The 72,089-nt window shown below is 46.4% G+C and overlaps 3 long non-coding RNA genes across 5 annotated transcripts; 1 reads left to right on the top strand and 2 right to left on the bottom strand.

Annotated features, from left to right (window-relative positions):
• Positions 1 to 40,488: 40,488 nt before the first annotated feature.
• LOC128147945 (uncharacterized) lies at positions 40,489 to 43,477 on the bottom strand. Of its 3 annotated transcripts, none has more exons than XR_008237142.1 (4): positions 43,312 to 43,477; positions 42,334 to 42,604; positions 42,051 to 42,156; positions 40,489 to 40,938 (listed from the first exon to the last, which is right to left on the bottom strand). It is a non-coding gene; the product is annotated as an uncharacterized LOC128147945 (long non-coding RNA). The 3 variants fall into 3 exon arrangements; XR_008237141.1 differs by lacking the exon at positions 43,312 to 43,477 and adding an exon at positions 43,087 to 43,169; XR_008237140.1 differs by lacking the exon at positions 43,312 to 43,477 and adding an exon at positions 42,718 to 42,850.
• Positions 43,478 to 44,175: 698 nt separating this feature from the next.
• Positions 44,176 to 49,300, top strand: LOC128147946 (uncharacterized). The gene is made up of 3 exons (XR_008237143.1): positions 44,176 to 44,365; positions 44,661 to 44,705; positions 48,859 to 49,300. It is a non-coding gene; the product is annotated as an uncharacterized LOC128147946 (long non-coding RNA).
• LOC128147947 (uncharacterized) lies at positions 44,871 to 71,021 on the bottom strand. Its single transcript, XR_008237144.1, has 3 exons — positions 70,823 to 71,021; positions 69,033 to 69,124; positions 44,871 to 45,523 (listed from the first exon to the last, which is right to left on the bottom strand). It is a non-coding gene; the product is annotated as an uncharacterized LOC128147947 (long non-coding RNA).
• Between the last annotated feature and the right edge of the window lie 1,068 nt (positions 71,022 to 72,089).

The raw sequence follows: 72,089 nt of genomic DNA, 5'->3' as shown, positions 1-72,089 counted from the left end.
TCACAACACGTGTATTTACACCACGTTTTAAAAACACAGTTTTTCACCGGACAGTTTTTTCAACACGTTTTTCACGCCACAGTTTTTTCAACACGTTTTTCACGCCACAGTTTTTTCAAGCCACAGTTTTTTCAACACGTGGTTTACGCCACAGTTTTTTCAACACGTGGTTTACGCCACAGTTTTTTCAACACGTGGTTTACGCCACAGTTTTTTCAACACGTGGTTTACGCCACGGTTTTTTCAACACGTGGTTTACGCCACGGTTTTTTCAACACGTGGTTTACGCCACGGTTTTTTCAACACGTGGTTTACACCACGGTTTTTTCAACACGTTTTTTACCACACGGTTTTTTCAACACGTTTTTTACCACACGGTTTTTTCAACACGTTTTTTACAACACAGTTTTTCAACACGTTTTTTACAACACAGCTTTACAACAGCAACTTTAAAGTTTTACAATACTTTTACAATACAGTTTTACAGTAGCAACCCTAAAGCTTCACAACACTTTTTTCTACAACACGTTTTTTTACAACACAGTTTTACACAACACAGTTTTCAAACAGCAACTTTAAAGTTTTACAATACTTTTACAATACAGTTTTACAGTAGCAACCCTAAAGCTTCACAACACTTTTTTTACAACACGTTTTTTTACAACACTTTTTTTACAACACAGTTTTTTTACAACACATTTTTTTAACAACACGATTTTTACAGCACAGGTTTTTTACAACATTTTTTTACAACACAATTTTTTGACAACACATTTTTTGCAACAGGTTTTTTTACAGCACGTTTTTTGCAAGATTTTTTTGCAAGACGTTTTTTTAAAAGACGTTTTTTGCAAGACTTTTTTTACTAACGCATTTTTTGCAACACGTTTTTTACAACACTTTTTTTCAACGCTTTTTTTACAGCACTTTTTTTGCAACACGTATTTTACAACACTTTTTGTGCAACACGTTTTTTACAACACTTTTTGTGCAACACATCTTTTTACTACACTTTTTTTACGAAACTTTTTTTGCAACACTTTTTTTTGCAACACTTTTTTTTACAACACAGTTTTTTACAATACAGTTTTTTTACATCAGTTTTTTTCAACACGTTTTTCTACAACACATGTTTTTACAACACAGTTTTACAACAGCAACTACAAAATTTTACAATAGTTTTACAATACAGTTTTACTACACGGTTTTACAATACAGTTTTACAGTAGCAACCCTAAAGTTTTACAATACTGTGTTTCAATACAGTTTGACAGTAGCAACTAAAGTTTTACAATGCCGTGTTTCAATACAGTTTTAGAGTAGCAACTAAAGTTTTACAATGCCGTGTTTCAATACGGTTTTAAGGTAGCAACCCTAAAGCTTCACAACACGTTTTTTTACAACACAGTTTTACACAACACAGTTTTCAAACAGCAACTTCAAAGTTTTACAATACTTTTACAATACAGTTTTACAGTAGCAACCCTAAAGCTTCACAACACGTGTTTTTACACCACGTGTTTTAAAAACACAGTTTTTTCCCACACAGTTTTTTCCAACACATTTTTTCCAACACAGTTTTCCAACACGTTTTTTACAACACGGTGTTACAACACGGTCTTACAACACAGTTTTACAGCAGCAACTTCAAAGTTTTACAATAGGTTTACAATACAGTTTTAGAGTAGCAGCCCTAAAGTTTCCCAACACGTTTTTCTACAACACGTGTTTTTACAACACGGTTTTTCTACAACACGGTTTTTTTACAACACGTTTTTTTACAGCACCTTTTTTTTACAACCCCGTTTTTTTACAACCCGTTTTTTTACAACCCAGTTTTTTTACAACCCGTTTTTTTACAACCCGTTTTTTTACAACCCAGTTTTTTTACAACCCGTTTTTTTACAACCCAGTTTTTTTACAACCCAGTTTTTTTACAACCCAGTTTTTTTACAACAGTTTTTTTACAACCCGTTTTTTTACAACACGGTTTTTTTACAACACCGTTTTTTTACAACACGTTTTTTTACAACCCAGTTTTTTTACAACCCAGTTTTTTTACAACAGTTTTTTTACAACACGTTTTTTTACAACACGGTTTTTTTACAACACGGTTTTTTTACAACAGTTTTTTTACAACACAGTTGTTTTACAACACTTTTTTTACAACACAGTTGTTTTACAACAGTTGTTTTACAACACGTTTTTTTACAACACTTTTTTTACAACACTTTTTTTACAACACTTTTTTTACAACATGTTTTTTTACAACACTTTTTTTACAACACAGTTTTTCTACAACACAGTTTTTCTACAACACGTTTTTCTACAACACAGTTTTTTTAAAACATTTTTTGACAACACAGTTTTTTGACAACACGTGATATGCCACAGGTTTTTTTACAACATGTTTTTTGCAAGACGTTTTTTGCGAGACTTTTTTTAAAAGACGTTTTTTGCAACAAGTTTTTTTACAACACAGTTTTACAACAGCAACTTCAAAGTTTTACAATAGGTTTACAATACAGTTTTAGAGTAGCAGCCCTAAGGTTTCACATGTTTTTTTACAACACGGTTTTTTACAACACAATCTTTTACCATACGTTTTTCACAACACGGTTTTTTCAACACAGTTTTTTACAACATGGTTTTACAACACGGTTTTTTACAACCTAGTTATTTACAACACGGTTTTTTACAACCTAGTTATTTACAACACGGTTTTTTACAACAGTTTTTTCACAACACAGTTTTTTCACAACGCGTTTTTACACAACAGTTTTATGCAACAGTTTTAAAACAGCAACTTCAAAGTTTTACAATGGCTTTACAATACAGTTTTACAGTAGCAACTCTAAAATTTTACAATACCATTTTTCAATACATTTTTAGATTAGCAATCCTAAAGTTTCACAACACGTTTCTCCACAACACGTTATTTACAACACAGTTTTTTGCAACAGTTTTTTCGCAACACACTTTTTTACAATACAGTTTTTTTACAAAAAATTTTTTTTACAATACAGTTTTTTTACTATACAGTTTTTTACAACATGTTTTTCTACAACACGTTTTTCACAACACAGTTTGACAACGGCAACTTCAAGGTTTTACAATAGTTTTACAATACAGTTTTACAACACGGTTTTACAACAGCAACTTCAAAGTTTTACAATAGGTTTACAATACAGTTTTAGAGTAGCAACCCTAAAGTTTCACATGTTTTTTTACAACACGTTTTTTTACAACACAATTTTTTACCATACGCTTTTTACAACACTTTTTTCACAACACAGTTTTTTCACAACAATTTTACACAACACAGTTTTACAACAGCAACTTCAAAGTTTTACCATAGCTTTACAATACAGTTTTAAAACACGGTTTTACAACACAGTTTTACAGTAGCAACTCTAAAATTTTACAATACCATTTTTCAATACAGTTTTAGGGTAGCAACCCTAAAGTTTCACAACACGTTTTTCCACAACATGTTTTTCCACAACACGTTATTTACAACACAGTTTTTTGCAACAGTTTTTTTGCAATACAGTTTTTCTACAACACGTTTTTCACAACACAGTTTGACAACAGCAACTTCAAGGTTTTACAATAGTTTTACAATACAGTTTTACAGTAGCCACCCTAACATTTTACAATACCGCGTTTCAATACAGTTTTACAGTAGCAACTAAAGTTTTACAATACCGTTTTAAGGTAGCAACCCTAGAGCTTCACAACGGCTTGCTTTTACAACACAGTTTTACAAAACACAGTTTTAAAACAGCAACTTTAACGTTTTACAACTCGGATTTACAATACTGTTTTACAGTAGCTACCCTAAAGCTTCACAGCACGTATTTTTACACCACGTGTTTTTAAAACACATTTATTTTACAACACAGTTATTTCCAACACTGGTTTTCAACACGTTTTTTCCAACACTGTTTTTTCAACACGTTTTTTCCAACACGTTTCTTTACAACATAATTATTTACAACTCAGTTTTACACAACGCAGTTTTACAACAGCAACTTCAATGTTTTACAATACAGTTTTACAACACGGTTTTACAGTAGCAACCCTAAAGCTTCACAACACGTCTTTTTACAACAAACTTTTACTCAACAAACTTTTACTCAACACAGTTTTCAAACAGCAACTTTAAAATTTTACAATACTTTTACAATACAGTTTTACAACTTGGTTTTACAATAGAGTTTTACAGTAGCAACCCTAAAGCTTCACAACACAGTTTTTTACCACGCAGTTTTTCCAACGTGTTTTTTACCACGCAGTTTTCCCAACACGTGTTTTACCACGCAGTTTTCCCAACACGTGTTTTACCACGCAGTTTTCCCAACACGTGTTTTAGCACACCGCTTTACAACAGCAACTTCAAAGCTTTACAATAGTCTTACAATACAGTTATAGAGTAGCAACCCTAATCCTTCACAACACGTTTTTTTACAACAGCAACTTCAGTTTTACAATAGTTTTACAATACAGTTTTAAAACATGGTTTTACAATACAGTTTTACAGTAGCAACCCTAAAGTTCCACAACACCATTTTTCAATACAGTTTTAGAGTAGAAACCCTAAAGTTACACAACACGGTTTTTCGATACAGTTTTAGAGTAGAAACCCTAAAGTTACACAACACGGTTTTTTTACAACACGGTTTCCACAACACGGTTTTACAGTAGCAACTCGAAAGTTTTACAATACTTTTACAATACAGTTTTACAGTAGCAACTCGAAAGTTTTACAATACCATTTCTCAATACAGTTTTAGAGTAGCAACCCTAAAGATTCACGTTTTTCTACAACACGTTATTTGCGACACAGTTCATTTTGCGACGCAGTTTTTTACGACACGTTTTTCTACAACACGTTATTTGCGACACAGTTCATTTTGCGACGCAGTTTTTTACGACACGTTTTTCTACAACACGTTATTTGCGACACAGTTCATTTTGCGACGCAGTTTTTTACGACACGTTTTTCTACAACACGTTATTTGCGACACAGTTCATTTTGCGACGCAGTTTTTTACGACACGTTTTTCTACAACACGTTATTTGCGACACAGTTCATTTTGCGACGCAGTTTTTTACGACACGTTTTTCTACAATACAGTTTTACAGTAGCTACCCTAAAGCTTCACAACACGTTTTTTTACAACACAGTTTTACACAACACAGTTTTCAAACAGCAACTCCAAAGTTTTACAATAGTTTTACAATACAGTTTTACAACTCAGTTTTACAATACAGTTTTACAGTAGCAACCCTAAAGTTTCACAATACCGTGTTTCAATACAGTTTTAGAGTAGCTACCATAAAGCTTCACAACACTTGGTTTTACACCACATGTTTTTAAAACACAGTTATTTACAACACCATTTTGTCAACACGTTTTTTACAACACAGTTTTACGGTAGCAACCCTAAAGTTTCACAACACAGTTTTTTTACAACGCAGTTTTCCAAGAGCAAATTCAAAGTTTTACAATAGTTTTACAATACAGTTTTACAGTAGCAACCCTAAAGCTTCTCAACTCGTGTTTTTATACCACATGTTTTAAAAACAGAGTTTTTTCCAAGACAGTTTTTTCAACATGTTTTTTCCAACACAGTTTTCCAACACATTTTTTACAACACGGTTTTACAACAGCAACTTCAAAGTTTTACAATAGGTTTACAATACAGTTTTAGAGTAGCAGCCCTAAAGTTTCACAACATGTTTTTTTACAACACAGGTTCTTTTACAACACAGGTTCTTTACAACACAGGTTCTTTTACAACACAGGTTTTTTACAACACAGGTTCTTTTACAACACAGGTTCTTTACAACACAGGTTCTTTTACAACACAGGTTTTTTACAACACAGGTTCTTTTACAACACAGGTTCTTTTACAACACAGGTTTTTTACAACACAGGTTCTTTTACAACACAGGTTTTTTACAACACAGGTTCTTTTACAACACAGGTTCTTTTACAACACAGGTTTTTTACAACACAGGTTCTTTTACAACACAGGTTCTTTTACAACACAGGTTTTTTACAACACAGGTTCTTTTACAACACAGGTTTTTTACAACACAGGTTCTTTTACAACACAGGTTCTTTTACAACACAGGTTTTTTACAACACAGGTTCTTTTACAACACAGGTTCTTTTACAACACAGGTTTTTTACAACACAGGTTCTTTTACAACACAGGTTTTCTTACAACACAGGTTTTCTTACAACACAGGTTTTTTACAACACAGGGTTTTTTACAACACAGGTTTTTTTACAACACAGGTTTTTTACAACACACGGTTTTTTACAACACAGGTTTTCTTACAACACAGGTTTTTTTACAACACAGGGTTTTTTACAACACACGGTTTTTTACAACACAGGTTTTCTTACAACACAGGTTTTTTTACAACACAGGGTTTTTTACAACACACGGTTTTTTACAACACAGGTTTTCTTACAACACAGGTTTTTTTACAACACAGGGTTTTTTACAACACAGGTTTTCTTACAACACAGGTTTTCTTACAACACAGGTTTTTTTACAACACAGGTTTTTTACAACACACGGTTTTTTACAACACAGGTTTTCTTACAACACAGGTTTTTTTACAACACAGGTTTTTTTACAACACAGGTTTTTTACAACACACGGTTTTTTACAACACAGGTTTTCTTACAACACAGGTTTTCTTACAACACAGGTTTTTTGCAAGACTTTTTTTAAAAGACGTTTTTTGCAACACGGTTTTACAGCACAGTTTTTTACAACACATTATTTACAACACATTATTTACAACACAGTTTTACAACAGCAACTTTTAAGTTTTACAATAGGTTTACAATACAGTTTTAGAGTAGCAACCCTAAAGTTTCACATCTTTTTTTACAACACTTTTTTTACAACACAATTTTTTACCATACGTTTTTTACAACACGTTTTTTACAACAGTTTTACAACAGTTTTTTCACAACACGTTTTACACAACACAGTTTTACAACAGCAACTTCAAAGTTTTACAATAGCTTTACAATACAGTTTTAAAACATGGTTTTACAATACAATTTTACAGTAGCAACGCTAAAATTTTACAATACCATTTTTCAATACAGTTTTACAGTAGCAACTCTAAAATTTTACAATACCATTTTTCAATACAGTTTTACAGTAGCAACCCTAAAGTTTCACAACACGTTTTTCCACAACACTTTTTTCCACTACACGTTATTTACAACACAGTTTTTTCAACAGTTTTTTCGCAACACACTTCTTTACAATACAGTTTTTTACAACATGTTTTTCTACAACACGTTTTTCACAACACAGTTTTACAACAGCAACTTCAAGGTTTTACAATAGTTTTACAATACAGTTTTAAAACAGGGTTTTACAGTACAGTTTTACAGTAGCCACCCTAACATTTTACAATACCGTTTCACAATACATTTTTAAGGTAGCTACCCTAAATCTTCACAACACAACTTTTACACGACAAATAGTGACAGGCTGCAGGACAGAGATGGAGAAGTTAAAAAAAAGACACAGGGAACATGACAGAACGAGAGTGAGAAAAAAGGGACAGAGAGCAGGACAGCACTGGAGGAAAAAACAACTGTGTTTGATAGGCAGTGAGAGAGATATAGAGGAAGAGAGAAAAGAGAGAAGGGACAGCTAGCTGGACAGGGGGATACAGTTAGAAAGGATGTAAGAGGAAATAAAACAGAGAAATACAGAAAAGATAGCAAGAGGAAGCAGGGCAGAGGGACAGCAGTAGAAGAAAAAAGGGACAGGGATCTGGACAGATGGAGAGAAAAAAGCAGGAGGAACAGATACAACATGATATGATGGGACAGGAAGTAAGACAGAGTGACAGATGAGAATAATGACAAGAGATAGAGAGAGACTGTGAGAAACACAGGAGGTCGGAGAAAGAGAGGTATTAGGACCCCTGCAGAGAAATAGAAGACATAAATAGAAAGAGTAGGGAGCACCACAAAGGGTCAGAGAAAGAGAAGAGCAGGAAGAAGAATGGGGACAGGGAGATACAGAATGAAAAAAAACCCCAGATATTATACACGTATTATCCAGTAACCAAGCCCATTTCAGAGTTACACACTATCTGAGCCCATTTCAGTGCCGCGCCCGAGCCCATTTCAAAGTTACACACTGCCCGAGCCCATTTCGGCGCCGCACACTACCCGAGCCCATTTCAAAGTTACACTGTAGCCAAGCCCATTTCGGCACCGCACCGCACCCGAGCCCATTTCGGCACCGCACACTACCCGAGCCCATTTCGGCGCCGTGCCCGAGCCCATTTCAGCGCCGCACACTACCCGAGCCCATTTCAAAGTTACACTGTAGCCGAGCCCATTTCGGCGCCGCACACTACCCGAGCCCATTTCAAAGTTACACTGTAGCCGAGCCCATTTCGGCGACGCACCGCGCCCGAGCCCATTTCAAAGTTACACTGTAGCCGAGCCCATTTCGGCAACGCACCGCACCCGAGCCCGTTTCGGCGCCGCACACTACCCGAGCCCATTTCGGCGCCGCGCCGCGCCCGAGCCCATTTCGGCGCCGCACACTACCCGAGCCCATTTCAAAGTTACACTGTAGCCGAGCCCATTTCGGCGCCGCACCGCGCCCGAGCCCGTTTCGGCGCCGCACCGCACCGCGCCCGAGCCCATTTCGGCAAAGCACACTACCCGAGCCCATTTCAAAGTTACACTGTAGCCGAGCCCATTTCGGCAGCACACCGCGCCCGAGCCCATTTCGGCAACGCACCGCGCCCGAGCCCATTTCGGCGCCGCACACTACCCGAGCCCATTTCGGCGCCGCACACTACCCGAGCCCATTTCAAAGTTACACTGTAGCCGAGCCCATTTCGGCGACGCAGCGCGCCCGAGCGCATTTCGGCGCCGCGCCGCACCGCGCCCGAGCCCATTTCGGCGACGCACCACACCGCGCCCGAGCCCATTTCGGCGCCGCACCGCACCGCGCCCGAGCCCATTTCGGCGCCGCACACTACCCGAGCCCATTTCAAAGTTACACTGTAGCCGAGCCCATTTCGGCAGCACACCGTGCCCGAGCAAATTTCAAAGTTACACAGTACCCGAGCCCATGTCACAGTTACATAGCTACAGCACCACCTTCAAAGTTGTGCAATTACTAGAGCCAGTAATGCGCACCCTTTCTATTAACCCATCCGCAGCTACATTTTCCTCGTGGTATCTACAACTCTCCCTTGGATGCCTAATTCTAATGAACACTTTCACTTACTTAAACAGCTAAGTTGACCTATGGGCACTAAACACACATGCTTCGCTCTGCACTTGCTTTTGTGATTGCCATTAGTACTGTGACTCTCACAAGGAGACCTAATTACCTGCCTTTTTTTCATTTTATTTTTGTTTCATTTGGTCCATTACTGACTCCACGTACATTCAGCTGTGTCAGTATTTACAGTCCAATTCTACAACGTACTTTTACTACAACGTATAGAAAAGAGTTATGGCCGCATTGGTCAAATATTTGCCACTATTAGTTTCATTCCTCTTTTAATCATTATTTCTACAAATACATTTAAACTCCAAAAATTTAGCATTACCTTAACAAGAATTGCCACTATATACTGCCTGCAATTCTCTACGGAGTGGTCTTTTCCACATTCCTCGCTCCCATTACGTCTGTCGCTTCACGTCCAGAGGTTATCCTCCCCGAGGTGACGTTACTTCCACGATCCCTGTTCCCAAGCTGAAAACGAGTGAGCTCTGCTCATCTTGACAGACTGTCCACTTCCACACCTAGGCACAAAAATAAAAATTGAAAAATATCATTACATCACAAACTACGAAGACCACCCAAAGATCTGAGAAACCCACCACGGAAAAATACAGTTACACTCACCCGCTTCACAACCCTGGCCTACTCAATGCTGGCTATCTACTCCAACCCCCGCCCCCCCCGCAAAATCCTCAACTCTCTTCCAAAGACCATCCGCCGAACAAAATAATTCCCTGTGCTAAGTGGCAATTACCACATTCCAGGGCAGCGCTCCATGGGAACACTATTCCCGGGAGCCTTGAAAAAAATCGCCCTGCCTGTGAAAACCCTGGCCCGAGCCGGACCCCGGTCCGAACATTGGGGATCAGCATCGCCTCATGGAGCGGCTAGGACCAGGGGAAAAAAAAAGTGGGAGGGGGGGCCGGAACGGGATGGGACGACACCAAAAACCAACCTATATCGCAGCTGGGTTTTTTTAATTCTAATTTTTTTTTTCTCTAATTCCCTGAAAAACATCTCAACTCTACGTCCAACCTGAAAGGAAAAAACATAAAAAGGCTAAACCACATAACCCTACAAGGTTACACATGTTCGCAACACACCACTCATTCAGATCGCATACATGCCAGCCCTCACTCTCAAATCATCCATGCAACTGCCCACCACCATCAAAGGGCCATCACCCCGTGCCTGTGGCACCGGGGGACTCAAAAATCGCCCTACCTGCAAAAACCCTGGCCCGAGCCCACTCCCCTTCCAAACTACCCTTCCGTTACACCAATGTTTCAACACACACCATCATCTCCACCATCCGTGCATTTTCAACCCGATACTTAGCTTTCACAGTGCCACATGTCACAGTCCAACCTCCATAGCAGCCATGTCACCTAAACACAAGGTTCCTTCAAGCACCTTGTGCCCTGTCATCACCTGCAAAAACAACACACAAAGCTTTTTATTAAGACACTTCATCCTTGAGAGAGAAGTCCTCCACCGCTCCCCTCCCCTGCTTCCCACCTATTCCAAAAATAACACATTCTCATAGTCAGTGTCCTCCATGGCACTTGAAAAAACAGAGCATCACAAACACAGAGCTGTCCCAAAGTTACCGATCGCTCCGAGGCCCGTCACGCTGCTACTCGGACCTCGAGGCCTTGACCGTTTCTAGAGGCTTGCCACAAAGCATCCGCATAAACAATATGAACCGTTGCCCAGTTACTGCCTTACTCTATGCTAGTTCACAGTCCAATTGCGATCCACTCAACTCCTTGCTTGCAAAGAACCCAAAGTCATTAAGCTTTCTATGCTGTCTCTACAATAACATACGATCCACACACAAACATAGAGCCATGCAATTCGCATGCAAATATAATGCCATACAAGGCAGTACTCTTATCTCAGTCAAGACAAAAAAACTCAGAGCACTGCCATACCAGACAAAACAGGACAGGGCCAATGCAAGAGACTCTCAGATGACAGTCAATACGAGTACAGACCGAAAAAATACAAAACCAATACAGACCCATAGAATGCAAGGCAGTCTCAGATGGCGCTCAATACAAGTACAGAGCACTGCAATACAAAACACAATGCAGGGCCATGCAAAGCAAGACAGTCTCAGATGGGAAACAATGCAAGTACAGAACACTACAACACAAACCAATATCGAGCAATACAATGCAAGATAGTCTCAGATGACAGTCAATACAAGCACAGAGCACTACAATATCAGAAAAAAACACAATAAAGGTCATACAATGTGAGACAAGTCTCACGTGACAGTCAATACAAATACAGAGCAAAACAACGCAAGACAAAGGCAAATACAGATCAATACAAAGCAAAAAAACCCGCAAAGCACAGCAAAGCAAAGCAATCTCATAAAGCCACCGGCCGTATCTTCCCTCCGACTCCACTCCCGGACCCACCTCCTTACGGTGCTCCGCTGCCTTCCCCCGTTGCTCTGTGGCACACATCTTGTCCCTCCGCATCTGAAAAAAAACCCCATATTGAACAAGTCACCTGGATGCAGAGCAAAAGCTTCACCACTCCAGAGGTCTTGATTCCATCTACGAAGACCATCTGGAGTCCAACTACAGCCTGCCATTTAAAAAAAAAAAAAAAAAAAAAAAAAAAAGAAACCCAACCAAAAGAAGACCAGCGCCAAACTTTAAGCTCATCACGTGCAAGACTTAACACCTTAGAGATTCAAATCCGCTTCACTGCCCCTCAACAGCCCCTGCCACACGGTTCCAATCGTCTCCGTAAAACACTATCGGCACGGCTGCCCACACAGCCCGCCGACGGCTACTCGAGCCGAGATGACTGTACAACCCTCACACCTGGACGGTCTAGGCACATCAACATTTCACCCGTAGACACTTGTTTCTATTCCACCTACATGACTCTACATCCCCAGGCAGAGCAACTCCAAGCCAAACACACATGCCTACTCACACGCAGGGGGCAGGGAAGAATGGCCAGTGCTCGCCAAACAGGGGTTCAGGCAGGAAATGCCCACACTCACTGACTTGGGGGGGTATGGGTGAATATAAACCACTGCAGACAGGCAGGAGGAGCAGAAGAGAGGAGACACCGACCGACAGACACGCCGGAGCGGGGATCAGACACCGACCGACGGACACGCCGGAGCGGGGATCAGACACCGACCGACGGACACGCCGGAGCACGGTGGGGGGACATATGGACCAAGGGACAGGCGAGGCAGGGGGAGACACCGACTGACGGACAAGCAAGGGGGGGGGGAGTTAACAACTGACGGACACAAAAAGACAGAGGAGAGACACTGACTGACGGAGACACAAGGAATGGGGAGACACAGACCGACAGACAGGCGGGACGGGGCGAGACACTGACTGATGGACAAGCAAGGCAGGGCAAAACGCTCCCCGATGGACACACGAGGAGGGGTGAGACACCGACTGACGGACACACGGAGCAGGGATCGAGAGAAAACCACTGACAGAAACACCGGGGGAGAGGAAAGACACTCACGCACAGACGCATGGGGGAGGAAAGACACCAACCCACGGACAAGTGATACCGAAAAGCCGGTCAACGAAACTCTCCAAGACTCGTTTTGGACTGCTAGAAAGCAGGCATTCTTTATTGCAGCGCTGGATACACGGGGGATAATTCCACCTAGCGTGCATACCACAGCTTTAGCACAAACAGGTTATATAGAATAACTAATTACATATTAACCAGATTAGTATACATATTCATAGAAATGATTATAACTGATTATCGTAGCACTGCCTACATCCGATCACGCGTAACGAAGGATCCATTTGAGTCGAAGGGCTGCTTTTACAACCACCGACCCATTTGAAGTTCTCGTTGGCTGTCCTCCAAGTCTTTATTCTTGTCCTCGTTCTTTCATCTTGAAGCTTAACGCAGTTTCAATCGCATGCGGTCTGTTTCAACATTGTTCTCATCTAGTGCACAGGAATATCTACTCCTAAGTGCAAAGAACGGCAAAACTTGGGAGTAACTACTTCTACTAGTTAATTGCTCAGCTATACTTTTGTCTATTGTTTCAATCATAGTGTTAGTAGAAGATTTCCAATCATTATTTACCAAATCTCACTTTTACAGTCACCTAGCAGCAAACCAGTCTCCACGGCTGGTACAAAATATTAAAACCATCAAAATATTTAGACATACCATACAGAACGTACGGAAATATGCTACCAATTCCCCCCCCCCCCTTCCCGCTTGAGGCTACTAATTCTTTTAATAGTCTCGCTTGAACAGAGATCGTGCCGCAGCTCGTTTAAGACAGCTAAAAGCGACACAGATTATAACAATGATGATAACTACTTCTCTTGCTTCGTTGGGGCGACAAGGGAAAGCTTCAGGCTACCCGGTAAAGGTATCGACTAGAACTGGGATATATCGGTATCCCTCTTTTTGAAGCAATTCTGTAAAATCAATTTGCCAATATTTTCCTGGAGAATTTCCTTGCTTAGTCATTCCAAAAAGGATTTTATTATTGGTTTGGGGATTATTACATATACAAACCTACTTGTAATTATTCAGATACTTTTTATCATATCTCTATTCAAAATACACGTTTGTAAATGTTTAACAAGGTTTTCTGTTCCCCAACGTACTTTGCTATGTTCAGCCGGGGCAATTTCTCTCATTGTTGCGGGTGGGATGCTTATTTAACCTGTTGGTGTTAACGGCCCATCCTGTTTCATTTTTGTTAGCCTGCAATTTAAGAATTAGTTCTTCACCTTTTTCATTATAACTTGGAGCACCTTTAGGTAAATTTACACTTGCTCTGGAACTAGTGCTACGATGCCTTTTTCTGCAGCCTCTTTAGCAGCTCTAGCAGTCAACTGGTTACCTGTTTCAGGGACGGTCCTACCTGACCAATGTGCTTTACGGTGCATCATCACGACTGCTGTTGGCTTTGGAATGGCTTTGAACAATTTCGGCATTTGTTCTGCATGCTGAATGGTGATTCCTTGTGCGGATAGCAGTCCTCTTTCTCTCCACGCTGCTCCACGTGCATGTACTACTCCAAAAGCATACTTTGAGTCTGTCCCAATGTTGATTTGCTTTCCTTGACTTAGTTCCAGTGCTTGAGTAAGAGCTATCAATTCAGCCTTTTGGGCAGATGCATTTGAAGGCAAAGCTCGCGATTCAATTACCTTCTCGGTAGCGGTTACCGCGTATCCTGATAAACGTTTTCCTTCACGGATGAAACCGCTTCTGTCGGTATATACTTCCCAATCCGTTTCTTCCGCTGGCGCATCTCGGAGATCCGGTCGGCCGGAGTAGACTTCTTCAATTGTCTGCATGCAGTCATGTTCCGGTTCTCCTTCAACCTGATCGGTTGTTAAAAACACAGCAGGGTTAACGATAGGAGCACTTTTTAAGGAAACATCATCTTGCTCCAGCAACACCACTTGGTATTTCGGCATTCTACTAGGGGATAACCAATGCCCCCCTTTCTGTTCGAGCACAGCGATCAGCATGTGGGGAACATACACTGCAATTCTCTGTCCTAGGGTGAACTTACGAGCTTCTTGGATCAATAGCGCAGTTGCAGCGACGGCACTCGGACGACCGGGCCATCCCAGACTCACGTTGTCTAATTGCTTCGAGAAGTAGGCCACAGCTCGCCGACTTGGTCCCAGATATTGGGCCGGCACACCCAGAGCTATACCTTTTCTTTCATGAGTAAAAAGTTCAAATGTCTTTGTGAGATCTGGCGGGCCTTGGGCTGGCGCCTCCATTAAAGCCCGTTTTAGTTGTTTGAAAGCAGCTTTCCTGGCACCAGTCCAATCTATAAATCCGTTGTGTGAGGTTTTGAGCTGCTCCTATAAAGGTCGGACCAGCAAGCTGTAATTTGCAATCCACAGGCGACACCACCCGACCGTTCCCAGAAACGCTCGCAATGCTTTCAGAGTCTTGGCCTTGGGGACATGACAAATTGTCTTCTTTCTCTCGGTTCCTAATTGTCTCTGTCCTTTCAGGATTTCCAAACCCAAATAAGTTACTTCTCTCTGGGTTATTTGGGCTTTTTCTTTTGACACTCGATAGCCACCGATTCCCAAAAACTTCAAAAGGCTAAGAGTTAACTTGGGGCATGGTTCTTCTGTCTCAGCTGCAATTATTAGATCACCCACATATTGCAACAAGATTCCTTGATTATTTTCTTTCTTCCAAATCTCTAATTCTCATGCCAATTGACTTCCAAAAATGGTAGGGCTGTTCTTAAAGCCTTGAGGCAAGACTGTCCACGTATATTGGGGTGCTTCCTGACACCTCCTGCCCTCCATTTGCACCCCTGAACCCCCTTCAGTGGCTGCCCCTCAGGAGCCGCTCTTCTGAGCCACATGCCAAATTCTGGGGACACCTCCTAACTCACAACTTCCCAGAGACTCTGAGCTCTGCTACGTGCCCACCAAGTCAAGTCCCAAGGCTTATAACCTACGAGGGGCCTGCCACAAGCTGCAAAGTTTCTAGGGACAACATGGCATTCTGTGGGCAATGAGGAAAGGCAATGAGGCATCCCAGACCCTAAAAGACACTATGCCTTATGGCCCTGCTGCCTTCTTGAGAACTACTAAAGCTCCATAGACACATGCATACAAGATGCTCACCCTAACCCCTACTAAATAATGTCACCATCGGTCCTATTAAGAGAGATAGTATCAGCAACTTACACAGAATACAGCAAAGCTGGTGAAAAAAACAAGGTTCCATTTTCAATAAAGTCGGGAATTCCAGGAAAACACAATGCATCGAGAACTAAAAAAAGAACCAAAACAATGCATACTATTAAACCATCTCACCACCCCTGAACACTCAAAACAAAATTACTGACCTGAAAAAAAAAGAAATAAAAGCTACATACAAGTGTTACTTTCTACCACACATGCTGCTGAACCTTGAGTGGTCCTGAAGCTCTTACCTCAGGCAGACACCTCTTCCCAAAGAGCTGAGCCAGCTCAAAAGCTGTAAAGGACTCAAGAGCTGAGCACCAACACCACAAAAACCCAGGAGCACAATGAACTCCCTCAGCAGAGGCTGTGGTTCATATACCCCATGGCCCTGCCCACCACCCTTCCCACATTCACCTGGGAAAGGGGAAGGGCAAACCACCAGAACTTACAATGTCAGCTGGAGGAGCAGCAGGAGTGTTCTCACCTGCCTTAAATTTAGAGCAAGCAAAGCCCTGAAAAGAGAAAGCAATCCTTACTAGCAAAAACAATACCTGCTTTTGTACTACAGCTACAACTATAGCATCGGCAACGTGACCAGGTAGGGAATTAAACTTAATTTTTCTGGGGCGTAGATAGAAAAAGATAGATGTCCTTCTAAACGATGTAAGAAACTAGCTCATTAAATGCAATAACAAAGCTGTTATCAAAATTGAAGTGCTTGAGTTTCCTATAAAAAAAGCCAAAATGCTGTAGGGTTACGCTTCATTTCTAGCAAGGCTGTGCATACCAATTTCTAGCAAGGCTGCACGCACCGCCTAACTTCTACCAGAACTACCTTGTGGATAGGACTGAATCACAAACCAGAATTACATTCCTTAAGAATCCCTTCTCAAAAATATCTCTGGTTGCAAAGTAAGTTATTTACGGTAAATCGCTGACATTTCAGGGTCGCTATGATCGTCTCTCTGACTGACTCCCTTAAGAGAACTAGATGATTCCCAAAGGACAGAAACCACCAAAAACACATGGAAATACAAGATACGTACCAGGAACTGTATGAAGCAGCCTAATTAATACCTTACTAGCTAAAGCAAAAGTAAATTGCAAAACACAATAAACACCACCACGGGAGATGTGTCGATAAAAATAGATGAAGGCTATTGCCTCCTCTGAAAAACTCAAGAGAAGATCTAAGCTGACCATAGACATCTTTGGGGTACCAGACACCAAACAGAAACATACTGTAAGGTGGGAAAAAAAAAAAGACTGCTTTGGACCACAAAGATGGCTTTGGAAAAGGCTCCAGTAGAGCAAGAGGCATCGTCGCAGGGATTAGAGAGATCCAGAAGGGGCCAGAGAGACCAAAGAAGCCTTGGGGGTGCAAGGAGCTCAAAAGGGAATTGAACAAAGAACAGGTGTCCTCAGGGGATCGGGGACCAAATGGAGGTGCACCAAACAGATGACAGGACAGAAAGACCCACCGGGGTACCGGATATGGACTCAGCAAGGGTTTTTTACAACACGTTTTTTTACAACACTGTTTTACAACAGTTTTTTACAACAGTTTTTCACAACAGTTTTTCACGTTTTTTTACAACAGGTTTTCACAACAGTTTTTCACGTTTTTTTACAAGTTTTTCACAACATGTTTTTTCACAACACAGTTTTACAACAGCAACTTCAAAGTTTTACAATAGTTTTACAATACAGTTTTACAGTAGCAACCCTAAAGTTTCACACTTTTTTTACAACACGTTTTTTTACGTTTTTTTGCAACACGTTATTTGGCAACACCATTTTTTTACAGTACAGTTTTTTTACAGTACAGTTTTTTACAACACATTTTTCTACAACACGTTTTTTACAACACAGTTTTACAACAGCAACTTCCAGGTTTACAATAGGTTTACAATACAGTTTTACAACTCAGTTTTACAGTAGCTACCCTAAAGCTTCACAACACGCGTTTTTACACCACGTGTTTTTAAAACACATTTATTTTACAACACAGTTATTTCCAACACTGTTTTTACAAAACAGTTATTTCCAACAATGTTTTTTCAACACGTTTTTTACAACACTGGTTTTTACAACACAGTTTTACAACAGCAACTTCAAAGTTTTACAATAGTTTTACAATTCACTTTTACAGTAGCAACCCTAAACCTTCAGAACACGTTTTTTACAACACGGTTTTACAACAGCAACTTCAAAGTTTTACAATAGTTTTTCAATACAGTTTCACAATACAGTTTTACAGTAGCAACTCTAAAGTTTTTCAATACAGTTTCACAATACAGTTTTAGAGTAGCAACCCTAAAGTTTCACAACATGTTTTTTCACAACACGTTTTTTTTACAACATGTTTTTTTACCATACTTTTTTACAACACAGTTATTTACAACACTATTTTTGCAACAAGATTTTTTAGCAACAGGGGTTTTTCGCAACATGGTTTTTTCACAACACGTTTTTTGCAACACGTTTTTCACAACACGTTTTTTCACACCACAGTGTTACACAACACAGTTTTACAACAGCAACTTCAAAGTTTTACAATATAGTTTTACAATATAGTTTTACAATATAGTTTTACAACACGGTTTTACAACACAGTTTTACAGTAGCAACCCTAAAGTTTTACAATACCATGTTTCAATACAGTTTTAGAGTAGCAACTGAAGTTTTACAATACGTTTTTAAGGTAGCAACCCTAAAGCTTCACAACACGTTTTTTTACAACACAGTTTTACACAACACAGTTTTCAAACAGCAACTTTAAAGTTTTACAGTACTTTTACAATACAGTTTTATAGTAGCAACCCTAAAGCTTCACAATACGTGTTTTTATACCACGTGTTTTAAAAACACAGTTTTTTACCCCACAGTTTTTCCCCACACAGTTATTTCAACACGTTTTTTCCAACACAGTTTTCCAACACGGTTTTTTACAACGCGGTTTTACAACATGGTTTTACACCACGGTTTTTTACAACACAGTTGTTTTACAACAGTTTTTTCACAACACAGTTTTTTCACAAGACTTTTTACACAAGTTTTACACAACACAGTTTTACAACAGCAACTTCAAAGTTTTACAATAGTTTTACAATACAGTTTTAAAACACGGTTTTACAATACAGTTTTACAGTAGCAACTCTAAAATTTTACAATAACATTTTCCAATACAGTTTTAGAGTAGCAACCCTAAAGTTTCGCAACACGTTTTTCCACAACACGTTTTTTACAATACGATTTTTTACAACACATTGTTTACAACAGTTTTTTGTGACAGTTGTTTCGCAACACACTTTTTCGCAACACAGTTTTACAACAGCAACTTCAAGGTTTTACAATAGTTTTAAAACACGGTTTTACAATACAGTTTTACAGTAGCCACCCTAACATTTTACAATACCGCGTTTCAATACAGATTTACAGTAGCAACTAAAGTTTACAATACCGTTTTAAGGTAGCAACCCTAAAGCTTCACAACGGCTCTTTTTTACAACACAGTTTTACAAAACACAGTTTTAAAACAGCAACTTTAACGTTTTACAAAACAGTTTTACAACTCGGATTTACAATACTGTTTTACAGTAGCTACCCTAAAGCTTCACAGCACGTGTTTTTTCACCACGCCGTTTTCTCCAACGCTGGTTTTTCACCACGCCGTTTTCTCCAACGCTGGTTTTTCACCACGCCGTTTTCTCCAACGCTGGTTTTTCACCACGCCGTTTTCTCCAACGCTGGTTTTTCACCACGCCGTTTTCACCACGCCGTTTTCTCACCACGCCGTTTTCTCCAACGCTGGTTTTTCACCACGCCGGTTTCTCACCACGCCGGTTTCTCCAACGCCGGTTTCTCACCACGCCGTTTTCTCACCACGCCGTTTTCTCACCACGCCGTTTTCTCACCACGCCGTTTTCTCACCACGCCGTTTTCTCCAACGCCGGTTTTTCACCACGCCGTTTTCTCCAACGCCGGTTTTTCACCACGCCGTTTTCTCCAACGCCGGTTTTTCACCACGCCGTTTTCTCCAACGCCGGTTTTTCACCACGCCGTTTTCTCCAACGCCGGTTTTTCACCACGCCGTTTTCTCCAACGCCGGTTTTTCACCACGCCGTTTTCTCCAACGCCGGTTTTTCACCACGCCGGTTTCTCCAACGCCGGTTTTTCACCACGCCGGTTTCTCCAACGCCGGTTTTTCACCACGCCGGTTTCTCCAACGCCGGTTTTTCACCACGCCGGTTTCTCACCACGCCGGTTTCTCCAACGCCGGTTTCTCACCACGCCGTTTTCTCACCACGCCGTTTTCTCACCACGCCGTTTTCTCCAACGCCGGTTTTTCACCACGCCGTTTTCTCCAACGCCGGTTTTTCACCACGCCGTTTTCTCCAACGCCGGTTTTTCACCACGCCGTTTTCTCACCACGCCGTTTTCTCCAACGCTGGTTTCTCACCACGCCGTTTTCTCCAACGCTGGTTTCTCACCACGCCGTTTTCTCCAACGCTGGTTTTTCACCACGCCGTTTTTCACCACGCCGTTTTCTCCAACGCTGGTTTCTCACCACGCCGTTTTCTCACCACGCCGTTTTCTCACCACGCCCTTTTCTCCAACGCTGGTTTTTCACCACGCCGTTTTCTCCAACGCTGGTTTTTCACCACGCCGTTTTCTCCAACGCTGGTTTTTCACCACGCCGTTTTCTCCAACGCTGGTTTTTCACCACGCCGTTTTCTCCAACGCTGGTTTTTCACCACGCCGTTTTCTCCAACGCTGGTTTTTCACCACGCCGTTTTCTCCAACGCTGGTTTTTCACCACGCCGTTTTCTCCAACGCTGGTTTTTCACCACGCCGTTTTCTCCAACGCTGGTTTTTCACCACGCCGTTTTCTCCAACGCTGGTTTTTCACCACGCCGTTTTCTCCAACGCTGGTTTTTCACCACGCCGTTTTTTCCAACACTGTTTTTTCAACACGTTTTTTCCAACACTGTTTTTCCACAACACGTTTCTTTACAACCTATTATTTACAACACAGTTTTTTACAAGATAATTATTTACAACTCAGTGTTACACAACACAGTTTTACAACACAGTTTTACAACAGCAACTTCAATGTCTTACAATAGTTTTACAACACAGTTTTACAACACGGTTTTACAGTAGCAACCCTAAAGCTTCACAACACGTCTTTTTACAACACAGTTTTACACAACAAACTTTTACACAACACAGTTTTACACAACACAGTTTTGAAACAGCAACTATAAAGTTTTACAATACTTTTACAATACAGTTTTACAACTCGGTTTTACAATAGAGTTTTACAGTAGCAACCCTAAAGCTTCACAACACGTGTATTTACACCACATATTTTTCCAACACAGTTTTTTACCACACAGTTTTTCCAACACTTTTTTTACACCACAGTTTTACAACAGCAACTTCAAAGTTTTACAATAGGTTTACAATATAGTTTTAGAGTAGCAGCCCTAAAGTTTCACGTTTTTTTACAACACGTTTTTTCCAACACAGTTTTACACAACACAGTTTTCAAACAGCAAATTTAAAGTTTTACAATAATTTACAATACATTTTCACAGTAGCAACCCTAAAGCTTCACAACACGTGTTTTACCCCACAGTTTTTTCAACACGTTTTTTACCACACAGCTTTACAACAGCAACTTCAAAGCTTTACAACAGTCTCACAATACAGTTTTAGAGTAGCAACCCTAAACCATCACGACACGTTTTTTTACAACACGTTTTTTACAACACGGTTTTACAACAGCAACTTCAATGTTTTACAATTGTTTTACAATACAGTTTTACAACATGGTTTTACAGTAGCAACCCTAAAGCTTCACAACACAGTTTTACACAACACACAGTTTTACACAACACACAGTTTTACACAACACACAGTTTTACACCAGCAACTCCAAAGTTTTACAATAGTTTTACAATACAGTTTTACAACTCGGTTTTACAGTAGCAACCCTAAAGTTTTACAATACCGTTTTACAATACAGTTTTAAGGTAGCAACCCTAAAGCTTCACAACACATTTTTTTACAAAACAGTTTTACACAACACAGTTTTCAAACAGCAACTTTAAAGTTTTACAGTACATTTACAATACAGTTTTACAGTAGCACCCCTAAAGCTTCACAACACGTTTTTTACACCACAGTTTTTTCAACACGTTTTTTACACCACGGTTTTTTACAACACGGTTTTTACAACACGGTTTTTTCAACACGTTTTTTACAACACGGTTTTACAACAGCAACTTCAATGTTTTACAATAGTTTTACAATACAGTTTTACAACGTGGTTTTACAACACGGTTTTACAGTAGCAACCCTAAAGCTTCACAATGCGGTTTTACACCACGCGGTTTTCCAACACGCGTTTTACACCACGCGGTTTTCCAACACGCGTTTTACACCACAGCTTTACAACAGCAACTTCAAAGCTTAACAATAGTCTTACAGTACAGTTTTAGAGTAGCAACCCTAAACCTTCACAACACGTTTTTTTACAACACATTTTTTACAACACGGTTTTACAACAGCAACTTCAATGTTTTACAATAGTTTTACAATACAGTTTTACAACGTGGTTTTACAACACGGTTTTACAGTAGCAACCCTAAAGCTTCACAACGCGGTTTTACACCAGCAACTACAGAGTTTTACAATACTGTTTTACAATACCGTTTTAAGGTAGCAACCCTAAAGCTTCACACCACGTTTCTTCACAACGCTGTTTCTTCACCACGTTTCTTCACAACGCTGTTTCTTCACCACGTTTCTTCACAACGCTGTTTCTTCACCACGTTTCTTCACAACGCTGTTTCTTCACCACGTTTCTTCACAACGCTGTTTCTTCACCACGTTTCTTCACAACGCTGTTTCTTCACCACGTTTCTTCACAACGCTGTTTCTTCACCACGTTTCTTCACAACGCTGTTTCTTCACCACGTTTCTTCACAACGCTGTTTCTTCACCACGTTTCTTCACAACGCTGTTTCTTCACCACGTTTCTTCACAACGCTGTTTCTTCACCACGTTTCTTCACAACGCTGTTTCTTCACCACGTTTCTTCACAACGCTGTTTCTTCACCACGTTTCTTCACAACACAATTATTTACGACTCAGTTTTACAACAGCAACTCCAATGTTTTACAATACTTTTACAATACAGTTTTACAACTCGGTTTTACAATACAGTTTTACAGTAGCAACCCTAAAGTTTTACAATACCGTGTTTCAATACAGTTTTAGAGTAGCTACCATAAAGCTTCACAACACTTGTTTTTACACCACGTGTTTTTAAAACACAGTTATTTACAACACCATTTTGTCAACACGTTTTCCACAACGCAGTTTTTTGTCAACACGTTTTCCACAACGCAGTTTTTTGTCAACATGTTTTCCACAACGCAGTTTTACAAGAGCAACTTCAAGGTTTTACAATAGGTTTGCAACACGGTTTTACAATACTGTTTTACAGTAGCTACCCTAAAGCTTCACAACGCAGTTGGTTGTTGTTTCCAACGCGTTTTTCTACAACGCGTTTTTCTACAACGCGTTTTTCTACAACGCGTTTTTCTACAACGCGTTTTTCTACAACGCGTTTTTCTACAACGCGTTTTTCTACAACGCAGTTTTAGAGTAGCAACTAAAGTTTTACAATACCGTGTTTCAATACAGTTTTAGAGTAGCAACTAAAGTTTTACAATACCGTGTTTCGATACAGTTTTACGGTAGCAACCCTAAAGCTTCACAACACGTTTTTTTACAACACAGTTTTACACAACAACAGTTTTCAAACAGCAACTTTAAAGTTTTACAACACTTTTACAACACAGTTTTAGAGTAGCAACCCTAAAGTTTCACAATACCGTGTTTCAATACAGTTTTAAGGTAGCAACCCTAAAGCTTCACAACACGTTTTTTTACAACACAGTTTTACACAACGCAGTTTTCAAACAGCAACTTTAAAGTTTTACAGTACTTTTACAATACAGTTTTACAACTCGGTTTTACAATACAGTTTTAGAGTAGCAACCCTAAAGTTTCACAATACCGTGTTTCAATACAGTTTTAGAGTAGCTACCATAAAGCGTCACAACACTTGTTTTTACACCACGTTTTTAAAACAAAGTTATTTACAGCACCATTTTGTCAACGCGTTGTTTTTACAGCGGGCGGCTCTTTTTACAGCGCGCGGCTCTTTCCAACGCGTTGTTTTTACAGCGGGCGGCTCTTTCCAACGTGTTGTTTTTACAGCGGGCGGCTCTTTCCAACACGTTGTTTTTACAGCGCGCGACTCTTTCCACAGCGCGTTGTTTTTACAGCGGGCGGCTCTTTTTACAGCGCGCGGCTCTTTCCAGCGCGTTGTTTTTACAGCGGGCGGCTCTTTTTACAGCGGGCGGCTCTTTTTACAGCGGGCGGCTCTTTTTACAGCGGGCGGCTCTTTTTACAGCGGGCGGCTCTTTTTACAGCGGGCGGCTCTTTCCAACGCGTTGTTTTTACAGCGCGCGGCTCTTTCCAACGCGTTGTTTTTACAGCGCGCGGCTCTTTTTACAGCGCGCGGCTCTTTCCAACGCGTTGTTTTTACAGCGCGCGGCTCTTTTTACAGCGCGCGGCTCTTTCCAACGCGTTGTTTTTACAGCGCGCGGCTCTTTTTACAGCGCGCGGCTCTTTCCAACGCGTTGTTTTTACAGCGCGCGGCTCTTTCCAACGCGTTGTTTTTACAGCGCGCGGCTCTTTTTACAGCGCGCGGCTCTTTCCAACACGTTGTTTTTACAGCGCGCGGCTCTTTTTACAGCGCGCGGCTCTTTCCAACGCGTTGTTTTTACAGCGCGCGGCTCTTTTTACAGCGCGCGGCTCTTTCCAACGCGTTGTTTTTACAGCGCGCGGCTCTTTCCAACGCGTTGTTTTTACAGCGCGCGGCTGTTTTTACAGCGCGCGGCTCTTTCCAACGCGTTGTTTTTACAGCGCGCGGCTCTTTTTACAGCGCGCGGCTCTTTCCAACGCGTTGTTTTTACAGCGCGCGGCTCTTTTTACAGCGCGCGGCTCTTTCCAACGCGTTGTTTTTACAGCGCGCGGCTCTTTCTACAGCGCGCGGCTCTTTCCAACGCGTTGTTTTTACAGCGCGCGGCTCTTTCTACAGCGCGCGGCTCTTTCCAACGCGTTGTTTTTACAGCGCGCGGCTCTTTCTACAGCGCGCGGCTCTTTCCAACGCGTTGTTTTTACAGCGCGCGGCTCTTTCTACAGCGCGCGGCTCTTTCCAACGCGTTGTTTTTACAGCGCGCGGCTCTTTCTACAGCGCGCGGCTCTTTCTACAGCGCGCGGCTCTTTCCAACGCGTTGTTTTTACAGCGCGCGGCTCTTTCTACAGCGCGCGGCTCTTTCCAACGCGTTGTTTTTACAGCGCGCGGCTCTTTCTACAGCGCGCGGCTCTTTCCAACGCGTTGTTTTTACAGCGCGCGGCTCTTTCCAACGCGTTGTTTTTACAGCGCGCGGCTCTTTCCAACGCGTTGTTTTTACAGCGCGCGGCTCTTTCTACAGCGCGCGGCTCTTTCCAACGCGTTGTTTTTACAGCGCGCGGCTCTTTCTACAGCGCGCGGCTCTTTCCAACGCGTTGTTTTTACAGCGCGCGGCTCTTTCTACAGCGCGCGGCTCTTTCCAACGCGTTGTTTTTACAGCGCGCGGCTCTTTCTACAGCGCGCGGCTCTTTCCAACGCGTTGTTTTTACAGCGCGCGGCTCTTTCTACAGCGCGCGGCTCTTTCCAACGCGTTGTTTTTACAGCGCGCGGCTCTTTCCACAGCGCGCGGCTCTTTCCAACGCGTTGTTTTTACAGCGCGCGGCTCTTTCCACAGCGCGCGGCTCTTTCCAACGCGTTGTTTTTACAGCGCGCGGCTCTTTCCACAGCGCGCGGCTCTTTCCAACGCGTTGTTTTTACAGCGCGCGGCTCTTTCCACAGCGCGCGGCTCTTTCCAACGCGTTGTTTTTACAGCGCGCGGCTCTTTCCACAGCGCGCGGCTCTTTCCAACGCGTTGTTTTTACAGCGCGCGGCTCTTTCCAACGCGTTGTTTTTACAGCGCGCGGCTCTTTCCAACGCGTTGTTTTTACAGCGCGCGGCTCTTTCCAACGCGTTGTTTTTACAGCGCGCGGCTCTTTCCAACGCGTTGTTTTTACAGCGCGCGGCTCTTTCCAACGCGTTGTTTTTACAGCGCGCGGCTCTTTCTACAGCGCGCGGCTCTTTCCAACGCGTTGTTTTTACAGCGCGCGGCTCTTTCCAACGCGTTGTTTTTACAGCGCGCGGCTCTTTCCAACGCGTTGTTTTTACAACAGCAACTTCAAAGTTTTACAATAGTTTTACAATTCAGTTTTACAGTAGCACCCCTAAACCTTTACAACACGGTTTTTTACAACATGGTTTTACAACAGCAACTTCAAAGTTTTATAATGGTTTTCGCTACACGGGTTTTAGAGTAGCAACCTTGAAGTTTTACAATAGCTTTACACAACAACAACTCAGCTTTACACAACAACAACTCAGCTTTACAGTAGTAACCCTAAAGCTTCACAACACATTCCTCTACAACACACACGTTCCTCTACAACACGAACTACTTTCCCAACCCCCCACTTAATGACACATACCACAGTGTTATGCTTACCCGCTCATTCCAGACTCAGAACCTACGACCATCATCACTCATGGTACCTGAGATAGCAAGACACACAAAATTAGCATAGCACTCGTGAGAAGTCACCAGCCCCATACTCTTCCTCCCTAATCCACAGCTCACCTCAAACGCTCATCCAATTCCAAAGGTGGCCCGCACAGCGCGTCCAAAACAAAAGGGAAAAGCTTAAACCAAACTGCCCCATCATACTTCGATATACAACACCAACCCAGCCCACAACCACCTCACCTTCTCAGACTGCTCATCGGCCTGCGGCTTCGCCCCTCCGAGGCTGCGTGCGCCACCTGCAAAAACCAAAGCAGAAGACGCATGCCGAGACATCGCCCGAAACCTCAGCCCGCCCGCACCGATTCCCAACTCCCTCTCCTTTACCTTGGCCGCTCAACCACCCCACCTCTGCCATCGACAGCTTGCCACGTTGAAGCCTCCATACCACCTGCAAAAAACAAATAACAAGGGATGCTGCCAACTTCACCAACAATACACCACCTCCAAAGGAACCGTTGCTTCAACCCAGTAGTCACGGCTCAACTTGCCAAGTCACCTCCGATGCCGATAGCCCGCTCCGCTCATTCCTTCGCACCTTCGAAATATAAAAAAAGTAAAAACCCCATCACCTAATCATAGAGCCACCGGCCACATCTTCCCTCTGACTCCACTCACAGACCCACCTCCTTATGGTGCTCCGCTGCCTTTCCCCGTCGCTCTCTGGCACGCATCTTGTCCCTCCGCACCTAAAAAAAAAAACAAACATACTGAACAAGTCACCTGGATGCAGAGCAAGAGCTTAACAACTCCAGAGGTCTTGATTCCATCTACAAAGACCATCTGGAGTCCAACTACAGCCTGCTATTTAAAAAAAAAAAAAAAAACAAAAAAAACCCAAAAACACGCCAACCAAAAAAAAACCAGGGCGAAACTTTAAGCCCATCACGTGCAAGACTTAACACCTTAGAGATTCAAATCCGCTTCACTACCCCTCAACAACCCCTGCCACACGGCTCCAATCGTCTCGGTAAAACACTATCGGCACAGCTGTCCACACAGCCCGCTGACGCCTACTTGAGCTGAGATGACTGTACGACCCTCGCCTAAACAGTCTAGGCACATCGTTTCACCCAGACTCTTATCGCTGTTCCACCTACCCCTGACTCTACATCCCCGGGCAGAGCAGCTCCAAGCCAAACACACCCATGCGCAGAACCTCGCCACGTGGAACGCTACCAACGAGGCGATTCAAAGAGAGAAAAAACTCTCAGCAAAAAGAATGACCCCCGGACGGGAGGTGCCGTCGGGCAAGACGACCTACGGGGCCGCCACCGTGAGGCCAGGAGGCTCTACGGCAGACCCTCAGGAGAGGAGTCGAACGTAACACCCCATTACAAGACGGCACTGTCAAAACCCAGATGACGGATGTGCCAGAAGCCTGGCGTCAAGACCTAAGGACGTCAGGATGCGGGGAAGAAGTCCCAGTCCGAGAAAATGGACGGCTAGAGAGCGGGGCTGCCGACGCAGCCCGGAAGAACGCCACAAAAGAGGACTGACCGGAACCCGCCGAGACCGATCCACGCTTTAGAGCTCCGAACGCAAGAAAAGAAGCACCCGATTAGCACCGGGCCGATGAGTACGGGCATTCGAGACCCTAGGGACGGCGACCGAAGCGCATGCCACGCTCCTCCGGCGCAAAGCGCGACGAGGACATCGAGACCTGAGGAAGGTCGAAGGCACAGAAGACAGACTACGCAAACTACACACCACTGCAGACACAGGCTGGACCTGCCCTGCCCGGCACACGCAGGTCTCGCGCTGAAAAGCAACCCGCTCCCTTTGCCTGCCTAAAGGGGACTGCTTTGGGACAGCCCTCTCTCCTGCTCTAACTTTAAAACCCCTCCCTGCAATTCCCAGCTTCGTCCCTTCCTCCCAGCCTCTCCCCAGCCCTGGTCCCTCAACGTAGCTTTCAGAGGGCCGAGGGGCCGAGTCCATCCTCCACAAAAACCACACAGGCTAACTGGGATGTTCCTCAAGGTGACGCATTGGTCTTCAACATCTGCAATAGAACAAGCACAGAAAAAAAATAAACCAGAAAAGGGAGTAAGCATCCCGCCAGCCAACGCCAACTACTTCCCCAACTCCCCCCTCCTCACAAGCGCCACCGTGTTCACTTCCCCGCTCATTCCAGAATCAGACCCTGCAGCCATCGTCACTCGTGGTACCTAAGGTACCAAGACACACCAAATTAGCATGGCACTCGTGAGAAGTCATCGGCCCCACGCTCCTCCTCGCTAATCCACAGCTCTCCTCAAACGCTCATCCAATTCAAAGATAGCCCACACAGCGCCTCCAAAACAGAAGGTAAACGCTTAACCGAGCAGCCACATAATACTTTGCTGTTCAACACTGACCCGACCGACAACTGCCTCACCTTCTCGGACCGCTCACTGGCATGCAGCTTTGCAGGAGACCTTATAGCAGACTTCATGGTATGTAAAGGGTGCCTATAAGAAACCTGCAGAGGCTCTTTTTACAAGGGTGTACAGCAATAGGACAAGGTGGTAACAACTTTAGTCCTAAAGAGGGTACATTTAGTTTAGGTGTTAGGAAGAAGTTTCTCACTATGGGTGGCGAGGCACTGGAACGGGTTGCCCAGAGAACCTGCGGATGCACCCTCCCTGGAAGCATTCGAGACCAGGTCAGATGGGGCTTTGAGCAACCTGGTCTTGCGAAGGTGTCCCTACCCATTGCTGGGGGGGTTGGAACCAGAGGATCTTTATGGTCCCTTCCAACCCAAACCATTCTATGACATCCAAATTCAACTGCAAAACTCATCTGAGAAAGGCTGGTGAACCCTCCTCCCTTTCCCCATCAGTCCCAAAACTTTAGAAACCCCTTTTCTTCTTCTCAACTGTCAGGAAAGCAACTCCACTGCTTCCTGACACCTCCTGCCCTCCATTTGCACCCCTGAACCCCCTTCAGTGGCTACTCCTCAGGAGCCGCTCTTCTGAGCCACATCCCAAATTCTGGGGGCACCTCCTAACCTAGAACTTCCCAGAGACTCTGAGCTCTGCCACATGTCCACAAAATAAAGTTAAGTCCTAAGACTTATAATCCACGAGGGGCCTGCCACAAGCTGCAAAGGTTCTAGGGACAACATGGCATTCTGTGGGCAATGAGGAAAGGTGACGAGGCATCCCAGGGCCTGAAAGGCACTGTGCCTCCTGGCCCTTCTGCTTTCTTCGGAAATACTAAAACTCCATATACAGATGCATATAAGATGTTCACTCTAACCCCTGCTAAACAACGTCATCATTGGTCCCGTTAAGAGAGATATCAGCAACTTACACAGCATACAGCAGAACTGGTGAAAAAAACAAGGTTCCGTTTTCAATAAAGTTGGGAATTCCAGGAAAACACAATGCATGAAGAATTAAAAAAAAAAAAAAAAGCATACTATTAAACCCTCTTTCTACCCCTGAACACTCAAAACAAAATTACTGACCTGAAAAAAAGAGAGGAAAAAAAAAAGCTGCATACAAGTGTTACTTTCTACTACACATGCTGCTGAACCTTGAGTGGTCCTGAAGCTCTTACCTCAGGCAGACACCTCTTCCCAAAGAGCTGAGCCAGCTCAAAAGCTGCAAAGGACTCAAGGAAGAGCTGAGCACCAACACCAGAGAAACCCAGGAGCACAATGAACTCCCTCAGCAGAGGCTGTGGCTCAAATACCCTAACCCTCCGCCCACCACCCTTAGCACAATCACCTGGGAAAGGGGAAGGGCAAACCACCAGAAGGTATAAAGTCAGCTGGAGGAGCAGCAGGAGTGTTCTCACCTGCCTTAAATTTACAGCAAGCAAAGCCCTGAACAGAGAAAGTAACCCCTGCAGGAAATGACACTACTTGCTCCTGTACTACAGCTACACCTATTGCATCAGCAATGTGACCGGGTAGAGAATTAAACTTAATTTTTCTGGGGTGTAGATAGAAAACAATAGATGTCCTTCTAAACTATGTAAGAAACTAGCTCATTAAATGCAATGACAATGTTGTTATCAAAATTGATGTGCTTTAGTTTCCTATAAAAAAGCCAAAACACTCTGGGGTTATGCTTCATTTCTAGCAAGACTGTGCATACCACCTAACTTCTACCAGAACTACCTTCTGGATAGGGATGAATCAAAAAGCAGAATTAGATCCCTTAAGAATTCCATCTCCAAAATATCTCTGGTTGCAAAGTAAATTATTTACTGTGAATAGCCAATGATTCAGAGTCCCCCTGAGCGTGTCTCCAGCTGACTCCCTTAACAGAGGTACAAGAGTCCCAAAGTGCAAAAGACACCAAAAAAACATGGAAATACACGGGGGGGACCAGGCAGCAGCCATGCCCCAAAGGGACAGGCTGGGGGGGTGGGGCAACAACACCCCCTGCAGTCATGCAGCAAAGGGTCGGCAGCAGCCACGCCCCCCGCAGTTTACGTGGGGACAGCAGCCACAAATGACACCAAGAAAACATGGAACTTCAGGGATACACAGTGGGTGGGGGGAAGGGGGTGACACCCCCACCAATCGGCATGGGAAAAAACTCGCATGGAAGGTGGGTTAGATGGATAGTTTGGGGTGGAAAGATACGTGCGCAAGAACATGCACAGGCTGGGGGGGGCATGCATGAGGTTTACCTTCACCAGGGGCTCCACCCACGTAATCCACAGTAGGTAAACTCGTCTGGGATAATCTGCAACAGCAATTCCACTCTGGGTTCTTGACCCAACGCCAGATAATCCACACTGCCTGCCCCATGGAGGGGGTGCTTCCCACAGGATGGGGCATCTGCTGAGCATCACCACACCCTTACGACAACACATCTGAAAAATTAAAATCACAAATTGTATTTCAGCATATTAAAAAAGTAACACCAAATGAGTAGAAGAATTCCAGCAAAGGGAGAGGCTAGCAGGTGCCCTAATTAGGACTCGAGCTAAACAGGTCAGCTCACAATACGACACATCCTTTAGAAGGTAGACTGATGAAAACTGGTTTGCTGCTAGATAACTGTATAAGTGAGATTTGATAAATGATCGTATATTAACATTATGGTTGAAACAGTAGACAACGGGTAGCTGGGGACATAATTACAAAAGTGTAGTCAAGTGATTAACTAGTAATTATTCATAAGTTTTGCAGTTCTTTGCTCTTATGACTAGATGGTCCTGTACACTAGATGAGAACAATGCTGAAACTGACCACATGTGATTGAAACTGCATTAAGCTTCAAGATCAAAGAACAAGGACAAGAATAAAGACTTCAAGGACAGCCAACAGGAACTTCAAATGGGTCGGTGGTCGTAAAAGCAGCCCTTTGCCTCAAATGGATCCTTCATTGCGTATGATAGGATGTAGGCAGTACTAAGATAATCAGTTGCAATCATTTTTATGTATATGTATACTAATCTGATTAATATGCAATTAGTTATTCTATATAACCTGTTTGTGCTAAAGCTGTGGTATGCACACTAGGTGGAAATATCCCCCGTGCATCCAGCGCTGCAATAAAGAATGCCTGCTTTCTAAAACTCCAAAACAAGTCTTAGAGAGTTTCTTTGACCGGCTTTTCAGTATCAGAGAGTTGCAATTGCAACAAAATGAGTCCAAAGGGGGCTTACAGGGCTAAAAGTGTGCTGCAGGGAAAATCTAAGACCTCGGGAGACATTGTGACAGTAGCAGAGGGCTTCTGAGAGGGACAGGCAAAAGAAGGCTCGAGGCCATGATGAAGAAGTCCAGAAGGGATTTGAATAGACTACAGGTGTCCTCAGGGGACTAGGGACTGAACAGAGGTATGCTAGCTAGCATAGAGGACAACGTGAGCATTCTGGAGATGAAAGATGGCATCAGGAAAGGTTCTCAGGGAGGGAGAAGGGTGCAAAGTGCACAACAGAGCCAAAAGAGGGCTGTGGGGCACAAGGATGGCCTCAGGAGGCATGATGATGGGAGAAGAAGGGTGCTGAGAGTGAAAGACAGAAGGCAGCTCTGGGACACAATGCAAAACTCAAGAAGGTGTCCCAGCAATGTACAGATGTCCTCAGGGGATGAGCGACAGAATGGAGACATCCAAGATGGCAGTGAATAAGGTAAGAGTGCTCTGGGGCACAATGAAAGCCTCAGGAAGAATTGTCTCTGAATACGAAAGAAACAAAGCCTGCTACAGAACTCAAGGATAGCGATGGAACAGAAGGATGCTCGCAGGAAGCATTGTGACAGAAATAGAGGGGTGCTGAGGTAGACAGAGACACAGAAGAAGGCTCGAGGGCACAAAGATACTCGGGAGGAGATTTGAACACGGTACAGGTATCATGAGGGAGACTGACCCACTGGAGGCAAGCGAGATGGAAGAGAGGACAAAAAGACTGCTCTGAGGAAGAGGCAACGTTCTGACAAACCAAGGGGGGTGCAAATTACACCCAGAGATAAAAGCATGCCGAGGAGACCCTCTAAAGCCTGAGGATGAACCAAGAAAAGAGCCCCCCAAAAAATAAAAGTAGACATAGAAAGAAAATTTAAAAAAAATAAACGGGTACAAGGCACAGGAGAAAAATTTAAAAATAGGGACAGAAAACTACATAAAAGTAGACATAGAAAAGAAATTCAAGAAGGAAGGCATTAAAGGAGGAAAAAAATTTAAAAATAGGGACAACAAACTAAGTAAATGGAGACATAAAGAAAATTCTAAAATTGACAACCTACCCAACTGTTGTGGTTTAACCCCAGCCAGCAACTAAGCAGCCGCTCGCTCACTCCCACCACCACCCAGTGGGTTAGGGGAGAGAATCGAGGGGAAAAAAAAAAAAGTAAAACTTGTGGGTTGATATAAAGACAGTTTAATAGGACAGAAATGAAGATAATAATAAAATAATTGGAGATAATAATATACAAAACATAATACTTGGAGATAATATACAAAACAAGCGATGTGCAATGCAATTGCTCACCGCTCACCTACCGATGCCCAGTTAGTTCCCAAGCAGCGATCTGGGGCCCCTGCTCCCCACCCCCAGCCAACTCCCCCCAGTTTATATACTGTGCATGACATCATAAGGTACGGAATATCCCTTTGGCCAGTTTAGGTCAGCTGTCCTGGCTGTGTCCCCTCCCAACTTCTTGTGCCCCTCCAGCCTTCTTGCTGGCTGGGCATGAGAAGCTGAAAAATACTTGACTTGTTTTAAATACTACTTAGCAACAACTGAAAACACCAGTGTGTTATTGTCGTGGTTTCAGCCCAGCCGGTAACAAAGGACCACGCAGCCGCTCACTCACTCCTCCCACCCCCTCCGGTGGGATAGGGAGGAGACGGAGGAGAGAAAAGAAAAAAAAACTGGAACCTCGAGGGTTGAGATAAGGGCAGTTTACTGGGACAAACAACAACGGTACTAATGAAAGAATATACAAAAAGTGTGATGCACAGTGCAGCTGCTCACCACCCGGAACGCGACGCTCCACCACTTCCCCCACAGAAAGTCCAGAGCGCTCCCCCCGGCCCGCTCCCCATTTATATACCAAGCATGATGTCACATGGTATGGAATAGCTCCTTGGCTAGTTCAGGTCAGCTGCCCCGGCTATGCCCCCCCACCTCCCAGGTTCCTGTAAAAATTAACTCTATCCCAGCTGAACCCAGGACAGTTATCAACGTTCTTCTCAAAATAAATCCAAACCATAACACTATACCAGCTACTAGAAAGAAAATTAACTCTGTCCCAGCCAAAATCAGGACACCAACAGACAAGAAAGAATTAAAAAGTAGGGACAGGAGGTAGATAAAAGCAGATGTAGAGAAAAAAAAAATTAAAGCGCAACAAGGTTAAGAAAATAAAGGAAAAAAAAACGGTAACATCAAACTAAAACAAAATTTTAAAAGTGACAGCATTTTTAAATTACACAGCACAGACTAGAATAAAATATAAAGACAGTGAACTGGATAAAAGTAGATAAAAAAATAAAAGCAACAGGACACAGGAAATAAAAAAATAGGGTTAGACATCTTGATAAAAGTAGACATAGAAAATTTTAAAAGTCATAACATAGAGAACAGATAGGAAAAAAGGAAACAATAGAGACAGAAAAATACATAAAAGTGAACAAAGAAACAAAATTCAAAAGTGAAGGCATTAAGAGAGGAAAAAATTTTAAAATAGCAAAAACCCCTAAATAGACGGTGTGAGAGGCTGAAAGAGTTAATGTCTCAAACATCATGGTGGGGCAAGTTCTGCTTAACAACAAACTCTGCATAACAAGGAACCCTGCATAGCAAGGAACCACAGGTGAAAAGAAGCGGATCAGCACCCATCAGCAACAGGAGGGGAAGGGCATGCCAGAGGGTGCACAGCTCCCTGTTCTGATAATGCTGTTCTGATATGCTGAGCAGGACAGCTCACCATGCATGACAAAAGATCACATCTGCAGGGAAGGGGAAGTTACCCCCCAAACGACCCCCAAGTCCCAAAGGCTCACACACCACTCACTCATGACACCTAATTAACCTAACAAGTTTGAGTGCCTGCCCGAAGGAGGGGCAAGGACGATAAAAGCACACAAACTGAAGCCCCAGGTGTGCAAGTCCAGCAGGACTGGACCCCTCAGTTGACTGAACCAATGCTGCACCCAGGACTGGTGAAATCTTCCTCTTCTCTCTGTCTTGTTTCTCTCTTTCTTTTTCCTCTTCTATAATCCCTACATTTTATCCCTGTAAACATAAACCGTCGACCAAGTCTGGGACTAGGAGTGAATCCAGCTGCCCCCAGGCTCCTCTGTGAGAAGGAGTCTAGAAAGCAAAGGGGTCTGGCTCTGAACCTCGTGACTCGACCGGAGGGCTCTCCTTCTTGTCTTCCCTGAACCGATCCCAAAATAAGCAAGGCCTGTAGTATATGTTTGGTGATGTAGGGTTAGCACAGGTTACACAGTTTACTGATGTAGTTTCATGCCAATTTTTGTGGTGAGCGAATAAAGTTGAGTTTTGTGAGTTAAAGGATCCCTAGTGTCGTTTCACTTTAATCCTGACCTGGGAACCAGCAAACCTGAGTTGTCATCCTGAGAAAGTGAGATGTGACAGACGAAGGCATAGAAAGAAAATTTTAAAAGCAACTGAGTATGGGACATACTAGAATGGATTAAAAAATAAAGACAGCAAACTGGCTAAAAATAGACGAGGAAAGAAAATTTAAAAGAGATGGGGTACAGGACAGACAGGAAAATTTAAAAAAAGGGAGTGACATCTTGATAAAAGTAGACATAGAACAGAAATTTTAAAAGTGACAGATACAGTAAACAGGAAAAAATTAAAAATAGGGACAGAAAACAAGATAAAAGTACACCTAGAAAAAAAGATTTGAAAAGTAAAAGAATTATGAGAGAAAAAATTGAAAAATAGGGACAGTGAACTACATAAAAGTAGACATAGAAAATTTTAAAAGCAATGCAGTTCATGACACAGGAAAGAATTAAAAAATAGAAACAGTTACTGGATAAAAGAAGACATAGAAAGACCATTTTAAAAGCACAGCATTAAGGAATTAAAGGGAAAAAAATAGGGACAGCAAACTAAAACAGACAGGAAATTTTAAAAGCAATGGAGTCTAAGACAAAGGAAAAAATTTTAAAATATTGATAGGCTGAAAAAGAGAGAGATACATAGAAAGTAAATTTTAAAAGTGATACGGTATAGGACAGACAGGAAAGAATTAAAAACCAGTAATATGCAGCATCATAAAAGTAGACATAGAAGGAAAATTTAAAAAGTGATGGGGTACAGGACAGGAAAGAATTAAAAAATAGGGACAGAACTGGTTAACAGAGATAGAAAATTTTAAAAAGTGATGGGAATAAGGAAAAATGGAAAAGAATGAAAAATAGGGACAGCGAACTAAAGAAATAAAGATGTAGAACCAAAATCTAAAAAGCAACAGGCTACAGGACAGACAAGAAAGTATTAAACAATAGTGACAGCACACTAAATAGAGAAATAGAAAGGAAATGTAAAAGTGATGGAGTGCAAGACAGCGGAAAAATTAAAAAACAAAGTGAACTGGATAAAAGGTGACACAGAAAGAAAATTTTAACAGTGACAGCATTAAAGAAAGGCTAGGAAAAAAAATAAAAAATAAGGATAGGGTGAATAAGAGAGAGACACAGAGAAAGAAAATGTAAGAAGTGACAGGGTACACGACAGCCAGGAAAGAATCAAAAAGCTGTGATACACTGCTTGATAAAAGTAGACATAGAAGGAAAATTTAAAAAATTATGGCATACAGGACAGGAAAGATATTTAAAAATAGGGAGAGAAAAATAGATAAATAGAGAGATGGAAAGAAAATTTTTAAAACAATGAGGTGCAAGACAGAGATGAAAAAACTAAAAATATATAGACAGTTGAACTGTATAAAACTAGCCATAGAAAGAAAATTTAAAAAGCAACTGCTTACAGGACATACAGGAAAGAATTAAAAAATAGGGACAGCAAACAAACAGACACAGAAAGAAAATGTTAAAAGTGAGATGGTACAGGACAGAGGATAAAATTAAAAAACAAAGACAGTGAATAGGTTAAAGTAGGCATAGAAAGCAAATTGGAAAAAAGTGACAGGTATCATGGTTTAACCCCAGCTGGCAACTAAGCACCACCCAGCCGCTTGCTCACTGCCCCCCTGCAGTGGGATGGGGGAGAAAAACCAGAAAAAAAGTAAAACTCACAGGTTGAGATAAAGCCAGTTTAATAGGTAAAGCAGAAGCCACACGCACAAGCAAAGCAAGACAAGGAATTCATTCCTTGAAGCGTCCCGCCAGCAGGCGGGTGTTCAGCCATCTCCAGGAAAGCAGGGCTCCATCACGCGTAATGGTTATGTGGGAAGACAAATGCCATTGCTCTGAATGTCCCCCCTTCCTTCTCCTTCCCCCAGCTTTATATGCTGAGCATGACATCGTATGGTCTGGAACAGCCCTCGGGTCAGTTGGGGTCAGCTGTCCCAGCTGTGTCCCCTCCCAGCTCCTTGTTCAGCCCCAGCCTGCTCACTGGTGGGGCAGGGTGGGAAGCAGAACAGCCCTTGACTCTGAGCAAGCACTGCTCAACAATAACAAAAACATCCCTGTGTTATCAACACTGTTTTCAGCACAACTCCAAAACGTAGCCCCATACTAGCTACTGGGAGGAAAATCAACTCTATCCCAGCCCAAACCAGCACAACAGGGTACATGACAGAGACAAAAGAATTAAAAAACAGGGACAGCTAACTAAACAAACAGACATAGGAAGAAAATTTAAAAGGTGATGGGCTACATGACAGACGGGAATAACTTAAAGACAGTGAATAGGTTAAAGTAGACATAGAAAGAAAAAGTAAAAAGCAACGGGGTACACAATAGTGAGGAAAGAATTAAAAAACAGTGATACACAGCTCGATAGAAGTAGACATAGAAGGAAAATTTAAGAAGTGATTGGGTACAGGACAGAAAAAATTTTAAAAATAGCCACAGTGAACTAAAACTGAGAAATATAAAGGAAATTTAAAAGTATCACAGGGGCACAGGACAGAGAGATAAAAAATAAAGACAGTAAACTGGATAAAAGTAGACATAGAAAGCAAATTTTCAAAGCAACAGGGTACACAACAGACAGGAAATAATTAAAAAATAGCAATAGGCAGCTTCATAAATGTAGATGTAGCATCGTGGTTTAACCCTGGCTGGCAACTAAGTACCATACAGCTGCTCACTTACTCCCTCCTACAGTGGGATAGGGGGAGAATCAGGAGGGTAAATGTGAGAAACTCATGGGTTGATATAAAAAGTTTAATAATTAAAAAGACTTTTTTTTAAAAGTTGTAACAGAAAAAAAAAAAAACCAGCAAATGAAAACATTTGCTTACCACCAACTGACCGATGCCCAGCCAGTCTCAAGCAACTGGGTACAGGACAAAGAGGGAAGAATTAAAATATAGGGTCAGGGAGACAGAGAGGGGAAAACATAGAAATTAAATTTTAAAAGTAATGGGGTACAAGGCGGTGCAGAAAAAATAAAAAACAGGGAGAAGCAGCTGGTTAGAGAGAGGCATATTAAACATTTAAAAGGCAACAGGGTACTGGGCAGAGTTGACAGAAGAATAACAAGTTTTGAGGAGCCATACACATAGGTGGGCAGGCAGAGAGGGAGACGGAGGAAGGGAGGCGGAGGTGGGCCAGGATGTAGAGGAGAGGATGTGCGACTCACCACAGCTCCTGGTGCCGGCAGGAGACCTTCACCGCCCCGACGTTTCTCTCTCTGCCTCTGCCCCTTCCTCCTCCCCAGTGCCGGCTGCCTGACCCTCACCCACTCGGCAGCACGCAGCGGACGCCTCAATGCTCCTCATCCACAAGGCTTCCTTGATACACGGCAGCTCACGCATGTAGCCGACAGAGGCCAGGAACAGCTCAGAGGGATCCTTCCTTGCCACGGGGACTGGCCATTCCTTGCTGCAGGCACCTACCAGCCAGACCCCCTTGGACTCCCTCCTCAGCCAGTTCCCCTGCCCAGGCAGCCCCTTCACACAGCAGGGCCAGCCCCATCCTCAACCTCACTGGCCACACCTGGGGCCATCCCAGCCCCAGCTGGAGCCCATCAGGAACAGGGGCCATTGCCAAAGCCCCACAGCATATTATCCCTGCCCCTGCACCTACCCACATCCAGGGACACAGAGGAGGCAGGAAAAATTTATTCATTAATGCATATAAGAAATCCTGGCAATGAGTTGGCTACAAGGCTCAGTGCCCAAAGGCAGCAGGATGGGGTGATAAAAGGGAAGAGTAAAGCAGGAGGAAGGACAGAGGGACACAGAGGTGCAAGACAGGGAGCCAGAAAATGGGATGCTGGGAACAAGAGAGGGACAAGAAGCAGGAAAACAGTGTAGAGAGAGAAGCGCAGAGAGACTGAGCAAAACAACAGGGATGGAGATGGAGGAATAAATAATAGGAAGTGGGGGAGAGAAGGTGAAGGGACTGGCAGGACAACAAGATAAAGACAGGACAAGGCACAGGGAAACATTCTCAAGTGATACGGGAGAAGAAACAGCAAGAACTAGAAAACAGAAACAGGGAGCCAGGTAGAGAGAAAATTTTCAAAAAGCAACAGCATACGAGAAACATAGGCAAGAACTAACAAATAGGCACAGGGAGATAGAGGGAGATGTAGAAAGAAAATCTAAGAAGTGACAGGGTACAGGACAGAGAGGGAAGAGTTAGGAACTAGAGACAGGGAGATGGATAGAAGGAAACAGAAAATTTTGAAAGCAACAGGGTACAAGAATCAAAAAGTAGGTACATGGAGCTGCATAGAGGGAGACATAAGAACAAAATTTGAAAAGCAACAGGGTACAAGAAACACAGGTGAGAAATTAAAATAAGGTCAGGGAGACAAAGAGAAGGAAAAGTAGCAAGAAAATTTAAAAAGCAACTGGGTTTAAGAAACATGCAAGAATTTAAATAAGGATGGAGAGGTAGAAAGTTTCAAAAGTGACGACATACAAGAAACATAGGCCAGATTTTAAAAATAGGGACAGGGAGCCTGAGAGAAGGAAACTGTGGTGGGTTGACCTTGGCTGGCTGACGAGCGTCCACCAAGACACTCTACCATTCCCCCTCCTCAACAAGACCGGAGGGTAGAAAATACAACAAAAAAGCTTGTGGGTCAAGATAAGGACAGAGCAATCACTCACCAATTACTGTCACAGGCAAAACAGACTCGACTTGGGGAAATTAATTTATTGTCAGTCAAAATCAGAGTACAATAATGAGAAATACGAACAAATCTGAAAAACACCTTCCCCCCACCCCTCTCTTTTTTTCCTGGGCTCATCTTCACTCCTGACTTCTCTATCTCCTCCTACCGAGCAGCACAGGGGGAGAAGGAGCGGGGGGTTGCAGTCAGTTCATCACAAGTTGTCTCTGCTGCTCCTTCCTTCTTTGTGCTCTTCTTCTGTTCCAGTGTGGTGTCACTCCCATGGGGCCGCAGGTCCTGCCAGAAAACCTGCTCCAGTGTGGGCTCCTCTCCACAGCGTCACAGCCTCCTTCGGGTGAATCCGCCTGCTCTGGCGAGGGGTCCTCCATCGGCTGCAGGGTGCATATCTGCTCCGCCATGGACCTCCGTGGGCTGCAGGGGGACAGCCTGTGTCACCATGGTCTTCACTGCAGGCTGCAGGGGAATCTCTGCTTTAGGACCTGGATCACCACCTCCTTTTTCTTCTTCACTGACCTTGGTGTCTGCAGGACTGACAGCTTCTGCACCGCTTTTTTTTAGCCCTTCTTAAATATCACAGAGGTGCTACCAGCGTTGCTGGTTGGCTCAGCTTTGACCAGTAGCAGCTCTATCTTGGAGCTGGAACTGGCTGTGCCCAACATGGGGGCAAGTCCTGGTGTCTTCTCACAGAACCCACCCCTGCAGCCCCTATCCACTCCCCTGCCCCAGCTTGCCACACAAACTCACTACAACAGTGATCGGCTACAGGGCAGAGAGGGGGGATTGAAAAGTAAGGAAAGGGAGACAGAGAGAGACAGGGTGGGGAAATAGCAATGGGCTACAGGACAGAGAGGAGGAACTAATAAAAAAGGAGAGGGTACCAGACAGAGAGATGGATAAAAACAAATATTAGTGATGAGCCACAGGGCAAAAGGAAGAATTAAAAAACGGGACAGTGAGGTAGATGAGAGAGACTGAGAAATATCAAAAACACTGATGATCTAAAGGGAAGAGAGAGGGGAAATAAAGAATAGGGACAGGGAACCAGACAGAGAGAGAATAATAAAGACAAAAATGGGCTATGGGACAGTGAGGGAAGAAGTTAAAACATAGGGACAGGGACCTGGAACAAGAGAATCTAAGAAAGTAAAAGTGTATCCAGAATACAGGGCAGAGAAAGGAGTTTAAAAATAGAGACACAGCATCAGACAGGTGAGAGCGGTGGGAATTGTGAAGGGCTAAAGGGCAGACAGGGAGGAATTAACAAGATTGGGATAAGAAGACAGACGGATAGATGGAGAAAGACAAAGTAGTGATGGGCTGCAAGGCAGAGACAGAGGATAAAAAAAAGAAGGATGGGACAGGTCAGAAGTGCAGAGAGAAAAAGAAAACAGAGAGGCAGAACAACAGAGAAAGAGGGGGACTTAGAGAACAAGAAAGGGAGAGGTACAGAAAAAAAAAGAAAACAAAAAAATTAAAGCACTGAGAGAAAGAGAAGGTGGGGGCAGGGAGGGACTGGGATGCAGAAGAGGGGTGACACAGCCCCAGGGGTCCAGGACTCACTGTACCTCCCGCTGTTGGAGCTGCTGGGAGAATTTGACAGTTCAGACATGTCTGTCTCTCTCTCCCTCTCCCTTCCTCCTCTGTAGCTGCACTCACTTGACTGTCATCCACCTAAGAGAATAGATTGGTGTCTTCCAGCTCTTACAATATGAGGCTTCCTAGAAACACAGCCTCACATGCACACACACTACATGGCTGTACTGTGGTTTTGGTTATGCATACAGACCCTGCCGTGCACACTGGTGATCGGACCTGCTGAGGACTACACTAGGAAGGATCCATCCTAACCTGGAGAGGCAGGCTATCTCCTGTCTGCAGCTGGTGGCTGGATCCTCTTTATTTTATTCTTCAGCAGCTTTACCATTCTGTGGCCTCTCCAGCTTCAACGTCAGCTTCAGCAGCTCCTGTCCACAGCCAGTAAGCGCTCCGCATGTCCCTCTGTGCTCCCGCGCCGCAAGGAGAGGGAGGCCAGGCAGAGACAGCCCACGCAAGCCTGAGGCTGCTGCAGTCAACGGCATCCCCAGGGGACGAACGGACAACCGCACCCACAGCGTGGCCTCTGGGAGAAGGAAAGAGGCAGCAGTGACCGTTATTACCGCAGCTCGACCCTGGCCGGAGCCCCTCCTTCCGCAGACACCGCTCATTCCCCGCGCCGCTGCTAACGGCACCCACGTTAAGGGAGACTCGAGACCACCGCAGGGCCAGCTTGCTGCCCTCACGACAGGGCTCGGGGGCTGCCTGCGGCTACAGCGCAGGCTTCAGGGGAGGGGCTGGAGCTGGGGGCAGCCGCACGGGCCGAGCGGGGCCGGGGTAGCTCTGGCGACTCGGGCAGGCGCCCGCTGGCCGCGCCTGGGGGTGCCCGCCTCCGTCCCCTCTTCCCTTCTACCGGCTCTCGGGGAACTCCCCGGCGCTGCCCTGGCCCGGCTCGCCTCCGGCGGACCGGCAGCCTGCCGCGGCGGCAGCTTCGCAGCTTCCCATCCCGCCAGCGGGCAGGAGGCACCCCCTACCCCCGCCCCCGCTGAAAGGGATCGCTCGTCTCACCCGCAGTCCCGGCGCTCGCCCGCTGCCGCCGAGACCCGCGCCCTGCGCGCCGCCACGCTGCTCCCGGGAACCGCGCATGCGCCGGAGCGGCCGCAGCCGGCGCGCGAACGCCGGGCTGCCCCACGCGCAGAACGGCGCATGCGCCCGGGAGGGCTGGTCGGGGAGCGGGCGCAGCGGGAAGCCCGCGGAAAACCACGCGAAACCGGGAACGCTCCTGTGTCTGACCTGGTCGGACTCCGGGGGCCGCGGCGGCAGCGAGGACTACGCCGCGCCCGAGAGCCACGGAGCTGCCCGGCCGCCGAGTCCGCGAAAACTACAGCTCCCGGCATGCCCCGGGAGGCAGCCTGCCCTGCTGCCTGACCCCGAGGGGACGCCGCTTCCGTTTCCGCCTACCCCCACGCCGGCACAGCTGCAATCCCCGCCGGGCACCCAGCGCCGCTCCGGGCAGCTCCGGCGCGCTCCCGCCGCCGGCTCCGGCACGGCGCGGCACCCCCCGCCCGGCTCGGGGCAGCGCCCGCCGCCGCCGCTCCGGCACGGCGCGGCCCCGCCCCGCTGCCGCTCCGCGCGTCCGGCACGGACCCCGCCGTCCTCCTCGGGGCTTTCCCCGGGACCCGCCGGGCGATTGCGCAAGCCCCGCCACGGGGCCCGGGCCCCCCCCGGCCCACGTGCTCCCGGCCCCCCGCGAGCCCCCAGGGCCCCGGCCCCGCCCCCCCCCCGGCCTCGGCACAGGCGGCCCCCACCTCCCCCGGGCCACCCCCGCCTGGGACGTTCGCGGTCCGAGGGGCGCCCGGCCCCGCTCATCTTCTCCCGAGGGGCAGCCGCAGCCCGGCCACCGCTCTGCTCTGCTCCGCTCCGCTCCTGCCTGGGCTCCCACCGGCCCCGCCGCGGCCCCTCCCCCGGCAGCCCCCCCTTTCCAGGGAGGGGCCGTCGCCATCAGCCTCACTGCCCGCACCTGGGGCTCCTCCAGCCCCGGCCCGCAGCTGTGGTACCGAAAGCCGGAATAAAACTCCACAACACCCATAGGAAGTTCAGAAGCAGGCGCTTCGTTTATGGAATGAAAGATGTCAAAGTAAGATGACTCTTGACGAGCTGTTCACTGGGGTAAAAATACAGATTTTAATACCCGTCTTATTTTAGTTCTAAGACTTGGCAATTGCCAGGTATCATCTTTTCGATTTACCCAGGTCCACCGCCGAGGCCACAAGGGAGATTTCTTCCAGAGAGAGGAGAGAGTTATTAAGTCTAAAGTCCATTATTTGCTTTTGTCCTTCAGGAAAAGGTGAATGGATCGTATATCATCACTAGTCACCCAAACAGTTAACCCTAAACTTTTCACCTGTCCTTTAATACAGTCAATTCCAAGCTAATTTTTTTCCATTATTAAGAGGGGACCCAGGATCATTTAAAATATTATTCTACTTTCTACAAATACATCCCCCATCTTAGAGCTTTAGCTACTAGAGAAAGTCTTTGGATTTTGGGGTCAGAGGAGTTGCAAGTCTAAACTTTCATACCCTTCTCTTTAGGATGTGTGATTTTTCTCTCTTTGTCTAAACCAATCTAAATTTCCATAGATGGTCCTGACTCTGGGTGGATCTAACAAGGATCCTGGAACTCCAGTAAATTCCAAACATCGTTTTATATTTTAAATAGGATCCCAAGTTCCTTTTCGCACTTGTCTCTACGGTTTTGCCAGCTGACAGCCCCAAGGGGTGTTTGTACAAGTCTCTCCCGAAGGGCGATAAATTAATTCTTTTGTCCGTGAGGTGGATACTTTGGTAATGTTATAATTCAAAATGCTATAATTCCTTCTTTCAAATTTAAAAAAATAATTGCCTTTTAAATCCATCCAATTTAATTTGCTAAAATGATTCTCATTGTTCTACGTCTTTTCTCAAGTTTTGGTTAAATTCAATGTCAGTGTTCTCCACGGAACTAGATTTTCATCTGACTTTGGAATCGGAAGGCAGGCTGTTATCGAGGTTAAATTTTGTGTCTTTACAAAACTTTGAATCAATTCCAAAACTAGAATTTTTTTTTTTTTTTAATCAAAATTACAGAAACGGTTAATATCAAGATTAATAGCTCAAACAATAATTGTTTCATTTTGTTTATCTTGTGTTTAGAACCCCTCAAAAAAAATACTTAAACCCTATAACACACAAAAAGATTACTGCCCTTGACAATATTCCTAATAGCAACCCCAATATTATAAACTTTACACAATTATTTTCCCAAATAGATAACGTGAAACTTACTTACAGGTTTTCAGTTTCAAAGGGCCAGTTTCTTTAGACTTCCAATTTCCTGTTGGTGCTTTCTTTAGTCTTGAATAATGAAGCCAAGGTTCTTCTCCCAGACCTTTACTGCTGTAAGTGTTCTTAAAATGACTCGATACGGTCCTTTCCACTTCTCAGTGATTTTATATATATTCAATCTCCTGGTCGGAAGGGATGCGCTGCTACGTCCAATTCTAAGGGTCCAGCTGCGGAGACATACTGACGAAGTTCTTGAAAAGAATTTCTTAAAGAAATCATAACACCTTTTAAAAACATATCTCCAAAGCCACTCAAGATACTCAGAACATAGGTCTCTTGATACGGTGTTTCATATAACATTGCATAATGACTTAAATTTTCTTTCTCTTCTGGCTATACTCTGATTCTTAATAGAGCCATGGGTAAGGCTTTAACCCATGTGAGTGAGTGAGGTTTCCTGACAAATTTTACTCAACTGTTGCTTAAGGGTATAGTTCATTCTCTTTCTCCCCCCCCCCCCGCCCCCCCTTGCTTGTGGTCTATATGGGGTGTGATAGTCTCAATCTATAGATAATATTTTGCTGAACCTGTCTCATCATCTTTGCTATAAAATGAGGGCCATTGTCAGATGACATTCTTACAGGCACCCCATATTTTGGTATTATCTCTTTGAGCAAGACTTTAACTACTTCTCTTGCTTTGTTGGTGCGACAAGGGAAAGCCTCGGGCCACCCAGTAAAGATATCAACTAAAACTAGGATAGATCCTTCTTTTCAAGGCAATTCTATAAAATCAATTTGCTAATATTCCCCTAAAAAATTTCCTTATTTAATAATTCCAAAGATAATCTTATTACTGATTTGGGGATCATTTTATATATAAATTTCATATCCGCTTATAATTGTTTAAACAATCTTTGTCATATTTTACTTTCTGTTCCCCGATAGCCTTTGTTATGTTCAGCTCGGGCAATTTCTCTTATTATTGTGGGCGGGACTATTATTTGACCTGTCGGTATTACAGCCTGTCCTGTTTCATTTTGTTAGCCTGCAATCTAACAATTAATTCTTCCATCTTTTTCATTATAATTTGGAGTTTCTTTAGGCAATTTTATACTTTTCTCTGGAACTAGCGCTAGGATGCCTTTTTCTGCAGCCTCTTTAGCAGCTTTATCAGCCAGTCGGTTACCTGCGTTAGGAACAGTCTTACCTAACTGATGCGCTTTACAGCGCGTTATCGTGACTGCTGTTGGTTTTTGAACGGTTTCTAACAATTTCGGTATTTGTTCTGCATGCTGAATGGTGGTTCCTTGTGCAGATAACAGTCCTCTCTCTCTCCATATCGCTCCACGCGCACGTACTACTCCAAAAGCGTACTTTGAGTCTGTCCAAATGTTGACTCGCTTTCCTTGACTTAGTTCCAGAGCTCGAATAAGAGCTCTCAATTCAGCCTTTTGGGCAGATATCATCGAAGGCAAAGTTCGCAACGCAATTACCTCCTCGGTTGTTATTGTCTATCTCGATAAACGTTTTCCTTCACAGATGAAACCGCTTCCGTCGGTATAGAGTTCCCAGTCTGTTTCTTCTAGCGGCACATCTCAGAGATCCAGTCAGCTGGGGTAAACTCTTTCGATTGTCTGCAAGCAGTCACGTTCCAGTTCTCCTTTAACTTGACCAGTTGTTGAAAACGCAACAGGGTTAACGGTGGTAGTAGTTCTTAAGTAAACATCATCTTGTTCCAGCAACACCACTCGGTATTTCAGCATTCTGCTAGGGGATAACCAATGCCCCCCTTTCTGTTTTAGCGCAACAGTTATCGTATGGGAAACGTACAGCGATCCTTTGTCCTCAGGTGAACTTACGAGCTTCCTGGATCAGTAGCACAGTTGCAGCGACGGCTCTCAGACGACCAGAGCATCCCAGACTCACGTGATCTAATCGCTTCGAGAAGTAGGCCACAGCTCGCCCACTTGGCCCTAAATATTGGGCCAGGATGCCCAGAGCTATACCTCTTCTTTCACGAGTGAAAAGTTCAAATGTCTTTGTGAGATCTGGCAGGCCTAGGGCTGGCACCCCTATTACAGCCTGTTTCAATTCTTTGAAAGTAGCTTTCTCGGCATCAGTGACGTGCGGAAAACAGACTCCACAGTCAGTGAGATTGTAAAGTAGGTATGTTCATCCGGCGCTGGGCAGCACGGGGGGTAGTCCCACCAAAGTCGTGCGCACCCGACTCGGCAGTTTGTCTCAAGTTTATACAGTCAAGTGTTACATATTCACAATACGCCTATACATATGCATGACCTATCCCCGCTTCATATTAAAATCAGCTCCGAGAGGTCATTTCCATAGTCTCCTCTCAACTGCGCTTGCGCAGTGCCTCTTTATGGTGGTCGTCTGGTGGTCGCAGAGATGAAGAGAGATGACTCCTCTTCGTCACCGCTAGTAACCTTTTTTCTTGCACAGGCTCAGTGATTTCTTGGTATTCACCCAAGCCGCAAGACCGGTCTTAGCTGGCTCTTGGGGCCTGCTCCTGCTTCTTATCAGGAGCTGTCTCTACCTCATTGGCTGGTCCTTGGGACCAGCTCTTCTTATCAAAGACTGTCTTTGCCTCAGCTAATTTCAACAATGTAAGCGCTAAACATCATCTCTCATCCCCCTTTATTATGTCTACTGAGATTCTTTTGACTCCCCTTGTCTCATCAGTCCAATCCATTCTTTGAGGTTTTGAGCTGCTCCTATAAAGGTCGGACCAGCAAGCCACAACTGATAATCTACAGGTGACACCACGCAACCATTCCCGGAAATGCTCGTCATTAATTTGTTAGTCTTAGGTTCGGAGAGACGACAAATTGCCTCTTTGCTCTCAGTTCCTAATTGTCTCTGTCCTTTTAGGATTTTAAAACTCAAATAAGTTTCTTCTTTCTGGGTTATTTGGGTTTTTTCTTTTGACACTCGCTATCCACTGATTCCCAAAGAGTTCAAAAAGTTAATAGTTAACTTTGTGCATTGTTCTTCCATCTCAGCTACAATTAACAGATCATCCATACATTTCAACAAGATTTCTTGATTATTTTCTTTCTTCCAAATCTCTAATTCTCGTGCCAATGGATTTCCAAAAATGGTAAGACTATTCTTAAAGCCTTGAGGCAAGACTGTCCGTGTATATTGTCTTTTTCTCCCAGTCTCAGGATTTTCCCATTCAAAAGCAAAAAGCTCTTGACTGTTGGGATCCAAGGGAATACAGAAAAAGGCATCTTTTCAGTCTAACGCTGTGAACCGTTCTCGTTTCTCTGTTAGGGTTGTTAACAAAGTATAAGGATTTGCTACTACCGGATGAATATCTTGTACTATTTGATTTATTGCTCTGAGGTGTTGAACTAATCTATAATCTTTTTCATTAGCCTTTTAACAGGCAAGGTCGGGGTGTTATATTTGGATTCACATTCTGTTAACAATTTATATCTTAAAAATTTTTGTATTATCAATACTAACCCTTTCCGGCTTTCCAGTTTTAGGGGGTATGGCTTAATTCTTAGCGGATTCGATCCTGGCTTTAAATCAAGTCTCACAGGTTCTGCTTTTTGGATTTACCGGGAACTTCCCAGTCCAGACGATTGGAATTACAGCATTATACTTTGACTGGTATGATCTTCTGCTTTCGGTAACCATCCTGTAACAACAAAGCCACTGCTTCGATACGTTTAGTTTCTGGAATTAAAATTTTAATCTCTCCATTTTTTAATTTAATTTCTGCCTCTAAGTTCTCCAGTAGATCTCCCCTTAACAGGAGTTTAGGAAAATTTGGCACATACAAAAACTGCTGAGTGACCCGTTGCTTTCCTAATTTCATTGTTAAAGATTTAAAGAAGGGTCTAGTTTCTCGTTCACTTGTTGCACCAACACCACCAATTTCTTCAAAACTTAACTCTCCCTCTAAGGTATTTAAAACTGAAAAGGTGACTCTAGCGTCAATTCATATTCAATTTTCTGTTCTCCCAGTTTAGCTGTAACCAGAGCTTCTGCTGGGAGACTCCCCTCTGGTCCCCGTCAGCTACGTTCACTTAAAAAGAACAAATCGACATATGGCACTTCATTCCATTTACTCTCTCTCCTACAAAACAACAGTAATTGCAATATCGTATTATAACTCAAAGTTCTGTTTGTTTCCCATTTTTCCTGCAATTCACCCCAGTGTGCCAATAAACATCCCAACGGTGACGTTTTTGGTATCTTTTCATCAGCAGTTCTATTTCCTGCACTCTTATTCTTAAACAATTTTGCTAATGCCATTATACTTATATACATTCAAATCCCAAATACCAAACAAACGCAAATGACAGTTGTCCCAAATAATACACAAAGTCCAACCCAGCAATAGCTTTCGCTTACAACTTAGGGGCAGATGCCTAGGCTTCCACTGCAAACGGGTACCCTCCAAGCCCCAACCCTGCGAAGCTTTCGCCGCGCCTCACGGGCAGGCTTTCCAAACAAATTCCAAAGAAGCAGCGCCTTACCTTTTTTCCAGGGAACGCCGCGAGGAGCTTTGTGAGTCGAGGGCGATGGTTCTCCCCGAGAATACCTCGGCGCCAGCCGGAGTTTGATCAACAGTCGATCTCGTCCGGTCTCACTCGCAAGGTCCCGTCTGGGTCGCCAAAACCGTTACCGAAATCCGGAATAGAACTCCTTAACACCAACGTGAAGTTAAGAAGCGGGCACTTCGTTTATCGCAGCGCTGGGGACACGGGGGATCGCTCCTCCAAAGGCGTGTCCCACTTAGTATCAAAATCCGTCAGTTTTTACAGACTTTTTCTGTCAGGTCATTGTTACATAAGCTCTTTCCATAAAAAGGCATACTATGCTCGTTCTTAAATTTAACCTTTCTAAGGATTGGTCCTTTGATTATATAACCTTATCAATATTCTTATTTAAAAACAATCATTGGTCAGTTACACTTAGCTCTACTGACTGGAATCTTCAATACTCAAATCAAGATGGGAAGGGTAAGGGGGTTTCCAAGCAGCAAACTGGCGTCCACGACGGTTTCCTTCGTTTCTTGAAACGGAACATAGAAAAACCTGTAACTTCCTGGTGAGGTTTCTAGGGTTAGCTATTTCCAACCTTAACAATATTAAGGTTCCGATAGTCACACGTAACGCAGTTCCTAAAGTTTCTATGGCTACGTTTCAGACGTAACAATCCTATACATTACGCTTCACAATTTTACTTCTTAATCAAACCTAACTCTTCTATGTGATTAAATTTTGATTTCTTTTCCAGAATACTTGCAACAGCTGGAGCCCAGCAGGAACAGGGGGGGCATGGCCCGACCCCCCCCCCAGCGCCTCACCTCCTCCTCCCCTGGGCTCTCTCATGGCCCCTCGCCCCGTGCAAGGGGAGCGCAAACGCAGCCCGGAGGGCAATGGGGCCGGCCGGCCGGTGTCCGTTCGGTCAGTCGCGCGCCTAACGAGTCCTGCCAGCGAGTCCGCTCCGGGGCTCGGGGCCCCCCCCGACGCTCCCCCTGCCCCTGGGACACCTCTGATAGCATATTTCCATACATTCTGTATGGCACGTCTAAATATTTTTGGATGGTTTTAATATTTTGTACCAGCCGTGGAAACTGCTTTGCTGCTACGTGACTGTAAAAGTGAGATTTAGTAAATAATTATTAGAAATCTTACACTAACACGATGATTGAAACAATAGACAAAAGTATAGCCAAGCAATTAACTAGCAGAGGTAGGTACTCCTAAGTTTTGCAGTTCTTTGCTCTTATGACTAGATGGGAACAATGCTGAAACTGACCGCATGCGATTGAAACTGCATTAAGCTTCAAGATGAAAGAACAAGAACAAGAATAAAGACTTCAAGGACAGCCAGCAAGAACTTCAAATGGGTCGGTGGTCGTAAAAGCAGCCCTTCGTCTCAAATGGATCCTTCATTGCGCGTGATCGGATGTAGACAGTGCTATGATAATCAGTTGCCATCGTTTTTATGTATACGTATACTAATCTGATTCATATGCAATTAGTTAGTCTATATGACCTGTTTGTGCTAAAGCTGTGGCACGCACGCTAGGTGGAACTATCCCCCGTGCATCCAGCGCTGCAATGAAGAATGCCCGCTTTCTAAAACTCCAAAACGAGCCTTAGAGAGTTTCCTGGACCGGCTTTTCAGTATCAGAGGTACAAGGGAGGAAAGGAAAAAAAAAAAAAGCAGCAGTGTGGGAAAGAGAGGGGGCCAGGGGAGGGGCAGGGAGGGACCAGAACGCAGAAGAGGGGAGAGAGAGACAGGGCCCCGAGGGCCCGGGGCTCACCACAGCTCTGTTTCTTGGCGCTGCCAGGAGACTTTGCCAGTTCAGACGCTTCTTTCGGCTCCTCTCCCGCTCCCCTCCTCTTCTGTAACTCCGGCTGCACGGCTGTCCTCCCCCTAGGAGAACACGTGTCTCACAGGTCTTGCAAGACGAGGCTTCCTGGGCACGGAGCCTCGCTCGCCCGCACGCCACGCGGCCGTACCGCACCGTCGGTGCTGCATACGGACCCTGCGGTGCACCCTGGCGGTCTGACCTGCTGTGGGCTACGAAGAGGGATCCTTCCACACGCGGAGAGGCAGGCTCTCTCTTGCCTGCAGCGGGAGGCAGCTGCCGGCTGGGCGGCCGGCCGGCCTTCCATTTCTTCTTCTCCACCTTTCTCTGGCCTCTCCAGCTTCAGCCGCAGCAGCTCCTGCCCGCAGCCGGTAAGTGCCCGGCCTGTCCCTTTGTGCTCCCGCGCCACGCCGCGCGGAGAGGGAGGCCAGGCAGAGACAGCCCATGCAAGCTTTCCTTTCCGGCGGCGTTTCCTTACCGGGAGGAAGCAACGAGCGCGGCGGCACCTCCCGCCGGCGCCGCATTGCCGGTACCGTCGGACGGCACGTGCGGGACGGGGGCAGCTCCGCGCACTCGCAGCCTCCGAGCTGCAGTACCGAACGTTGGTCGCAGGGTGGCAGCGGCGAGCGCTTGGCACGAGGCGCCAGCGCGGCTCCCCGGCGGCAGTACCGAACATTGGTCACTAGGTGGCGGAAGAGAGCGGCGGCGACACGCGCCGCCAGCGCGCATGCGCGGATCTCGAGAGCCTGTGCCGCGTTCTGGTTGCCAGGCAACAGCAGGAGGGCGGCACAACGCGCCACCGCGCATGTGCGGCTCCCGAACGCCAGGACCGCCTTCTGGTTGCTAGGCAACAGCACGAACGCCGTAAACCGCCCTACCGCGCATGCGCGGTTGCCGAGGCGTCCTGTCGCGCTACGGTTGCTAGGCAACAGCGTCGAACGCCGCAAAAGGCGCACCGCGCATGCGCGGTTTCCGAGCTGCCGTACAGCATCTCGGTTGCTAGGCAACACCACGAGCGCCGTAAACCGCCCCACCGCGCATGCGCGGTTGCAGAGGCGTCGTGTCGCGCTACGGTTGCTAGGCAACAGCGGCGAGCGCCGTAAAAGGCGCACCGCGCATGCGCGCCTCCGAGCTGCCGTACAGCATCTCGGTTGCTAGGCAACAGGACGAGCGCCGTAAACCCCGGCACCGCGCATGCGCGTTTGCAGAGGCATCGTGTCGCGCTACGGTTGCTAGGCAACAACGGCGAGCGCCGTAAAAGGAGCAGCGCGCATGCGCGCCTCCGAGCTGCCGTAAAGCGCCTCGGTTGCTAGGCAACACCACGAGCGCCGTAAACCGCCCCACCGCGCATGCGCGGTTGCCGAGACGCGGTGTCGCGCTACGGTTGCTAGGCAACAGAGGCGAGCGCCGTAAAAGGCGCACCGCGCATGCGCGCCTCCGTGCTGCCGTATAGCATCTCGGTTGCTAGGCAACAGGACGAGCGCCATAAAGCCCGGCACCGCGCATGCGCGGTTGCCGAGGCGTCGTGTCGCGCTACGGTTGCTAGGCAACAGAGGCGAGCGCCGTAAAAGGAGCAGCGCGCATGCGCGGTTTCCGAGCTGCCTTACAGCGTCCTCGTTGCTAGGCAACAGGACGAGCGCCGTAAACCGCGCCACCGCGCATGCGCGGTTGCAGAGGCGTTGTGTCGCGCTACGGTTGCTAGGCAACAGCGGCGAGCGCCGTAAAAGGAGCAGCGCGCATGCGCGCCTCCGAGCTGCCGTAAAGCGCCTCGGTTGCTAGGCAACACCACGAGCGCCGTTAAACCGCCCCACCGCGCATGCGCGGTTGCCGAGGCGTCGTGTCGCGCTACGGTTGCTAGGCAACAGCGCCGAGCGCCGTAAAAGGCGCACCGCGCATGCGCGCCTCCGCGCTGCCGTACAGCATCGCGGTTGCTAGGCAACACCACGAGCGCCGTAAACCGCGCCACCGCGCATGCGCGGTTGCAGAGGCGTCGTGTCGCGCTACGGTTGCTAGGCAACAGCGGCGAGCGCCGTAAAAGGAGCAGCGCGCATGCGCGCCTCCGAGCTGCCGTAAAGCGCCTCGGTTGCTAGGCAACACCACGAGCGCCGTTACACCGCCCCACCGCGCATGCGCGGTTGCCGAGGCGTCGTGTCGCGCTACGGTTGCTAGGCAACAGCGCCGAGCGCCGTAAAAGGAGCAGCGCGCATGCGCGCCTCCGCGCTGCCGTACAGCATCGCGGTTGCTAGGCAACACCACGAGAGCCGTAAACCGCGCCACCGCGCATGCGCGGTTGCAGAGGCGTCGTGTCGCGCTACGGTTGCTAGGCAACAGCGGCGAGCGCCGTAAAAGGAGCAGCGCGCATGCGCGCCTCCGCGCTGCCGTACAACATCTCGATTGCTAGGCAACAGCACGAGCGCCGTAAACCCCGCCACCGCGTATGCGCGGTTGCCGAGGCGTCGTGTCACGCTACGGTTGCTAGGCAACAGCGGCGCCGTAAAAGGCGCACCGCGCATGCGCGCCTCCGAGCTGCCGTAAAGCATATCGGTTGCTAGGCAACAGCACGAACGCCGTAAACCCCGGCACCGCGCATGCGCGGTTGCAGAGGCGTCGTGTCGCGCTACGGTTGCTAGGCAACAGCGGCGAGCGCCGTAAAAGCAGCAGCGCGCATGCGCGCTTCTCCAGCTGCCGTACAGCCTCTCCGTTACCAGGCAACAGCGGGGGCCCAGACACACGCGCCACCGCGCATGCGCGCCTACCGAACGCCAGTTCCCACCTTCACTTGCCGGGCAGCAGCATCCCCGTAACGATCCTCTTCTGAGCATCAGCTGCATGAGACACCACTGACAGCTCAGCCCAGTAGAGACCAGCCACAGGCGGCAACTACTTACTGGGGGCACAGGGTTTACATTTCCCTGCCCTTTCCCCACTCGCAGCCCGGGCAGTCCTCTTCATTGCCTCCGTTCCAAAAAGCACCCGAGTGGCTGCAGCCTTTACAGCAGTCAAGCGCAAACAACAGACAATTCGGGCGGTCGCTTCTGTCCCTGCCCCCCCACCCCATTATCTAGAGAGGAGAAGCAGCACAGAGAACCTGCAAACGCCAGGGGGCAGGGGGGCTTGCCCTGGACCAAGCCCCAGGGACTGCTGTATCTGTCTGCACGTGGCATCAGGGCTGTGGGAGGGACAGCAGCCAGTCAACAGATGCTGGCAAGAAATTTCAAAACAAAAAAAAATAACGCCTGGTTCAGGTGACAGCCTGAAGGCAGGCCACGAGAGACCCAAAGCTGCTTCGTGCCAGAGGGGCAGCTCTGTTCAGCAGGAAACGGCGCGTCCCAGCGGACCAGATGCGAGCGGCCGATCTGCAAGTGGGCGATACCCTGGCGATCCTGGGGCTCTGTTGGGGTGGGCACACCTTTCCTCACCTCTGTGCTATCACAACTCTGCTCTCCTAATCCTGCACGCACGCAAGGCTTCTTGTGCGGGGCTTGCCTCTTATCGAAGAGACGCTGCACAGTGTTACTTACCACCCTGCCCTCCGGCGTGCAAAGTAATTAGACGGAAAGCAGGGAAAGCAGAGAGGCGCGTCGGGATATTAGATGTCCTCAGCAGATGACCGTAGAGCCCTCGAGGTTCCACCCTTGCTCCCTACAGGAGCGTGGCTCCGCACTCCTTGCCGCTCCCGCCAGCAAGCGTCACAATTGCCCTTTGCTGCCTGCAATGCGCAGTACCTGCACGGCCCGAGTACTGCTGCTTACGGAGCAAGAGGCGCTCGCTATAAAGCGGCAATGAAGAACAAGGACGGCCCGTCAAGACGGCAGGAGGAACACAGAGAGCCTCCAGCATTAGCCAGGCAGGGCTTCCAACTCACCTCGTGTCGTGGTTTAACGCCAGCCGGCAACGAAGCCCCACGCGACCGCTCACTCGCTCCCCCACCCCCAGTGGGACGGGGAGACAATCGGAAGGGCGGAAGTGGGAAAACTCGTGGCTTGAAACAAAAACAGTTGAATCATTAAAAAGAAACAACTTGTAAGGAAAAGAAGAAAAAAAAATGACAGAGAATGGGGTGCAGGCAGCATGCCAGGGGTCTGGAGCCTGACAGATGATGGGGGGGGGCGGGTGTGTGGAATACAGAGGAGGGAAGGGAGGGGGCAGGAGATAGGAGAGCAGGGGATGCGGGGGGAAACAACTCCCATGGGTTAAAAACTCGCGTGGGTGAAGGGGGCGGGCCGGAGCAACAGGGGGGCATATGGGGCAGAAACGCACACAGAGGGAGGGTAGGGGAGGGTACAAAGGTGCACGGGGGGACACGGGTGGGGATGACCTACGCCAGGGAGTCCACCCGGGATGATCCACAGCAGGTAACTCACCTGGGATAACCCGCAACAGAGAATCCACACCGGGAGGACCCCCAGCAATGCCCCTCAAACTGCCTGTGCTTCACCCCCAATCTTCCCCAAACTGGGGAGTTTTCTGCTTTTTCAAAATACTCAGTTTGGGGTGTGTTTCAGTGCTTTTCCACAACATAAAAAGGGGTGATCTTTTGGTTGTGGTTTTGTGCGTGAAAATGGGGTGGGTTTTTTGCTTTCCGGCTGCACAAATCCAGGCGGATTTGGCTTTCCCAGGAGTCCCAAATTCGTTCGGTTTTTTCCATTGCAGACCCAGAATCAGGGGCTTTGGGGTTGTCCTGGTTTCAGCCGGAATAAAGTTAATTTTCTTCCGAGTAGCTGGTACGGGGCCATTTTGGATTTAGGATGAGAACAATGCTGACAACACACCGACACTTTAGTTGTTGCTAAGCAGTGTTTATACTAAGTCAAGGACCTTCCAGCTTCTCATACCACCCTGCCAGCGGAGGCTGGGGGTGCACAAGAAGAGTCGCTGAGCTAAAGGAGGATTCCAGGTAAACAGGTCAGCTCGAAATACACCACCTCCTTTAAAAGTTAAGAGCGATTTGAACGCTTAAAATCAGCATTTAGGCTAATCGATACCATTTTGAACACCTTCTTAGCATACAAGTAAACACTCTTGCCGGTGTTGGAAAACGTCTCCTCCCTTCCTTACAGCACTGCTGCAGGGAGATAACCCTGGGAGGCTGCGGGACGAGGTCGTACACAATCAGAATCTACGCTTACGGATCCACCGCAACAGCTACAGCCCTTGCGCTGCTGCTGCTGCTTTGCATCTGGCTTGTTTGGTGAATAAAGCTGAAAGTGAAGTGGAAAGCTTCGAAGAGCAAAATGAAAAATAAAGAATGAATCTCAATAATTCACTTTACGCTAAAAAGGTGTGCCCACGTTTATATACATCCAATAAAAATACTTATACTATAAAAGTATTTGATTTTCCTTTTGCATTACCTTAACTTGCACAGCTCTGAATTCATACCATTAAATTATCTATCTCCAAAGTACACAGTTATAATTTGACTAGGGTTTTTGTGTGTGTTACGTAATGAGGAGGGACACCTGGCCAGCTGCGCTGCCCAAGAGAGGTGTTACTGAACTGCCAGGGAAACACACCATTGAAAGCCAGACAGAAAGAAAGTACTTCAGAGCACTCCGCCAAAACATCAGGAAAAAAAACCCCATAACATTCAGTTGCCTCTCTTTTTAAACATTTAGAAAAATACCTAACTGCTTACATACACCTAATAAATTATATCCTACAGCTATTTGGCAGTTACAGTTTAAACAATGCAAGTCAATTTGTAAAATCCCCAGTGCTGCAATACCTCAGACTACCAAAAAGGACCGGCAGATTTCCTAATGCTTTTGGCTATACTGAAGCATGCAGAGCAACACATTTTCATGTTATCTCGACTGTTACAACTGAGAAACCAAAGACCAGCGATGCCATCAACTTTAGGAAGATGGGCTGTGCTTGGGTCTTTGGAATGAAATTGACTTTTTTTTTTTCTTTTTTTAAAGAGAGTGAAAAGTCTTGTTACTGATGACTTCTACTGTCAAGTCGATCACCTCTGAAGATCCACTCTGATGGGAAGTTCATAAAACAAAACTTCTTTTGAGTGAGAAAGACTTCCATTTTGGAAAATCTCTTTCCAACTGAAGTCAAAATGACACACTGTAGGTTAAAGGAAAAAATACATTACTGAAGCAGTAACTCATCAAAAACACTCAGGACTCACTGTCACTAGTTACAAGGTTGCTAGTGCTTCCTGGGAAAGCCTGGAAAACACACAGATGCCGCCAATTTGTCCTGTTTTGTCCACATCTCTCCTTTGACCTTGATTGCTTTTAGCACAGATGCTAATTATCTCAGTAAGGTTGTCGAGTACTCCTATAAGATATTTTCAAAAACTCATTGACTGCAAAAGCATAAAGCTTTTATCATGCAAACAAAGTCTGTTTCTTCTGAACAGCTGAACTCTTACGAACAGTTTCTTCCCTCTTTTAGTAAAAAACTATTTTCACTGTATCATTTACTAGCAAGTGCACAGAAACAAAAGATTATGCTTTCAGGAAGAGAAAATAAATGGAGGGAAGTAACCTTTGCATAGGTGTAACATGCTCCAGAACAGAACTTATTTTTAGTATTTGTGTTAAAATATTTCATGTAAAAAAAATGTAGAAGGAGAGTTCGCACACTCTTAATGTTCAAGTCCATACTGCAAGTACCTTTGGAAAAATGCAGACACACATCGTAGGCGTACCTTGTACTTGCAGACCACTACGGAATCTTTCCATCTGTCTCCTACCGTCATGGCAGAAGAAAGGGCAACCACGGCAAAATGGTGCCAGCTGACATCCAGCTGAGAGAAGAAAAAAAAACATTAGCACAAAGCTGGGTAGGAATCCAAAGCTGCCTTTTTTTGTGAAGGTTTGTGAAGACAGTACGACTGAGCAGAGCAAAAAGTATTTTTGCATCATCTTCGGTACAGTTGTTGACACAGGCCACTAAAGCTTTTGCATTTTTCAGACAACCGTGCCCTTTTTTTTTTTTTTTTTTTTTGACTCATTGGTAACTTTAGTTTCACTAGAACTCACTTTCCTAGATACACGCAGGTGACAGACATAGAGACCTACATACGTTTTCTCAATCAAGCCTTAGTATAGCCAAGACTTCATCACCCTATATGTCCTAAGTCGAGTATTTTTGCTAAAGAGCACAGCAACACATCTGTCCTTGTGAACTGCCTCGTTGCAAAAAAGGAATGATTTTTTCCAGGCCGTTGCTCCAAACGGTCAAGATCTTTTAAAACCGCAGTTGTGCCACCAAACCCGCTCAGGGTCCCTCCTAGCTTTTGACTGCCCTGAGATTTAACAGGCACACGCTCCATTCCATCTTCCAACAGCAAAAATACGTTAACGCTCTCGGACCCAGAGCGCAACCCTACGGATGTCCACACACACACACCTTGCCGTTTTGATGAGGAGCCACCGAGCATCCCTGCGAGCACAGCTGCACACGCCAGATCGGTTTCACCTACGCCGCCAGTTACCGGTTTCGGTGAATGTAGTTTCTGACGCTTTAAACCGAAAACCGTATCTCGATGCTTCGCCACAGTAGAAATGACCCATCGCTAGAATGCTACAAAAACGCAGTAACACAAATTGCAAACCCACAGCAGCAACAGCTCCAGAAATATTTAGACCAGGAACAAGGGAGAAAAATAAAACAGCTTCATCTCACGCGCAGGGGAGCGGCAGGCAGAGAAAAGGGTCGGCATTCTGAGCCCTTACAGAAAACGGGCATTCTCCTTCCATTCCTCAGCCCGTCCGTTAAGGTCTCAATACCGCAACACTACTACGGCAACGTCGAGTAGGGGACAACAGCCCTGCCGCTGAACTTGCCACTGACCCATGCTATTTATGTAGCAGGATGCGTACGCAGAGGGACGCGTTTTGCCACACACAACCCTGAACTTCCTGAAAATTTACGTTTACCAAAAAAAAGCCATTTGGAACATATTGCCAAACAACATTTGGCAATAAAGCTTTGATGCGTTTGACACACGCAAATTTTTGGTCACTTGCTATTTGCTTCCTGTTGCTGCTGCTGTTCTTCCTTCAGAAATTCTACTTGTAGCCAAGTTATTCACTACTGGTTCAAGCATTTGCCTTCCTGGTATTACCAGCACATTCACAGAGGCAAGTAACTTAATTGCTCTTCTACGATTATCCAAATGACAATTACAGCCATGAAAGAGAAGGAGAGATCAGGCAGCAGAAGAGCTCTGCAGGCTGGCACCAGTCAATAATGCACTCTTTAAAAACAAACAACAACAAAACAAAACCGTGACCCTGTATCCTTTTTTTTTTTTTTTTCTTTCAGAGCTCATCCCTGCCTCAGCATTTTGTCTCGTCAAAGCATGAAGCCCAGGTGACCCGTACCCTGACGACTTTTGCGTGTGATGAATGCCTGTTCAGAAATAGTCCAGATCTGCAGGACTGGTGTCATTTTTATGGTTTTAATCATCATAACTCAGATTTTATTTACTCACGCATTTGTGAGGAAACTAAAACTTTTAGACACTGCCTCTCCTTTTTTTTTGGGGGGGGGGGGGGGGGGGGGGCGGCGGTGGAATGTGTTAGAGACTGAAAAAAATTACGATTCAGAGCTCCCAACCATGACAGAGTGGTGGAGAAAGCAATGAAAGCAGAGACCAACAGCAGCAACGTTAACTGAAAGTTGGCTTTAATTCCAATCACGTACTTAAGCGACTCTCCAAGTCTACGCCTCGGTCCGATGAACGACTAGTCCTTTTTTGGAAGGACAAACTTTTTTACTTAAAAGGCCTAGACTGAAGACTCCGCTGAACGGAATGGGGATTGTGCCACGGGACAACATGCCATCAACACTCTTAATGGGGAAGGAAAAAAAAAAAATCAAATAAAAATCAAGTTTAAGTACCAGTTTCCATCATGTTTCACCCATTACATTTCTACTGGCATCTAGGTGCTCAAAAGTGAACTACAGGGACACCACATATTCCTAAAAATTCAGTTATACATAAAAAAATAAAAGGCTATCTCCAACTTGCCCATAAAATCAGTATGAACAGAGAGAAGAGAAACACTCGACCCTAAAGAAGCTAACAGGCAGCTCTAAATTTACCAGACATGAATTTTCGTTCTTTCACCTGAAACACAAACATATCAAGGGACCAGCTCAGGAACAGGGCACGATCTGTTAACAGCAATTTTTCCATCAGCTCTTCTGCACTAGCAGCAAATTTGCCTTTTCTGTGGGTTTAACGTGGAGCATCTGTAGTGCCCTCGAACTCGCAAGTGTTTCTCTCCGCTCCCCCAGCCCGATACGTGCGATTACCTGAGCAGCAAGCGGAATTAACCATGCAGGATTTTCTTCGTGTGACGCGGAAGGTGACACTGGGAAAAGAGGAGACAAAGAAATGAACCTCCTTGTCACACCCAGCCAACGGTGAAAAGACAGGGGAGGATTCTGCCGGAAGGGCTCTGCACCCCAGGAGCTCCCACCAGCCGGTTTCTCTCCCCTTTGCCCGGTACCGAGGGGACGACGACACCTCGCCCGCGCCCCCTCGCGGGGGGGGGGGCTGCCCCAGGAGACCCGGGGGACCCCCACCTCGCTTCTGCCCGCGGGAACGGACCGGGCGAGACCCTCCACGCAGAGAGAGGAGCGTGGCGTGGATCGCATCCCCGAGGGAAGAGGCCGGGCTCCCCGCTGGCAGAAGGACAACTCACCTCCCTGCTGCTCGGAGCCGCTCGCTGCGGACAGCCCTGCCTGCGCCCGGCCGCTCTTCGGCCGTGCTGGGAGCGCGGTCCGGCCGACGGACGCTCCAGCGAAAAGACGCTCCAGCTCATCGCTTCTCCTGCTCGTTACAGCCGCAGGTACTTTTGCCTCTGGCTAACGCATGCTCCAGACAGCGGACACCCCGCCTCGTTCCAGCTCCCGCTTGCTACAGTTCTGGCTCACTGAAGCCCCAGCTCCGCACTGAAGCTCCGGCTGATTTCAGCTGCTTCTCCTTACAAGCTCCAGCTATGTGCAACGGCCTGGGCTTTCCATAAAGTTGTATATCAACTGCTGTCAAAACCGGAGCATTAGGATTAAACATCAGAGTTACACGCCGTATAAATATGCGTTAGTTTGGGCGATTAATTACTGAACAACTATTCTGAGCAGCGCAGAAAGAAGAGCTGCACTCAAAGAGGGCACGTGGGGTCTGAAAAGCGCCTTTCCCCCCCACAGACCATCGCAGATGTTGAGTTCGGCCTGCTGCGTGCCGGCCTCCCGAACTTCGGCGTCCGACACAACCAGACCCCCCACCTCCGGGGAGGGTCCACGCACCCTGCCCACCCCCTGCTTCCCCCCGCAGCTCCCCACACCCTCCCACCCGCCTGCCAAACCAGCCAAGCCAGCTCCCGCTTTTGGCCCCCACGCCGGCTGACTCGGGGCCCATTTGGGAGCCAAAAAACCCGGCTGCCGAGCCTGTTCTCAAGGCCCAAAAACGCAGGGCCGGACCTCTGTTTCTAGGCCCAAAGCCGCGCAGCAGCTCGGTCTGTTTCCGAGCCCCAAAATCAGCCAGGCGAGCCTGTTGTCAAGCCCCAGGAACAGAAAACTTGTTCTCCATTTCTGACCCTGCAGCGCCCACGGGCGATGCCGAGCGTAGCCACCCCACAGCCCTGCACCCCCAGGGCCCCACGCGCGGTTTTGGGGAGTGCTCAGGACCTGCAGAGGGCCCGGCCCCACACCTCTGCGGGGCAGCCCCAGCACAGGCAGGGCATCGCTTCACTATTGCCGTTTCAGGCTTTATTTCCCCACCATGGCCGGCACAGCCAGGCCCCCACCCCAAACCCCCGAGCCGAAGCACCCCCGCGGGTAGCCGGGCCCAGCCACCCGGAAAACAAGAAAACCAAAGGGGGAACAAGACAGAGAACGTGGGGAAAGGCAAGGAGACGGACACAGAAACAGAGAGAGTGCGAGAGGGATAGGGAGCAGGACAGAGAGATGGAGCAAGAAAGGAAAAAGGGACGGGAGGCAGAACCGAGGGAAAGAGACGCAAGGACGGGGAGCAGGACAAAGGGACGGAAAAGAAAAAAAAAAAACAGCGACGGGCTGCAGGACACAGATGAAGGGATTAAATAGACACAGGGAGCACGACAGAAGGACAGAGAGAGACAAAAGGGACAAAGAGCAGGCCAGCATCGGAGGGGAAAAAACCAAATGCGATGGGCAGTGGGAGAGAGATACAGAAAAAGAAAAAAATACTGAGGAACAGAAAAAAGAAGAGACAGCTAGCTGGACAGGGGGACACAGTTAGAAAGGACGGGAGAGGGAACAGGGCAGAGAGAGACAGACAGAAAAGGTAGCGAAAGAAAGCAAGGCAGAGGGAGAGCAAGGCGGGGCGGGGGGGAAGGGACAGGGGTCTGGACAGAGATGGAGAAATAAGCAGCAGGGACAGAGGAAAAGAGACAGAAAGAGGGACAGGGAACATGGCAGAGAAGGACAAATCAGGACACCGGCAGGACGGAGATAAAAAACTGGGACGGTCCTCAGGACAGAGAGGAATACAAATACGAGCAGGGAGCGGGACAAAGGGATACAGCGAGAAACGACAGGACAGGAAGCAAGACAGAGCGACAGACAAGAACAATGACAATGAGAGAGAGAGAGAGAGAGAGAGACAGAGAGACAGAGACCGTGAGAAGCACAGGGGGTTGGGGAATTTAGAAAGAGAAGTATCAGGAGCCCTGCAGAGAGAGGGAGGGTGAATAAAAAAGGGGCAGGAAGCAGCACAAAGGGTCAGAGAGAGTAAGAGATGAACAGGAAGGAGGACGGGGACAGTGAGATCCAGAATGACAAAAATAAACAGCAACAGCGAGCAAGACAAAGGGATAGAGAGAGAAAGAGAAAGTAGGAAGAAGAGAGATAGGAAGGCAGGGACACAGAGCGGCACGTACAGGCGCAGAGAGGAAAAGAACGCCAGGGAACAGGCCAGAGACATTGGGAGGCAGGGAAAGAGGTGGATGCAGATCAGGACAAGGAGATGGAAAAGGAAAAAAACAGCGACTGGCTGCAGGACAAAGACGGGAGGCGGCGGGGGGGGAAGAGGGAGAGGGAGCAGGACAAGAACGCAGAGAGAAAAAGTAAGGGGGGCAGTCGAACAAGAGAGAGAAAGGGGAAGAGGAAGAGGGAGCAGGACAAGAGAATAGACAGAAGAGGAGAGGTACAGGGAAGAAAAAAAAAAAAAAAAAACAAAACAAACACCACCCAAAAAACCCCAAACGTCACAGCAGCATGGGAAAGCGAGGGGGCCAGGAGAGGGGGAGGGAGGGACCGGGACGCACAAGAGGAGCGACAGGGCCTCGAGGGCCCAGGACTCACCACAGCTCTCGCTCTTGCAGCTACCAGGAGACCTTGCCAGCTCAGACGCTTCTTTCTCCTTCTCTCCTCCCTTCCTCTTCTGGAACTCCTGTCGCTTGGCTGTCCTCCACGTAACGGAACACGCGAGCGTCTCACAGCTCTTACGAGATGAGGCTTCCTAGACACATAGCCTCGCTCGCTCGCTACGTGGCCGTACCCCGCTGCTGGTCGTGCATACAGACCCTGGCGGTCTGACCTGCTGCGGACTACGAGGAGGGATGCTCCCACACCCGGAGAGGCAGGCTCTCTCTTGCCTGCAGCGGGAGGCAGCTGACAGCCAGACGGCCTTCCGCTTCTTCTTCTTTACCCTTCTGTGGCCTCTCCAGCTTCCGCAGCTCCTGTCCACAGCCAGTAAGCGCTCCACCTGTCCCTCTGCGCTCCCGCGCCGCGAGGAGAGGGAGGCCAGGCAGAGACAGCCCACGCAAGCCTGAGGCTGCTGCAGTCAACGGCATCCCCAGGGGACGAACGGACAACCGCACCCACAGCGTGGCCTCTGGGAGAGGGAAAGAGGCAGCAGTGACCGTTATTACCGCAGCTCGACCCTGGCCGGAGCCCCTCCTTCCGCAGGGGCTTCCGCAGACGCCGCTCGTTCCCCGCGCCGCTGCCAACGGCACCCACGTTAAGGGAGACTCGAGACCACCGCAGGGCCAGCTTGCTGCCCTCGCGACAGGGCTCGGGGGCTGCCTGCGGCTACGGCGCAGGCTTCAGGGGAGGGGCTGGAGCTGGGGGCAGCCGCACGGCCCGAGCGGGGCCGGGGGAGCTCTGGCGACTCGGGCAGGCGCCCGCTGGCCGCGCCTGGGGGTGCCCGCCTCCGTCCCCTCTTCCCTTCTACCGGCTCTCTCTCGGGGAACTCCCCGGCGCTGCCCTGGCCCGGCTCGCCTCCGGCCGACCGGCAGCCTGCCGCAGCGGCCGCTTCGCAGCTTCCCGTCCCGCCAGCCCCGGGCGGCCAGCGGGCAGGAGGCACCCCTCGCCCTCGCCCCCGCCGGAGGGGATCGCTCGCCTCACCCGCGGTCCCGGCGCTCGCCCGCTGCCGCCGAGACCCGCGCGCCGCCACGCTGCTCCCGGGGACCGCGCATGCGCCGGAGGGGCCGAGGCCGGAGCCGGCGCACGAACGCCGGGCCGCCCCACGCGCAGGACGGCGCATGCGCCCGGGAGGCGCGTCCGCACGGCTGGTCGGAGAGCGGGCGCAGCGGGAAGCCCGCGAAAAACCACGCGAAACCGGCAACGCTCCTGAGTCTGACCTGGTCGGACTCCGGGGTCCGCGGCGGCAGCAGCGAGGACTACGCCGCGCCCGAGAGCCACGCGGCTGCCCGGCCGCCGAGTCCGCGGAAACTACAGTTCCCGGCATGCCCCGGGAGGCAGCCTGCCCTGCTGCCTGACCCCGAGGGGACGCCGCTTCCGTTTCCGCCCACCCCTCTCACGCCGGCGCAGCCGCAATCGCCGCCGAGCCCCCAGCGCCGCTCGGGGCAGCTCCGGCGCTCTCCCGCCGCCCGGCTCCGAACAGTCCCCGCCGCCGGCTACGGCGCGGCACAGCACCCCCCGCCCGGCTCCGTCTCCGGGCAGTGCGCGCCACTCCGGCACTGCGCGGCCCCGCTGCCTCTCCGTGCATCCGACACGGACCCCGTCGTTGTCGGGGCTTTCCCCGGGACCCGCCGGGCGACTGCGCAGCCCCGCCACGGGGCCTGGCCCCCCGCCCACGTGCTCCCAGCCTCCCTGTGAGCCCCCAGGGCTCCCCCCCCGGCCTCGGCACAGGCGGCCCCCACCTCCCCCGGGCCACCCCCGCCTGGGACGTTTGTGGTCCGAGGGGCGCCCGGCCCCGCTCACCTCCCTCTCCCTTGGGGCAGCCCGCAGCCACCGCTCCGCTCCTGACTGGGCTCCCACCGGCCCTGCCACGGCCTCTACCTCGGCAACCCACCCTTTACAGGGAGGGGCTGTCACCATCAGCCTCACTGCCCGCACCTGGGTCTCCTCCAGCCCCGGCCCGCAGCTGGAGCCCAGCAGGAACAGGGGGGGCATGGCCCGACTGCCCCAGCACCTCACCTCCTCCTCCCCAGGGCTCCTTCATGGCCCCTCGCCCCGTGCAAAGGGAGCGCAAACGCAGGCCGGAGGGCGAAGGAGACGGCCGGACAGTGTTTATTCAGTCGCGCGCCTAACGAGTCCTGCCAGCGAGTCTGCTCCGGGGCTCGGGGCCCCCCCCGGCACTCCCCCTGCCCCTGGGACACTTCGGCAGTCGGTCCCAGTCGGTCCGTCGGGGAACGCACGATCGGTCGGCTGGCTCCTGGAGCGATGGGCTGCCGGGCAGAGGCGAAGGCTGCCAAAAACAAGAAGCAGGACACTAGAAGAGAGGAGAAAAGCGGCAGCTGGCTGGACAGCAGGGGTGTAGTGATACCGAAAAGCTGGTCGAAGAAACTCTCTAAGACTCGTTTTGGAGTTTCAGAAAGCAGGCATTCTTTATTGCAGCACTGGATGCAAGGGGGATAATTCCACCTAGCGTGCATGCCACAGCTTTAGCACTAACAGGTTATATAGAATAACTAATTGCATATTAATCAGATTAGTATACATATACATAAAAATGATTGCAACTGATTATCTTAGTACTGCCTACATCCGATCATGCGCAATGAAGGATCCATTTGAGACAAAGGGCTGCTTTTGCGACCACTGACCCATTTGAAGTTCTGTTGGGTGTCCTTGAAGTCTTTATTCTTGTTCTTTGATCTTGAAGCTTAACACAGTTTCAATCACGTGGTCAGTTTCAACATTGTTCTCATCTAGCGTACAGGAACATCTAGTCATAAGAGCAAAGAACTGCAAAACTTAGGAGTAATTACTAGTTAATCACTTGACTACACTTTTGTAGTTATCTCCCCGGTTACCCTTTGTCTATTGTTTCAACCATAATGTTAATATATGATCATTTATCAAATCTCACTTGCACAGTCACCTAGCAGCAATCCAGTTTTCATAGAAGGTACAAAATATTAAAACCATAAAAGTTCAAACAAACCACATGAAATGTATGGACGTATGCTATCAGTTCCCCCCTTTCTGTTTGAGGCTATTAATTCTTTTAGTAGTCTCACCTGAATACAGATCGTGTCACAGCTTGTTTAAGACAGCTAAAAGTGACACAGATTATAACAATGATGATAACAATCACAATTACATTTTGTAAAAGCCCAGCTAACCATCCAGTCAGAGAAAATCCAAAGTTTTGAAATATTTTGTTTAGCCAAGAACTTTCTATGATTGATCTCAATTCCTTAGTACTTTGAGCTACATGTCTTATTCTATCTGATGGTTTAAATCACCTGTCACATTTGGTATGTGGATATAACACAAATCATTTGAAAATCCAATGTACCCACATACTCCATGTTCTTTTAGTACTAGTAAGTCTAAAGCTAACTGATTTTGCAGTGCCATTTTACTAGTAGCCTGTACTTGTGCATTGAGTTCATTTAGCCCATTTTGAGTAGCATTAGCTAATATTTCTACTTGGAATGAAAGATTGTGGAGAGTAATTTTATTTTGAAGAGTTGTTAACTGTGGTAAGAATATAGATTCCAATACCTATCCTATTTTGGTTCCAGTACTTGGTGATTGCCAGGAATCATCTTCTCGTTTTACCCGATTCCACCATCAAGGCCGTAAAGGGGATTTCTTCCAGAGAGGGCATAAAGTTAGTAAGCCTAAAGTCCATTGTTTACTCTTGTCCTTCATGGGAAGGTGAGTGGACCACGTACCATCACTACTCACCCAAACAGTTAGTCCTAAACTTTCCACCTGTCCTTTAATACAGTCAATTCCAGGCCAAATTCTCCTTCCATTATTAAGAGGGGACCAAGTATCATTTAAAACATTACTATAATTTTTACAAGCACATCCCCATCTTAGAGCTTTAGCTACTGGATAAAGTCTTTGAACTTCTGGGTCAGAAGAATTACAAGTATAGACTTTCATACAGTTCCATTTAGGATGTGTGATTTTCTCTGTTTGTCTAGTCCAATCTAAACTCCCATAGATAGTTCTGGTTCTGGGTGGATCTAATAAGGGCCCTGAAACTCCAGTAAATTCCAAACACCATTCTGTATTTTGAATATGATCCCAAGTTCCTCTCTGCACTTGTCTCCATGGTTTTGGCAACTGGCAGCCACAAGGGGTGTTTGTACAAGTTTCTCCCGAAGGACGATAAATTAATTCTTTTGCCCATGAGGTGGATGGTTTGGTAATGTTACAATTCAAAATGCTATAATTCGTTCTTTCAACGTTTAAAGAATAATTGCCATCCAAATCCGTCCAATTTAATCTGCTAAACTGATTCTCATTGTCCCACATCTTTTCCCAAGTTTTGGTTAGATTCAATGTCAATATTCCCCATGGAATTGGATTTTCAGCTGACTTTGGAATCGGAAGGCAGGCTGTTATTGAGGTTAAATTTTGTACCTTCGCAAAACCTTGAATCAATTGTAAAACTAGATTGACTTTTATCAAAATCACAGGGATGACTAATATCAGGATTAGTAATTCAGGCAATAATCGCTTTGTTTTGTTTATCTTATACTACAGATTCTTTTATCATGTCAATTCGTGATTCTGCCTTTGTAATTTTACATCTACTATTATTTATCTTATGTTTAGAACAACTTAAAAGAAAATATTTAAAACCTATAACACACAAAAGGATTATTGCCCCTGACAATATCCCTAATAACAACCCCAATGTTATAAGCTTTACACAATTGTTCTCCCAAGAGCATAGCATGAAACTTACTTATAGATTTTCGATTTCAAAGGACCAGTTTCTTTAGACTTCCAATTCCCTGTTGGTGCTTTCTTTATTCTTGAATAGTGAAGCCAAGGTCCTTTTCCCCAAACCTTTACTGCTGTATATGTTGTTAAAATGACTTGATACGGTCCTTTCCACTTCTCAGCTAGTGGTTCTGAAGTCCACGATTTTACATATACCCAATCTCCTGGTTGGAAGGGATGCGCTGCTGTGTCCAATTCTAAGGGTCCAGCTGTGGAGACATACTGACGAAGTTCTTGTAAAGAGTTTCCTAAAGAAATCATAACACCCTTTAAAGATATATCTCCAAAAGCGCTCAAGGTATTTGGAACACAGGACCCTTGATATGGTCTTCCATATAACATTTCATAATGACTTAAATTTCCTCTTTCCCTTTTGGCTGTACTCTGATTCTTAATAGAGCCATGGGTAATGCTTTAACCCATGTAAGTGAGGTTTCCTGACAAATTTTACTCAGCTGTTGCTTGAGAGTGTAGTTCATTCTTTCTACTTTCCCACTTGCTTGTGGTCTATATGGGGTGTGATAGTCCCAATCTATAGACAATACCTTGCTCAACTGTCTTACAATCTTTGCTATAAAATGAGGGCCATTGTCAGATGACATTCCTACAGGGACCCCAAATCTTGGTATTATCTCTTTGAGCAAGATTTTAACTACTTCTCTTGCTTTGTTGGTGTGACAAGGGAAAGCCTCAGGCCACTCAGTGAAAGTATCAGCTAGAACTAGGATATATCGATATGGTTCTTTTTGGGGCAATTCTGTAAAATCAATTTGCCAATATTGTCCTGGTGAATTTCCTTGTTTTGTAATTCCAAAAGTAATCTTATTACTGGTTTTGGAATTATTGTGTATACAAATTTCACATCCCATTGTAATTGTTCGAATAATCTTTGTCATATCTCTACTCAAAATACACTTTTGTAAATGCTTAACAAGGTTTTCTGTTCCCCAATGTACTTTGCTATGTTCAGCTCAGACAATTTCTCTCATTATTGCGGGTGGGACTATTATTGTCCAGAGAAGGGCAACCAAGTTGGTGAGGGGCCTTGAGCACAAGTCTTATGAGGAGCGGCTGAGGGATCTGGGGTTGTTCAGTCTAGAAAAGAGGAGGCTGAGGGGAGACCTTATCGCTCTCTACAACTACCTGAAAGGGGGTTGTAGTGAGGTGGGTGTTGGTCTCTTCTGTCAGGTGTCTGGAGATAGGACAAGAGGAAATGGCCTCAAGTTGAGGCAAGGGAGATTTAGGTTAGATATTAGGAAAAATTTCTTTACTGAGAGGGTTGTCAGACATTGGAATGGGCTGCCCAGGGAAGTGGTTGAGTCACCATCCCTGGAGGTATTCAAAAAGCGAGTGGATAGGGTACTCCAGGGCATGGTTTAGGGGGCATGGTTAATGGTTGGACTTGATGATCTTGGAGGTCTTTTCCAACCGAAATGATTCTATGATTCTATGATTTGACCTGTCAGTGTTACAGCCCATCCTGTCTAATTTTTGTTAGCCTGCAATTTAATAATTAATTTTTCATCTTTTTGATTATAATTTGGAGCTTCTTTAAGCAAATTTACTTTTTTCTCTGGAACTAATGCTAGGATGCCTTTTTCTGCAGCCTCTTTAGCAGCTCTATCAGCCAATCGGTTACCTGTTTCAGGGACAGCCCTACCTGACTGATGTGCTTTACAGTGCATTACCATGACTGCTGTTGGCTTTTGAATGGCTTCTAACAATTTCAGTATTTGTTCTGCATGCTGAATGGTGGTTCCTTGTGCAGATAACAGTCCTGTTTCTTTCCATATCACTCCATGTGCATGTACTACTCCAAAAGCATACTTTGACTCTGTCCAAATGTTGACTCACTTTCCTTGACTTAGTTCCAGCGCTCAAGTAAGAGCTATCAATTCAGCCTTTTGGGCAGATACATTCGAAGGCAAAGCTCACGATTCAATTACCTTCTCAGTAGTAGTTACCGCATGTCCTGATAGACTTTTTCCTTCATGGATGAAACTGCTTCCGTCGGTATATAGTTCCCAATCTATTTCTTCCAGTGGCGCATCTCAGAGATCCAGTTGGCTGGAGTAAACTTCTTCGATTGTCTGCAAGCAGTCATGTTCTAGTTTCCTTTCAACTTGATCAGTTGTTGAAAACACAGCAGGGTTAACAATGGTAGTAGTTTTTAAGTAAACATCATCTTGCTCCAGCAACACCACTTGGTATTTCAGCATTCTACTAGGGGATAACCAATGCCCCCCTTTCTGTTCTGGCACAGTAATTACTATATGGGGAACATACACAGTATTTCTTTGTCCTAAGGTGAACTTACGAGCTTCTTGGATCAGTAGCACAGTTGCAGTGATGGCTCTCAGGCAACCAGGCCATCCCAGACTCACATTGTGTAATTGTTTCGAGAAGTAGGTCACAGCTCGCCGACTTGGTCCCAGATATTGGGCCAGGACACCCAGAGCTATACCTTTTGTTTTGTGAGTGAAAAGTTCAAATGTCTTTGTGAGATCTGGCAGGCCTAGGGCTGGCACCTCCATTAAAGCCTGTTTCAGTTCTTTGAAAGCAGCTTTCCCGGCATCAGTCCAATCCATAAACCCAGTGTTTGAGGTTTTGGGCTGCTCGTATAAAGGTCGGACCAGCAAGCCATAATTTGCAATCCACAGGCGACACCACCCAACCATTCCCAGAAATGCTCCCAATTCTTTCAGAGTCTTAGGTTCAGAGATGACAAATTGCCTCTTTTCTCTCAGTTCCTAATTGTCTCTGTCCTTTTAGGATTTCAAAACCCAAATAAGTTACTTCTTTCTGGGTTATTTGGGCTTTCTCTTTTGACACTGGATATCCACTAATTCCTAAAAAGTTCAAAAGGCTAATAGTTAACTTTGTGCATGGTTCTTCTGTCTCCGCTGCAATTAACAGATCATCCACACATTGCAACAAGATTCCTTGATTATTTTCTTTTTTCCAAATCTTTAATTCTCGTGCCAATTAATTTCCAAAGATGGTAGTACTATTCTTAAAGCCTTGAGACAAGACTGTCCATGTATATTGTGTTTTTCTCCCAGTCTCAGGATTTTCCCATTTAAAAGCAAAAAGCTCTTGACTATTGGGATCCAAGGGAATACAGAAAAAGGCATCTTTTCAGTCTAACACTGTGAACCATTCTTGTTTCTCTGTTAGGGTTGTTAATAAAGTATACTGGTTCGCTATTACCAG

The sequence above is a fragment of the Harpia harpyja genome, chromosome 11, assembly GCF_026419915.1.
Source record: "Harpia harpyja isolate bHarHar1 chromosome 11, bHarHar1 primary haplotype, whole genome shotgun sequence".
In the NCBI taxonomy this organism is placed as follows: domain Eukaryota; kingdom Metazoa; phylum Chordata; class Aves; order Accipitriformes; family Accipitridae; genus Harpia; species Harpia harpyja.
Note: the sequence above shows the minus strand (reverse complement) of the source record. Positions and strands in the feature narration are given on the sequence as shown.